Source organism: Felis catus, chromosome A1 (assembly GCF_018350175.1).
Source record: "Felis catus isolate Fca126 chromosome A1, F.catus_Fca126_mat1.0, whole genome shotgun sequence".
NCBI lineage: Eukaryota > Metazoa > Chordata > Mammalia > Carnivora > Felidae > Felis > Felis catus.
In genome coordinates, this window is record NC_058368.1 from 13,397,608 (window position 1) to 13,458,555 (window position 60,948).

Here is a 60,948-nt window from a genome sequence, read left to right on the forward strand (position 1 = left end):
ATGGTTCGTGGGTTTGAGCCCTGCATCAGGCTCTGTGCTGACAGCTCAGAGCCTGGAGCCTGTTTCAGATCTTGTGTCTCCCTCTTTCTCTGCCCCTCCCTCGCTTATGCTCTCTCTCTGTTTCTCTGTCTCTCAAAAATAAACATTAAAAAAAAAAATGGAAAAGCATTGCTGTGCCGGGCAGCAAAACTACAAAGGCCTACCCTGCCATTCAGTGATCCTTGGCAGCCAGAAGCTGGGCAAAGACCAATTTTTAATATCACTTTTTTTTAAAGTTTATTTATTTTGAGAGAGAGAGAGAGAGAGAGAGAGCACAAGCAGGGGAGGAGCAGAGAGAGAGAGAGAGAGAGAGAGAGAGGGAGAGAGACAATCCCAAGGCAGGCTCCATGCTGTCAGTGCAGAACCCAACACGGGGCTTGAACTCATGAACCATGAGATCAAGACCTGAGCTGAAACCAAGAATCAGACGCTTAACCGACTAAGCCACCCAGGTGCTCCTTAAATACCGCTTTTAATAGCACTGAATGGTACACTTAACGGTGGCTGAGATGATAAACCTTATGTGTATTTTACCCCAATAAAAACAATTGAAAAGAAAAACGAAGTCCCAGCCTCACTGAGGCCTGTAGCTGAAAAGGGAGGAGAGTTTAATAGTCTTTTGAGTAATTGTAGATATCCCGTCCCCTGAACCAAAACTCAACAAGTGATTTCCTACGGGTTAGTGGCAAAGTAGAATCTGAAGCCTTACCAATAAAGTTTTTGTATCCTATTGGGTTAGAAAAAGTCTCTGAGATGGCTCGTAAAGGACCTATAAATCTGTGTTGCCCCCTCTGGTAGCCACCAGCCGTGTCTGGCCTTTGAGCACTTGAAATGTGGCCAGCGAGACGGAAGAATAAAATTTTGTTGTTTCATTTCAATTTATTTAAATTTGACTTTAAAAAACGTAAACTTGATTCAGCTACTGGAAACATTTTAAGTATGTTTGGATCAACTTGGATATGACACCTACTCTTTCAACTATTACTGCTATGAAACCCAAGTACACACAAAGGTGTCCCTAACGAAAGTGAAATGTTTTAGTTGAGATGCCCTGCTAAGTATAAAATACACCCTGAATTCGAAAGCCTTAGTAGAAATAACATAAAATATCTCAATGATTTCCAATATCAATTGCATATTAAAATACTAATATTTTAGATACATTGGTTGGAATAAAATACATTACTCAAAAAATTTGTTTTAAGTTTTTCTAAAGGAACAGCGAAGGACACATTATTCAGTTGATTCTTTTTTTAATTAATTTATTTATTTTGAGAGAGAGAGAGAGAGAGACAGAGCATGTGAGAAGGGGAGGGAAAGAGAGAGAGAGAGGGAGAGAGACAGAATCCCAAGCAGGCTGTGCACGGGCAGCCCAGAGCCAGATGCAGGGCTTTAACCCACTAACCACGAGATCATGGCATGAGCCGGAATCCAGAGTCGGGAACGCCGGCATCTGATGCTTAACCAACTGAGCCACGCAGGCGCCCCTCCGGTGATTCTTAAAGTAAGGAATCTCCCTAGAGGTCCCTACGTTGTATTTTACTCAGAAAAGAAAGGAACAAGAATCATTCCCATTGGAAAAATGAATCAGCAGAGGGTACAGAACATATTAGGTGTAGATGTCTGCATCTCAAGAAATACATTAGCAATGATCACCCTCAACAGAAGGGTGAGAGGTAGAAATAATAGCATCGAAAGGAAGATGTCCATTTTCAAAGTACTCTTCAGATGTTAACTCATTTTGCATTGTTACAATACTGTATTACAGAAAGACAATCTGCAACTTACTGATGAGAGACATTCATCAGAGCAAAAAAAATAAAATAAAAAGCTCCACGATCCATAAATGTGTGTGACCATATATATGCATGTATAGATTATATATATTATAGTATATATGACAATATATACTTTTATCAGAGCCTTAGTGGAAGCTCAGAAGTTTCTACATTCTGGTTTCTTATCTGTTTGTTAAATCTATTTATGTCTGGTTTTGCTAATAATCTGGAAATTACTAGGTAAATTTGAACAATCTATAGAGTCAAACTGATGATTTACATCACAGCAAACATTCTAAGGCCTGAAAGGTCAGCCTCTCTGCACAGATTATTTTAAAAATCAGGGTTTCTAGACTTTTATTACAGTATAGACAGAAACCAATGTGCATATTTATAAGGGTGATTTCATCAAAGCTGCTGTTTCTAAGCCACATGCAGCCAATGCTAAAAGATCAGATGGCTCACACAAAAATCATAGATGAAATCCATAGATCATCCGCAAACCTCATTTCAGCCAATGATTTTAGTTTCTTCCCTCAGCAGATCTCTTATGAGAGCTGCTAAGAGGCTGATTGGAATTTTATATCCTCTCCACTCTCCGCTAATAAGCGATGAAACGGCCAAAGCACAGCACACAGGAGAAAAAGGAGAAGCAAGGGCACGGGAAACCCTCCGGCTTCATAATCGCGTTCGGAATAATCACACAGAGCGCTTTCCCCACCCTCTCCAGCAAAACCCCGCGCAAACTGTGAAACCCGGATGCTACACGCACACCTGTTCTGAAATTGCTCAACAGACTGTATTAGGAGGTTAAATCGAAGCCTGATTTGCTGGCACTGCTAGTCAGATTCCCCTGGGAGTATTAGTTAACTTTGAAACATATTTCCATGGCAACTAGTTTAAAAATATACTAGAATGTCCAGCCTCTTGCGTTATGAGGACCGGAAAAATCCGAATGGCCTCTCAGAGGCCTCAGAGATATTGCCTGCCGAGAGAGGGACTCCAAAGCCATGATGATAAGAGCGAGGGCACCCAAGGCGCAGGACAATCATGGAGTCCTGGGCAGGCGCGGGGGAGGGGGCGGCGGGGAGTGGGGTGGGAGGGTTGCACCCTACCCCTTTCAGGTCGCTGGCCTAGTTGGTTGGATTTGACATAGTCACCATTTCATGAGGCAAACCTCCTCCACCTTCTTCTTGAGCTTTTCCAAACCCAGCCCTGCAGCTGGAAATCTCACCTTCTGCCCTCTCTAGTTTTTTTTTTCTTTTCTTTTCTTTTTTCTTCTTTTCTTTTCTTTCTTTTCTTTTCTTTTTTAAGATCTCTGCCCTAGATGTTAAAGTCAATCAGAGTATGATTGCTTCAGAGGCAAGGGACAAAACCCTATTTGCTCTGGAACAAATTACTCAGGTATCCTTTATTTCTCAACCATCTGGCCTTTTCATAATTTCCATGGCAGTTTGGGTTGAGGCTTAACCTTGGGCTGAGGCTTAATGCAGGGACTCTGGCACTCCTGAATTCTTAACCTTTTATTAAGAGAAATTGTGAATTTTCTGTAGAGGTGGCTGTTAGGAAAAGACCCACAGTGATCCTCTCTCAGGGCCATGTTGTCGCATTAGTAGTTCGTAGCTAGTTCTTCACTTCCAAGAAACTCAGCACATTCCCGGGTATTCTCTATAATCTCCCCAAGATGTAGATCTAAGTATCACCAATTCTAGATTTCTCAGGCTGGTGGGGGGAAAGACAACTTGTAAACCTTGGACCAGAGCTAGGTCTGTACACGGATTGCATTGCTGCCCAGGCCCTACAATACGGTGATTTTGGCTACAGCAATAGGGACCGCCTACACAAACGCATCGTCTCTCCTGAGATGCTAGATTCTTACTGCTTCAGTTTGAGACATCATCTACTAAATGAGACGTGCATCTGCAAGCATCAAGCCCTTTTTTGAATTAGGGCAAGGTAGGTATAAAACAATGATGAAAACAATACTCAAAAGAGTTCAGAAATATGTCAGTAGATCAGGAGACTTACCGTGCAAGTCAAAGGTAGGCCCTGAGATACTGGGGCAAGAACGTTTTATTGAAGGGGATGTGGGGGGAGCGCCTGGGTGGCTCAGTCAGTTAAGCATCCAACTTGGGCTTAGGTCATGGTCTCACGGTTGGTGAGTTTGAGCCCAGCATCGAGTTCTGCGCTGACAGCCTGGAGCCTGCCTCTGATTCTGTGTCTCCCTCTCTCTTTGCCCCTCCCCCACTCACACTCTGTCTCGCTCTCAAAAATATATAAACATTTTAAAACAGATTTAAAAAGAAAACAATTTTAGGGGTGCCTGGGTGGCTCAGTTGGTTAAGCGTCTGACTTCAGCTCAGATCAGGATCTTGTGGTTCATGGCTTGTAGGGCCACGGCAGGCCCTGTGCTGACAGCTCAGAGCCTGGATGGAGCCTGCTTCAGATTTCTGTGTCTCCCTCTCTGCCCCTCCCCCACTTGCACTCTGTCTCTATCTCTCTGTCTCTCTCTCAAAAATAAATAAACAGTAAAACATTTTTTTAAGAAGAAATAAGTCAAAAAATTGAAAGAAAAGAAAGAGACATGGGGGATAAAATGATCTAGAATTTAAAAGAACAGGTCCAGGTTGGGTCCTCACACAGCAGGATCTATAAGGTTGGGAGGGAGACTCCACAATGGTCTTCTAAAAGAAGGAAATGTTACCTCAAACACTGCCGGGGACTGAGTTTGCATGGGTTTTCTGTATACTCTCTCTGATTTAGGCCACATCAATATGTGGCTGGTGTCCATTGCAGCTATCTTCATGATGAAAATTGATCACCATCATAGATCACTCATTCATTCAGCAATCCTTATTGATCATTAAATGGCTGGAATTAATAGATTAGCCAATTGAAGGTCTATTCATTTAATGTGCATGGGCATAGACAGTGAGTCTATGGGGAGCCTAAGACTTGGATTTCCCAGTATTGTGTAGTGCCCCATGCTTCTGGGTATTTTTATATGAGACCGTATATTCTTCTGTGTTTGTATATAATCAAACTGACGTGTAGGTATCCAGAAAACTTGCATTAATTTGAACACCAATCTGGAAACTGATGTAGTTCAGAGGCAGCTGTGGTGAAACTTCTTTTTGGATTAGCTATAAAGCCCTTATTAATTGTACACACAGAATTTCAAGGAGAATGTGTAACATGCTTATAAGAGGAAAATAGTCTTAAGCAATTCAAGATTCCAATTTCAAATGATTGATATACCAGTTAAAAAGCATTCCCTTTTTTTTCAAACAAGCTATTCCTATTAGTTTATCAAAACAAGTCTGCTTAGAACATTTACTAAACACGCTTGTTTATCTGGATTCTAGTATAATGTGTCCTTGGATAGTGGGGAACCCAGCTTAATGTTCACTGAAGTCCACAGCTTGGACTGGGAAGAGTGGACATGTGAGCTGGGCTGCTGGGGAGGACCTACCAGTTCATTTATCTGGGCTGACTCTTTGAGGGATCTTAGCCGGAAAGAACCCACAATGAAACAGTGGGTGATGGGAGGGACAGAAACATGTGTCTCTTAGAATCTACTTCCCTGGCAGCCTAATGGATATTATTTAAAGACTGAGGAGAACAGGGTGGTAGAAGAAATCTGAAAGAGCTTTTTGCAGTAGTGATTCTATAAAGCATCTGGCTTTTATGTCCTTAGATGACTCATTAGGTGATGAAATCGAGGGAACGGTAAGGAGAAAAGTCTCCCTTCTTCATGAAGTACCCATGAGTTCACATCACTGGTGAATTTGGGGAGAAAAACAAGGTGGCTGCCATTTGGGGGTAGTGAGGATGTGTTCATGAGGGCATGGGATTCATAAATGTGAGAGTCCCAGATATAATCACAGGTAGGGGACCATGTGGGGACTAGAAAAGGTTTTTGGGGATATAGGGGAGTAGAGCTTAAGGATTCAGTCCATATGGCTTCTTACAATTAAAGTGGCATGATTTATATCCATAATTGATACGCCACAGAAAATGTGAGCTATCCCTGAAAATAATGAAACTAAATTTCTTTTAAAAACTATTTGGAAGGCGTATAATATAGTAAACAAAGGCATAAGCTTTGGATCAAAACTGAATTTAGGTTCCGACTGTCAATTATTATCTGCACGACTTTGGACAAGTTACTTAATGTGGAGACTGTTACATGTTCATTAAAACCTATTTCCCCTCCCTACCGAGCACACAGCTTAATTATCTCTGGCAGCCAATAGTGTCCATATAACTGAAGTCTGGCAAATACACCGTGGACTGAACTAATATATGGCACTTCCAGGTTTGGTCCATTAAAACTCCTTGTACCCAGGAAGCTTGCATTAATTTGAACATCAATCTGGAAGTGATACAACCCAGAAGGAGCCAGACTGAAATCTAATTTGGGGTTTCCTATAAAGCCTTTATAAATTGTGTGAACAGTATTTCTAAGAGGAACTTACAAAGTATCCAGCAGAAGACTGTAGGTCTCTAAAGGGTGGCAGAACCCGGGGCCCTGACTGACAACACAAAAGGCCCTTCTCCAGCCAAGAATGTTTGTATTGGATTCTGCTGGAGCAAGAAATGTATTTTATTGTCTTAAACCACTAAGGTTGAGATTTATGTGCTATAGCAGTTAGCATCATTTACATGAACTGAATTCACCTGAACTTCAATTTCTTCTCATTAAAAAGGAAAACATAGTATCTAAGTTACAGGGTTGTTTAAGAATTAACTGTAGAGTCTGGCACACAATAAGTGCTAATTAAATAGCAATTATTTATTATTATTATTACCATCATTATTATATGAGGTCTTATTCACATTTTCCCTTTATTAGTTATCCTTTTGTCATAATTTGAAACGTAAGTATTTTTTCCCTTGGAGAAGAGAGAATAAATCATATTTATGAAAGCAAAAATGCAGTATCAATCTTAGACGGGAAGAAAGAGAAATTTATTGATCCAGTGTGGACATCAGTTATAATATATGTGACCTTGGGTGCCATTCTTAAGTTTCCTGAGCCTCAGTTTCCTCATTTGTAGGCAGGCATAAGAGCCCATGCCTCACAAGGCATGCGTGAGGATAAAATACAGCAACAAATGTAAACGTATTCTTTGGTCTTTGGAGTTCCATAAAAATCTATGGTTTGTTATTACAGATTACCATTTTAAACCCACAAAAACAAGTAGGTTTAATGCAAACATTACTATCCCAAATGGTATCTGATTTTCCACTCCACTAGTAAAGTTGTTGCTTTTTATTGTAATTTTGTATTATTATGTTTTTAAAGTGGGGGAATATAGATGTCTGACATTACTTCTCTATTTTCCTAGTGTTTTTAAGTTGATGAATTAACTGTAGTCATGTATTTGAAATGTGTCATTTTCTTTTTAGTTTAAAGAATAAAAAAATCCATTACTACCAGTAAATCATGTATGCCCAAATTGAACCTGATGGGTCAAGAAAAAATAAGAGCCTCACTTTCCTGCTGTCACTGAAATATCCCTTGCAAAGAAATGCATTGGGACCTGGGGTTTCATTAAGATCAAACCAAACCTTGGCAGATGTCAGTTAAGCAAGCTCTGGGGTGAATCTATGATCCACTTTAAAGTTTTCAATACATTCTCTTAATTTTACAACTTATAATCTCTGGAAGTTCCTCAGATGAATTTTATTTCTAGGAATTGAAGTTTATCAAAAAGTAAAGCCTTCCTGGAATAGCATTTGTTATGTTCCTCACATCACCATACCATAATAGGCATGGAGGTATCTACTTTTCTCTGGATAGGGAGTTAAAACTCTGAATGTTTAAAATACCTATGCCTAAATGAGAAAGAATGAAATCTGGCCATTTGCAGCAATGCAGACAGAACTGGAGGGTATTATGCTAAGTGAAATAAGTCAGTCAGAGAAAGACAGATACCATATGTTTTCACTTGTATGCAGATCGTGAGAAACTTAATAGAGAACGTGGGGGAGGGGAAGGGAAAAAACAGTTACAAACAAGGAGGGAGGCAAACCATAAGAGACTCTTAAATACAGAGAACAAACTGAGGGTTGATGGGGGGTGGGGGACAGGGGAAGAGGGTGATGGGCATTGAGGAGGACACTTGTTGGGATGAGCACTGGGTGTTGTATGGAAGCCAGTTTGACAATAAATTACATTAAAAAACTAAAACAAAAACTATGCCTAGGCCCTGAGGAAGAAAATTGCAGTCTTTAATATCTTAAAGGAGATCAATGAAACTATTGAAGAGATGATGATTTGGAGTAGTGTAAAGGAGGGTAGAAGGAAAATTTTCATGTAAAAATTCAACAAATGGTTAAGGTATGGGACCTTAACCACATGATCAAGAGGAACATCATCATTAATGCCATTTTGATATCATGTACCCCCAGATATGATGTGGTGGGAAGGGCACTCTACCTCAGTGGTATTTTTGCCAAGAAAAACAGTCTATTAGTGAGACAAATACTAGGCAAACACTGAGCAACATTGCACTAAATCTCTGACCAGCACTTACAAAACTGTTAAGGACATGAAAAGGAAGGAAGGACTAAGGAATTAACTTTATGGACCAGAGGAGAAGGAGAAAACACGGCAAGGAAATGCCACATGGTATCCTGGATCAGATCCTGGAACAGAAAAAAAGGTCATCAGTGGAAAAACTGGTGAAATCCAAATAAAGTCTAGAGTTTGAGAGTAATATCTAATGGTGGTTGCTTAGTTTGGACAAGTATACCAGAGTAATGTGAAATGATTACATTAAGGGAAACTAAACCCGAGTAAGAGGTATATGGGAGCTCTCTGCACTACCTTTGTAGTATTTCTACACATTTAAAATGATTCAAAACAAAAAGCTTATTTATTAAGATAATATGTGTCTATTATTTTAATAAACAAAAAGAAAAAATTAATACATTTCAGAAATATTTAATAAGTAGAATTTTATTTTTAATTAAAACATTAAAATAAAATTTCAATAAATAAATGTACATTTATTATTTCTTAATAAATAAATTTATCCTTCAGACAGAGAAGAGAATGTAGCATTCTGGAAAAGTGATGGTGATGGTGTAGTTTTCAGTCTCTCTGAATCACCACGTAAAAAAGACAAAGCAGCTAACGTAAAACAAACACTCGTGACGAAGGTTACAACAAATCTAGTTGATGTGGTATCCCCATGAATGCTAAAATGCCAGCAGGTGGAGATGAACTGCCAACAGCCACCAGCATGCAAATAGCATTATCTGTGTAAGAGGAAGCAGAGGGAAGCCTCAGATGGATTTGAGGACAGAACTCCAAAATAGCCAACCAATATTTACAGGAGCTCATGACCAATAAGTTTGATAAAAGCACCTGAAACTGGGAGAGATTGTGCCCAATATAATAGTGGGTGAGTACAAAGACCCCTCAATTGGGTATAAAGGGTCTGGAGCATCAGTGTCCCTATGAATGTCCCAGACAGACCCACCAGGGCTCCCTTCCGTGACTAGACAACTTAGTGAGGAAAATCTGCTAGGATTGAAGTTAAAATTGAGCAAGGGAGGGACATAAAGACGAAAGAAAAAGAGGATCTAGAAAGTAGAAAGAGAGAACAGAGTCAGGAAATCTCAGAAAGAAAGCTGCTCTATTTTTTAATTCTATGTGAGAACAACAACAACAGCAAACCAAAGGAGGGTATTTTATGAAGTTAAAAAAGTTATTTTGTTCCAGAAATTCCTTTAAAACTTCGAAAAATTAATTTCTCAAATGTGAGCAACAGAAAACAATCAGAATCAAATCCCAGGCCAAGCTATTGGGAGATAAATAAGAAGAAACAGAATAACATCCACACGGAAGAAAGTCATGCTGACCAAACAGGTAAAATCTATCCTCACTGTTTTGAAACAAATTAAAAGACTAAGCAGCCAACATAAGACATGAAAGAACAACATAAGCTAAAATTACAAAAATTCTGAAATGAAGTGACATAACTCAATAAAGAATTAGAAATAAAAGAAAAACATCATTTTATACTATTAGACTGATGGTCATATCAGATTATTACAAAAGAATACAAGAGGGAATAAGGACAACATATAATACTCTAAGAGAAGCAGAAGGTGAAAAGAAGAATATTTATTTATTTATTTATTTATCATTTTTTTAATGTTTATTCATTTTTGAGAGACAGAGATAGACAGAGAATGAGCAGGGGAGGAGCAGAGAGAGAGGGAGACACAGAATCCGAAACAGGCTCCAGGCTCTGAGCTGTCAACACAGAGCCCGACGCGGGGCTCGATCCCACGGACCGTGAGATCATGACCTGAGCCAAAGTCGGACGCTCAACCGACTGAGCCACCCAGGCGCCCCAAAATAAGAAAGTATTTAAAAACCAGAAAAGAGGGGTGCCTGGGTGGTTTAGCCAGTTAAGCAGCTGAGTCTTGGTTTTGGCTTAGGTCATGATATTGGTGTTCATGAGATTGAGCCCCACATCGGGCTCTGTGTTGAGCATGGAGCCTGCTTGTTGAGATTCTCTCTCTCTCCCTCTCCCCCTCTTGTGCATGTTGTCTCTCTCAAAATAAATAAAGAAACTTTTAAAAAATCAGAAAAGAAATGAAGAGATGAAAAAATTCAAGAGAAAGTGACAAATATTAACAATAAGAAACAAACAAAAAGGATAATAGAAATTCTTGAAGAAGAAAATGAAAACAAAGAAATACTAACAACTAGAACTCAAGAAAACTGGAATTAAAAATAGATGAAAATATGTATTGAACATGCCCACTATGCACCTGATATGATCAATGAGACATATTCTAGTACAATTCATTCTAGACTTTAAGGATGAAAAAACAAGGTACTTTGGATATCTAGTCAGACAGAATAAATGATTTAGAAGGGAAATTAGATTGTCATCAGACTTGTAACAGTGATACTTTATGCCAGAGAAAATGGAGTAACACGTTTAATACACTCAAAGAAAGAAATATGAATGTTTTATATCCAGCTGAAATGACTTTCAGGTCTAAATTGTACATTATAAACATATGGAATATTGTTTTCAAGAAATCTACCTGAAGAATCTTCTAGATAGCAAGTTTAACACAATAACATGATTTGAGACATGGACAAAATGACTGGAAATAAACAGTATATACTTACCTGAATAATTAAGGTTAAATAAGGGCTAAGAAGGAGAGAGCGTCTAATGGCTCTATGCTTTGAAAACTATACTATAATTATAAAAATATGAGAGGGAGGAATTAGGACAAAAATCCAAATAAGGGTAACTGTTTTTTGGGAATTTTATTGATGGGGTAGTATTGGTGTTTTTATCCTGGTTGTTGTGTAGGTAACATGAGATGAGGCATAGGAGTACTTCACAGGATACTCTATCATTCTCTAATCCTTGAGAACCGGAATTCTCTGTATTGAACAGTAAACACCCTACACCTTAAATTTTAATTGGAAATGTCAGAATGAACAAATGAGGTATTTTATCTTTAAATTTTTTTTTTCTATTTTCTAACTCTGTCCACTAAAAAAGCACAGAAAAATAACAAACCCAGTAGCAATGAGCATCGCTTGGTGCACAGATTGTGATCCTGAAATACCATTTCTCACTAAAAGAAACCAGGCATTTTTGGAGAATGGCTGATTTGGAGAGTGAGCCTAAAACATCTTTTCACAGATGACAGCAAGGAAGCTACCAAAAACCATTATCATTTGTCCAAAGGATCCAGGCACTAACTTGAATAGGCTTACACCGGACAAAGGGGACAATTTGTGCTTCAAAAAGATAATAATTGGAAGGGATAGAACCTGTCAAGTATGTTTAAATTTTTAAATCCATAATAATACAAAAAAAAAGGTCCCCTTTGAAGAATGGTAAGAAATAAGCTCATTTTCTGGAAAACTGATAAATAAAGGTATGGTATCAACCATGTACCCTCCCTTTCCTAGCCAAACTGTAATGATGGGAAAACAAATCATAGATGAAGTGTCTCTTCATAGATTATTCCAACTCTTAAAATGAAGTGAAAACTTTAAAAATCATTATTTTACAGCCTTCGACGAATTAACGGATTCATTAATAGGCATTGAACATCCTCAAAAGAGGGACGAACAGACATTTTGTGCCGCAGGATGAACGAACGTACCACCATCTATCATCTCGATAACAATTGTTGAAATTGGGCTATGTGTAGGCAGAATAACAGCCCCAAAGATTCACCTTATAATTCCCAGAACCTGTGAATGTGTAACCTTCATATGGTAAAAGGGACTTTGCAGTTGCCAATAAATTAAGGACATTGAGGTAGGGCAATAGGAATATGCTGAAAAGATAGAATGTTGCTGTCAGAGATACGATACCTGAAATTAGGATTATAAAGAATTGCAGTCATTGGTGCAGACGTTCTCTCTCAATCTGGCTTTCCTAAGAGGATTAAGCTTTAATACCTTAAGGTATCTAAAATATGTGATGCATTAACTTCTCTCCTATGAATCTAGAACAGTATTAGCTATGTACCATCCTTATGAAATTGAGAACATATTCTCTCAAATCATGCATAGCGTCTTGTGGATCATATGCTGTGCCTCTTTTGAGAAAGGCTGGGGGTGTGGCCACGGGAATAATTGTCCGAAGTAGAGGACAGGAGTATTTAAAAAGTTCAAGGAACAGAGGGACCAAGGAATGGATATAATCATCCATATGTTTATTGAATTCTCCAAGAATTAAGACAAGAATAGTATTGGAGCTGAAATTATTGAAAAAGGAGAGAGGTGACCCAGGAGTAGGTAGATAACAACAAGAATAAACGGTAGAGTGTGGTGTGATTTTATGATGGAAATACAAAATGGGTTTTCAGGGAGAAGAGAAGGGATATAAGCAGAATGCAGTGACAAGGAGAAAGAAGATCTAGCATTCCCCTCCTGCAGACCCAGGGGCTCGAGAACTGTGGAAGCCACTACTTGAAGGGGTACAGGAGAGCAGGGTCCTGGGGGTGGGATGGGGAGAAAGTTAGCCCTTTTAGCCAGAGGGTGGAAAAAACATTCAGAAAATAGAGGGAGTAAATAGAGCATTTTGCTGATAACGGACCTGGACTTCCAGACAGCAGAGTGGAAGGCGTCAAGAATTGAGCAAGGGTGAGAGAAGAAAGCAATGAAAATAGGTCCAGAGACTTACAGGGATTATAGTGTGGGCTATGAGGGGTGAGCTGGCAGTCAGGGGCTGTGGTGGCTGACATACACAGGAATAAAGGGTAAGATTATGTAAGTGGATTCAAGGCAATTAGTGAGGGGGAATATTGGGGAAGAGGGACAGGTGGCTTTTAAGAGCCCCCTTGATTTCAAGAAGGCCTAGGTGGTCTTAGATACAATGCAGGTAGCTAGCCTATGTAATTATAGTTTTAAATTTTGGAGAATCACACACCTTTTCAAGAATCTTCTGTAAATGATAGATCATCTCCTCAGAAAAATGTGGATAATTTCAAAATCATGAATAGAGTTTCAAGGTAGGGTGTTCAGACCTAAATACATCCATACGCCTGTCTCAGCCATTCTCATTTTACATCTGTGAATTCAAGTTAGGAAGAGATGATTTAGATTCTGCTTTTTTTCTGTGACATGATTAAATGACATATGCTAAATTTAAAGAGGGAATACTTTGTTATCTCTCCAGGGAAACTTATTTGCATTTGAACACAGATTTGCTAAAGACAGAAATTAATCCAAAAAGCACTGTGTTGGGACAGGAAGACAGCTAAACTGACAGATGAGGAGGGTCCCTTAAAATCCACCAGGGGGGCAGCAGTCCACATAGCTCCTGCCAAGGCACAGCATCATCATTTTATCTAGCTATTATTTTTTTAGAGAATTGAGTGAATTTGGGTTTTTTTAAGTTTATTTATTTTATTTTGAGACAGAGAGAAAATGAGCAGGGGAGGGGCAGAGAGAGAGTGGGGACAAAGAATCCAAAGCAAGCTCTGTGCAGACAGCAGAGAGCCCAATGTGGGGCTCAAAGTCACGAACCGTGAGATCATGACCTGAGCAGAAGTTGGATACTTAACCAGCTGAGCCACCCAGGTGCCCCCATAGCATCATCATAGTGTTTGGGGGGGATGCTTTATAAGAACTCTTCAAAGCAGCAGAAACAAGCATAGGTTCTGCCCTGGAGAAATGAAAATCTCAAGATCAGCCTGAATATGTACCTTCCAGTCTTGCCTCTGCCTTTGTCTCTCCATTATGATCTGGTCATTTAATCTCTCTGTTGGTTTAAAGACCTATAAAATAGGATAGTATCTACCTACAGGAAATTCAGGGAAAGTGATAACCTTGGAAATGTTGGTGTTAATTCCAATCAGGGTGGCTTATCCAAAAGCATCTGTTTTCTTTCCTAAATTCCTTGGTTGAGCACAAGAGCAGGGAGCACAAAGCCTCTAATGGGAAGAGAGTCACAGAAGATCGCTGGTGCCGGAAATCACATTCAACTGAGGAGAGGAGTTGAAGAAAGAGCTTCTCTCCTGTGGGACTCACTTTAGCTGGGCTTGACAATTCAGAAGGTATACTCTTCATGGACAGCTAAGAGCCAGGAAAGGCTTTTCTCATGTTTTAAAGGCCAGTGTTGATGTAGCAATTTGTGAAATGAAATGTTATGTATAAATAAGAAATGGAGTAGTTCTGAGAAGGAAGGAAGCTAGGGTAAGATATCTTAAAAAAACGCTAGCTTCTATTTCCTTGAAATTAAACTGGAATTCTGTATTTTAAGTGTTATTTGCACACTTTAGAATCAAAGCAAAAGATTCAAAATGCTTTTCCTAAAATGGAATGTGAAATTTAGTCAGATGCTCAATTAATATTTGGATTACTTGCATTAAAAATTATAACAACTACTCACACTAATTTTGCTCTTTTAACATCAAATTAGATCACATTTTAATTCTATAAACTCCAAACAGATGAATTCAAACTTCATTGGATAACTCACCTAATTTTTTAAATGACACGATTGATACTTGTTTTCTAATTTGGAATTTGCATTTCTTCTTAAGCGTCAAGGTTGGAGAGGCCTTTTATTTGTCAGAATGATAAACTTTGTATGCAAAAGGTTACAAAGGAAGAGGCAAATTGGTGGATTGACATTTTCATCTAATTTAACACAAACATAATTGCAGGTATAAAAATCTGAAATGGAAATAAATTAGAATTATGCTCCTGCCATTTTGTATTGTCTTTCCGTGGGGGGAAAACATTAAAAATTAATCCATTGACTTGAAAGAGCAGATGTAATTGGGCTTGGAAGCCAACAAATGAAGAGCAAAGATTTGAGAGTTATCTGTATGTGTTTTTACTAACCTGTCTAGATGCAGGCTTTCCAATTCTTGCATTCTAGTTGATTTGGCATAATAAACACAACAAACCAAAACCTTTTGTCTTCCTCTTTCTGGGTTTTGTTCTTTAATTGGATTTCTTTGTTTTTCAAAAGGCTCATACTTCACATAGATGGAGTTTGTTGCCCTTTGCCACCAACAATCTGTCATGTAGATTCCAGCTCAACCTAGGAAATTTGTCATAGAGGGCACCGGGGGATTGCTGCTGAATGGTTATCTCTTCCGTTGACATCTGAGCCTCTTTTTAGGAGGGAGGGATTTTTATTTCAAGGTCAGAGAACATAGATTTCCTCAAATCAAATTTTCAAAAAGCCAGGAAACTCACTATCTAGTAAAGAAAAAAATTCTTAATTTTTCTTATGAGGTAGGTGCATTATCTTCATTTAAGAGCTTGAAGCTCTTTAAAAAGCTAATAGTGAACTAGAAATGGCAGAGCTGAGATTCTAACCTTGGTGTATTAGACTTGAATAATCAGTTAAAAAATGTAATGAACTGCCCAATATCTATTATCTAGCCTTTGTATCAATCATGTATATATGCACACCATTATACAAATCATTTATATTCCATACACACCATATATGATATATATTTTATATTGTATAGTCATATGCATAACCAAGATGAACATTAAAAATTAACAACAGCACAAAAACAGTTGCAATTTTTCAACATTAGCCAACTGGATTCAAAATGGAAGCCATGTTATTTTACCATAAGGCTGTATTTTCTGGGCATTATTTTGACTCTAGCTTGTACATGGCGTGGGGCTGAACAGAGCAGAGAGATGGCAGAGTGGAGACAGAGGCAAGGTACCAATAGGAGTGGGAAGAGCAATGGAAGCAGCCCCACAGAGTAGATTTGGGAGTATTGAGCACTCTTCCCTGGGCACTCAGATGCCAGCTCCCATAAAGGAGTAGGAGTCATGGCTGGGGGACACAGTATGCTTAATATCCTGGTTTACATCTTGACACCCTGTTAAGCTGAATCAACTCTAGCCAACTTGGGACTTCACCTGAAGATTGGCTCACTTTCTTATTAAATTCCTATGGTCTCCATGAATGCCCTAGCTTCCCAGTAATAATTTGCATTCACCAGTCCCTGAAGATGGTGTGTAGATAGGAGGGAGCTCTGCGAGGCTCACTGCATGGCCTCCTTGCTTCCTGGCACCATGCAGGCTTGCTAGCCTGGTGCTGCAGTGACCTCTCAATGGATGACCTTGCCCATAAATGCAGAAGGAGAACAACTCTCCCTCTTACAATATCATCTAGTGGATAATCTGCAGTGCCTGGAGTCAGGCTGCCTGGACTCGAATCCCAGCTCTGACATAGAGTGACTGTGACTTTGAGCAAGTTACAAAAAAGGCTGTGTCTCACTTTCCTTATCTGTAAAACAATGGGGGAAATAACAGACCCTACTTCCTAAGTTGTCATGAGAATTAGATGAGATAATACGTGGAAAGCCCTTGCTTGGAAGACTGTCTAATGCATAATAAGCCCTCAAAATACATCCCCGATTAATATGTGCAAACTTTAGAGACCGTTCCCTCTAAAACTCACAATATCCTCTACTTTGTCTGGTAGCATGAAGAATCTCACATCCTCTTAAGTAAATTCCAGATGCTATTTTCCAAAAAATACAAGAATCTTGGCAAAATCGTCATATCACTGCCAAATAAAATACGTATTATCTCTCCACTTAAAATATTTAGTGTCTGCTGGAACGCCCATAATTAAGATGAGCAAATGGTTCTCTGTATTACTTACCCTGACGTGGTCGGGACAACATAACAACTGTGACTCTATAAGCCAAGTACACAAAGTTTTGGGACACATGTTAGCTTTAAAAAAAAATCATCTTTGCACGTATCATTTCTCATTGTATCACCCAAATGACAATCATAATACTTTTCAGCTCCTACAAAGTAGAAGAACAATATTCAAAGTTTGTAATTTAGTTGGGTAGGAAAGGCATGCATGAGTGACAAGGTAAATAGTAATACAACAGTTGAACAGATGTTAGATCTCAAGAAATACTTAGTGAGCGCCTATCTGAAAGGCATAACTTATAGGAACTATGGGGGACACACAATAGAAAAAATAAATAGTAGAATCTGTGCTCCAAGAACTGAGACTGGTGAAGAGTACAAACATGTGTATGAATACTTCTAATTTAAGAGAGACTCTGGTGAGTGCTAAAACATAAACAACTGCTAAATGCAAGGGAAGCAATGGGAGCAATAAGGTTCTTGAGGACAAGAGAAGGATGTGTCAAAGAGAGAGGGGTGTTTGAGAAAGACGAACGAATTCAAACACGGGCACGGAAACAGGGATACCCAGGGCAGGTCTGGACTTTCGATGAGGGAAAGGCGTGGGGGGAAATAATATTAAAGATAGGCGCGCCTGGGTGGCTCAGTCGGTTGGGCGTCCGATTTCGGCTCAGGTCATGATCTCACAGTCCATGAGTTCGAGCCCTATGTCGGGCTCTGTGCTGGCAACTTGGAGCCTGGAGCCTGCTTTGGATTCTGTGTCTCGCTCCCTCTCTTTCTCTCTCTCTCCCCCTCCCCCACTCACGCTCTGTCTCTGTCTCTCAAAAATGAATAAACGTTAAAAAAAAAATTAAAGATAGATTGAGCTGCCCCATCAATGGCAGTATGCAGCAGGTTGAGGAGGCTGACATGACTCAGAATGAAGTAGGAAATCATTGATTTTTTAATTTTACTTTATTTTTGAGAGAGAGAGAGAATGAGAGAGAGAGTTTGTGTGCTGCATGCAGGAGAGGAGCAGAGGGAAAGGGAGAGAGAATCTTAAGCAGACCCTATGCTCAGTGTCGAGCCCAACTCAGGGCTCGATCTCACAACCGTGAGATCATGACCTGAGCTAAAATCAAGAGTCAGACGCTTAACTAACTAAACCACCCAGTCGCCCCAGTGGGTATTTTTAGTAAGAACGGGGCATAATCACCATGTCTGTGGAAGTGTAGCTCAAGTACATGGTGTAGCAGAGAAGACAAATATGAGTCAGAACATTTGAGTTCTGGCCTTGGTTGGAATACTCTTCTTGTGACCGTGGCTCCAATCTCTCTAAACCTCAAAATGGGATAATAATCCCTGCCTTCCCCTCAGGGCTCTTGTGAACATGAACTCGGAATGAAATAGGGTACGGGGTTGTAAGGGTCACCTGGTGGTGGGAGAGACTACAGGCAGAGGGACCCCTGAGGACCATATTTACCAAATCCAGACGAGCAGTGAGGAGCTGGGCCGAGACAAGCAGAATAACATAGTTGCTTGTCTTTTCCTATTCTCAGATAATGCATTCGTTCATTGTGCTTTTGTATTTACCCAGTCTTAGAGTTTTCTATTTGGAAGGTGTTAACATTACCTCAAGAATAGCATGTTTGTATCACTATCCACCACTTTCTCATGTCTTCGTGAGCAACCGTGACCTGAAAACAGATACCACTCTAGTTTTATGCTTATGTTCCCCTTCTGCACGTCCATTAGAAATCAGATGAGTATTTTCACTTTACTAAAAATGAGAATAAGCATGATTAAATTTTATCATATTGTGCAACAGTGTTATTTGAATTTTTTACCCTGAATCTCTCTATAAAGAATATATATATACATATATACATATATAAATAGGTGTATATATAAAATGTATATACATATGTATGTATAGAAACTATATATGCACTGGTGTTTTTATATATTCTACTTTTTTATATTGCTTAAATTTTGGGCTCAGTTTCTTTGGACTCCCCTTCTATCGGCTGGGCAATGCCTACTTCCTATTAGGATGCACAGAGGTCTTCCGGCACCTCTATTTTCTCTCTCCTTTAACAGCTCCTGGGCCCTGCCACAGGCCTTTATTAATGGTCCTTCCCAGGGGAATTCATCTCTAGTGGCAAGCTCTGGATCTCACACACAATGCCGGTCTGTGCTTCTTGCATATGCTAACAAACAAGCTCTTTCTTCCCAGTGGAATCTGTCACAGAAACATACATCTCTTCAGCGTAAATAGGAAGCTGGCTTTGTAAGCTGAGGCTGTGGATTTCTAGGTGCCTGTTTATTTTAGAGCGATCCTATTGTTACTCCAAAAGGCCAGGGCTTGTCTTGTATCACCTGACTAATTGGAGAACAATCCACCCAGTGCAATTTTAGGCAGCCTGCCTCAGGGCTTCGGAACATCCTGTAAAGAGCATCTGCGGGTGGCTTCTTCCACCTCCTGGGGAGAAAAGAAACACTCCGGACTTCTTTCTCCTAGAAAATATGCAAAAATACGATTCATCAGGCTTCTGACAACTTAAATCAACAAAGGTGTTAAGCCTTTTAAAATCTAGGGTTCGAAAATATTAATAGATGCCATCCGCAGAGACACAGCCTTCATTTTCCAATCTCTGTGCATTGCTTTATTACAGTGTAAATTGGCAGCTGCTTATTACCACTTTATTTCTCAGATCACATGCAAGTTGGAAGCTAATTATTATGTGAGATCCTGGGGTGTGGGGAGAGGAAGTCTGGCATACAACCCCCATGCAATTTGCATCCCCACCCTTGACCCCACTCATTTCTTTATCTGGCCCCATTTAATCTCCCATGTCTGCACAGCAAACTCTATCACTCACAGGGAAACAGGCCTGTGCACATATGGAAGCAAATCAGAAATGGTGTTCTACCAGAAATTAAGAAAAGTGCTCCGAAGCCCCCAACCCTCAGACCCTTCTCTGGAAGCAATAAAAACTTGGGCCAGGAGAGGTGGAGAGGTTGTCTGAATTTTGGTCCAGGGTCTTAGGTTGGGAAAACTATGTCTGTCTGTACTACATCATCCCTCAGTTGTGTGGTGGAGCGAGGAAGAAGTGTGTCTGTACTTGAATGTACCAATCGATACTTTCTTCAACACATACTTTCTTCATCAACGTCAACTATAAAACCCATCTCTTTCTAGTCTCAAAAACTGACCATAAGGTTTTCTCATGAAACCTCTGGTGGTCTTCCAAAATTGTTCCTGTTCTCTAGACTCAAGCGCAGCATTATCTTTTCCTGTTCACCCAACACTCACTACCCACTTTGTCACCTCAGACATTTTTCATGACTTATTAAATATGGCCAGAAGTATCTTTGGTTCCTTGTTGATGATCCACAAGTCAAGTCGACATCTTTCCAATTTTAGAAAGGCCTCTACAGGAGATTACATTTTCCAATAAGACCATCTTGAACCAACCCTATCAGTACGTCCATCTTTACCTGATTAAAACTCTGCTTATATTCCAAGTCTTATTTCAAGCCCCATTTATTCCTGAAAGACTTCAGCAAAAAACAACTTCAATCCACAGAGATCATGTCATTTGCTAAAAATATATTACTTGGGCTTCCATTTGGAACCTAATTCAATACTGTCTGATAGGCTTTACTTGTCAGATACTGGTCTTTACACCAAGATGGTCACTTCCTCAGAGGAAGAATTGATTTATTTTTTCAACACTCCATAGAACCAAGAAAACTTCTGTTTATATATATAGGAAATGGCTCAGAAAAAGACAGACAAGTAATGATTCCCACAATATCCATTCTACCCTTCCTCTTCAGTGATAGAACCCTCAAGTATTAGCTGAGCACATGGCTCCTTGGGTAGAGACTGTATTTCCCAGCCTTACTTCTAGCTATAAAATGTGAGTAATTTCTATCCAATTGCACAGAAATGGTATAGTAGGCTGATAATAACTCCCCCAAATATGTCTTTGTTTTTCCTCCAGAAACTTTGGCTGTTACTCTAATTTGGAAGAGAAGGTCTTTACAGATGTATTAAGAATCTTGAGGGGAGGCTGGGTGGCTCAGTCGGTTAAGCGTCCAACACTGGCTCAGGTCGTGATCTCAAGGTTGGTGAGTCTGAGCCCCATGTCAGGCTCTGTGTTGACAGCTTGGATCTTGGAGCCTGCTTCAGATTCTGTGTCTCCCTCTCTCTCTGCCCCTCCCCTGCTTACATTCTGTCTCTGTCTCTCTGTTTCTCTCAAAAATAAATAAATATTAAAAAAATTTTTAAAAAACCAGAATCTTGAGTTGGGGGGATTCTTTTGGTTTATCTGACTGAGCTCTAAATCCAGTCACAAATGTTCTTATAAGAGAGAAGCAAGGAGAGATTTAATACACATAGAGGAAAAGGGAATTGATAAACTTTTGCTGGACAACATTTTGCTAGTGCTGAAGACCTTAGGTGTATGACTCATGGATTCACACAACCATCTCAGCAGAAGCCAGAAAGGGAGATGAGATTATCCAGGAAAATCTGTAAAAGGTCCTCTACTTAATAATGTGAATTTGGGTGACATACACAGGAAACCCACAAGGTTTTAAAGAATGTTATACCAACAGAAACACTGTTATCTTGGACTGAAAGGTGCAGAGACAGGATGAAGTGTAAACGTTGTTAGACTCCTATAAATTCCTCAGGAAAGAAACAGGCTGAGAAAAGTATTTGGTTACAAACATGTGCTACCCTCCAAGAAAAGGAGAGAATGACTCAGCAGAGGCACGGGTGCAGAGGCAGTGGCCTGAGCTGTGGGTGAAGAGGGAAGAGCTCCACAACCAAAAGATGGAGTCTCAAGTCACCAAGAATTATTCTCAGTCCTTGAAACCAAAATGGAATTTGTTCTTCTGGCTTTCCAAATTCCTCGGGACCAGTAACCACTAAGCAACAAAGACCATACAGCGTATGGTCTGCAGACCAATACCAGTCCGCAAAGTTGAAGAGCACACAAAAGCCGATGTAAATTTCCAAAATTATATGTACTATTATGCAGTTATACATAATTATAGCATTATTTTTTAGCGATAGTCCCCACACTTTCTCATACAAATGTATTCTTTTTTTTAATATCTTTATTTTTTGGTATTCAAATGGTCCATCATATTTGACTCTCCATATCCCTTATCTTCACACCCAGACATTTATGTGCAACAACATTTGTACTTCTCAAATGTTTTGTGTATGTGTCCCATTTTTTATATTACGAGGTCCATTCAATGCTTTTTGATATAGTCTAATCTGATGAAATAACCTCTAACTTGTCCCAATATCTCCAAACTTTCTAATCCTACCTAAAAAACACCAAGATCTATCATCCTGAAACACAATTTTTATTGTCACTTCTGTTTCCCACTGTCTAAAAGATAAAGAGCCCAAACTTGAATTTATTAAGTATTTATGCAAAGTATACACCAAAAATGTGAACAGTAGTTACTCTTGTGGTTATTTAGAGGTTTAGATTTTTCTTCTTTGTATGTTTACATATTTTTCAAATTTTCTATAATTAATACATATTATTTTGGAGGCAATTATCTAGGTCAGTTTGGGCTGCCATAACAAAATACTATAGCCTTGATCCAATAAGCCATGGCCAGGGTGGAAAGACCACATGGTGATCTGTATGTATGAGAACCTTCAGAAGAGGGTTGTGGGTGTACCAGGCATTCCCCCAGGAGAGGGTAAGGAAGTCACGCTGCCTGGTCTGGCCAGATGCTATCCGAACATAAATTCTATCTTATTCCACAAACATTTATTATGTGCATTTATTATGTTGCTGGAATTTTGCTAGCTGCTAGGAATACAGTGATAAATAGGTCAAGGTCCTTTCCCTAGGAAATCTCTCACTTTTGAGGTAGGAGATACACAAATTAAAATGATAACTCTATCATGCATCATGAAAAATAATTCTTCATGAAACATTAGTTAACAACTATTGATAAAGGTGCTCTGGAGACCCATAGGTCAGAATGATTAAGGGAGGTGTTAGTGAAATCATCACAGGCGAGACAAAAAAAAAAAAACAAAACAATTGGTCTTTAAGGAATGAATAGTCTTTACCAGGGAGAGTCTTTACCTTTCAGGAGAAGGGGACGTTATGGGCATTAACTCATACATGCAAAAGCATATGGTTACTCAGAAACAAAGAACATATCAGGGAAATACCTATATACTAGTTCAAGATCCTATAAGGAGATGGAGAGTGATGAAAAAAAACCCTGTAATATAGTTCAAATTCCAAGGAATCTAGACTTTTTTGTCTTGTTGCTGCAATCTTTTCCACTGGAAATAAGTTCTTTCTCTGAATCCCCTTGCAGATCATATGGTATTTGCTATATTGGGGGTATGAAGTCATTTGCTTATCTTATCTATTCTAAAGAATATAAGCACATACAAGGGAGAATCTATTGATTATTTTCTGTATCTTTATTGCATTTAGCACAGTGCTGTAGATATAATAGACAGTCAAAAATTAAGTATGTCAAGTAATAGTGTTTCTTCCTTCTGGATTATTGAGATACCGTCTTGATAATTCCCCCAGAAATACCTGTGACCCTAGATGTTGATTCTAAAGAAAATAAGAACATTTCAACTTATTAGTTCAAGATGTACTGCAGAAAAGGGCCAAAGAGGAATGGGAGCCTTGTCTCAAAAATGCTGATCCAGGGTTAGAGTCATCAAGCACGTTGTCTTACTGAATCCTGAAAGAAATCTGAAGTTTTGAGCGGTTATAAACATCCATCTCACTGACAGAAAGAATTATTTCTTTTTTCCTTAAAGGGTTTACTGAGAAGAAAAAGGTTAAATATAACCATAACTAAACCCAAATGTGGTTTGGCAATGCACATGTAGAAATAGCACTAAATCAACAATAGAATAATATCACCGCTGACATATGTAATGCTGACAAAGGCAGTCGCTGACATTGAATGTTAGAACTGATGTCAGCAGATGATGCTGGTGAGATGGCTCACCAGGTGAGATGGCTCTATGCTGGAAGTGTGTTCCTTTAGAGGAAGTATTTTCAAGTTTTCCTTCACCCAGGCCCTTCAAGGTAATCAAGGTCTTACCACTAAAGTGAAAAGAAGCATAGCCAAATTCAGAACAATGAGGTGCTTCCTGGATGACAACTCACCCCAAGCTATTCTTGAATAAGAGGCAGACACCTTGAAGTCTTTGTCTATATGATTCCATACTATGAGAGACTTCTTCATCCACTTTCAGCGTGCTTTTCCAGTTCTTGGCCAGTCATTCTAATGACAAAGGATGAAAACAGCATCTGAGTTTTTAATGAAGATTTTTCCTTTTGTAACTCAACTGCTGTGACCATTATTTTAATCCAATTATGGAATTTTGGCAATAAGAGATTGACTTTATTCTCTCTTTTCTTTACATATTTTCTTTCTTTCTTGTAACTTTTTCATTAACAGATGTTACAGCTGACCTTAAAAATAACAACATTTAGAGATTAAGCAAGAAATAAAAAAATAATATTCTTTGCCTTTATTCTCCTTTAATATCTAACTTGTGCTGGTAACAAATAAGTTCTGGGCACTGGTTTCACAAGCAAAGCTATGCGGGGTATGGCATCCCTTGATAATGGGCATACTATTTTCTCGAAATATCAGATCGGCCACCGTGAAGTAGCTTTTCCTTTTACTATCAGTGACCAACATCTCTGTTGCTTCTCCATGGCATCCAACATGGTTGTCTGCTCCTTTCTCAAAATACTTTCTTCTCTTGACTTTTCTTCTGTTCTTGGCTAAATCTACCTCTGGAGACTTTACTTCTTCCATCTAAGCCCTAAATGCTGAAGTTCTCAGAGACTGATCTTTGACACTCTTCTTTAAATAAAATAGACGATCTCATCTTACTCCTAAGATTTAAATTATCATCATATGACATATATTTCTAAATTTTTATGTCTAAGTGATCCTTTCTTTTAGACACATGAATGCAACTTGCATGTTTCTGTGTTTCCTCATAGCTGCCTCACAAATACTCTAATTTAACCTATTTAACCTAAATGTTTGAGTTTTGTCTCCAGATCTGCTTTAGTTCCATAGTTTCTCGTGTCCTTTAACGGCATCTTCTACCCAACTGTTCCTGACATCAGTCAATATGTGACACCCACCCCACTCAGCCCATATGTGATCAGCACCAAGTTCCCAATTTACAAAGACTTAGAAAACAATCAGAGGTTTTCTCACTTAAAATATCTCGAGATAAGCACTATTGGCACTGGATCAATGGCTTGACAAGTATTGTTACTTTTTTGTTGCAAGATGGTTATCCATACAGTGAGCATTAAGAGCCAGAATAAGAGGGCAATACAAAATTTATAGCATATAGTAAATATAAAATGTATAAAGTTGGGGTGCCTGGGTGGTTCAGTCGGTTGAGCGTCTGACTTCGACTCAGGTCATGATCTCGCAGTCTGTGAGTTCGAGCCCCGCGTCAGGCTCTGTGCTGACCGCTCAGAGCCTGGAGCCTGTTTCGGATTCTGTGTCTCCCTCTCTCTGACCCTCCCCCATTCATGCTCTGTCTCTCTCTGTCTCAAAAATAAATTAACGTTAAAAAAATTTTTTAAATAAAAAAATAAACATTAAAAAATAAATAAGTAAAATGTATAAAGTGTTTAAAATATATTTGTTAAAAGTAGGAATAAAAGGGAAAGACCTCCCCAGTTCCCAAGGACTTTCACAGCAGCCTTCTGCTAATGTTCTCCCAACCAGAACGTATTGCACCCCTCCTCTCTGCAGCTGCAAAGCGGCCACAGATAAGCAGTCAAGAAGAAGGTATGGTCAGCCAATCTCTACCGGCAGATGAGGAAGCGATGGAGCAGACATCAAGTTTGCATTGAAGAAAGGTCTGTTTGATTTCCCTGGTTTTAGGTCAGCCGTGCAGGATATTCTCCATACGTCTTCCAGATCCACTCTCTGCCCTTCTCACTCTACTCTTAGCCCTGGGAGTCTGACCATGGGGTTTGTAGGGATGGGGAGAGGGGGACCAGCAGGATTTCTTGGGGCAGCAAGAAACGGTCCGCCCCAGGTTTCCCTCCATGCAAGACCAGGGCTAAACCAGCGCTATTCTCTGCTCTAGTTTCTTCCAGGCAGCCCTCTTCTACAGCTGAGCTCTCTTTGAGTTTTGGTCACAGCTGTCTCCAGGTCCCCCTCAAGCCCGGGGTGACCATGACACGCCCACCAGTTTCTGGCTCTGGCGCCCTTAGCGTTGACTGCTGCTCTTTCCCTTACCAGCGCCCGCACCTTTGTGAATGGCCTTTCATGAAACCCTCTTCAGTCATCCCTTTTAGAGTGCCATCTGTTTCCTGTCCGATATAGTAATCAATACTGTAACATCACATTATTCATATTGTTAATGATAACACCACACCCCATACAGAATGAGATGAAAACTGGCTGAACGTGGGCGTGGGAAAGGGAGCGGTTGATCCGCTGGCTGTTTGCCAATGAGAGAAAAACCTTTGAAATTCCCTTTCGTCCCACCAGATTCTGCACAGCCACTGAATGGGTAAAAATTGCCTCCCAGTAATTTTTCTTCAATTTGGAATACTATCAATTTTTCTTGTTCATCCACCCAGCACCTTATCACATGGAAGAAGGAAAATGAGGACCTGATCACATAGGAGAAGGAGGAAAACAAAGGATTTAGCTTGATGTGGGAAGCCGCAAGCCAGAAACTGGCGGAAGCCTGCTCTTCCTTTCTGAAGAGTAAATAAACGTCTAGAATGTGTGTGCATAGAGTATTCCTTTGGAAGCACGCCTTTTTCAATATTTCTGAAGTCTTTATGACATTCCTTTCTACTCCTCCCTGTCCTGTCTCTACTGGTGGGTTTATCTCCAAAATTTGTTTTCTTCTTCATATCCTTTAACAGTCTCTTGGAGGGCGTTAGGAGGAAGGAAGGGTGGATCTTTGTATTCCAGCTGTGAATGTGCTAGAAATAGGGAAGACCAGGAATACTGATCCATTTGCATAATATTATTTTTTTCTACACAAATACTCTTGTCAGCTATTAATTACACCTACATTTTTCTGTTTTCTTTTTTTTGCCATGCTTTGTATATTATTGGGCTTTTTAAATAATTTTTTTAATGTTTATTCTTGAAAGAGAGAGACAGAGAGAGCATGAGGTGGGGGGGGGAGGGGGAAGGGCAGATAGATAGAGAGACAGACAGATAGACAGAATCTGAAGCAGGGTCCAAGCTCTGAACTGTCAACACAGAGCCCAATGTGGGTCTCGAACTTATGAACTGCGAGATCATGACCTGAGCTGAAGTTGGACACACGTAACAGACCAAGCCACCCAGGCGCCCCTATTGTTTTTTTTTATATATACAATTTTTTTAATGTTTATTTTTGAGAGAGAGAGAGAGAGAGAGAGACAGAAAGTGAGGGGGAGGGGCAGAGAGAGAGGGACATAGGATCCAAAGCAGGCTCCAGGCTCTGAGCTGTCAGCACAGAACCCAACGTGGGGCTAGAATTCACAGACTGCGAGATCATGACCTGAGCCAAAGTCAGACGCTTAACTGACTGAGCCACCCAGGCACCCCTCTTTGTATGTTATTATTAATGCTTGTATTTAATAGGAAAAAATAGTGAGTACATTTCTGGAACTTCAGTGTCTCATCTTCCGGCTACTATAAACCAGCCTCTCCTGTTTCTTATATGTACTTCCTTCCCCAGTTAAAGTTTTAGACTTTAATGTAAAAGTCTGTGTCTTTGGATTATCCCATATTTAGCAGTAGATGATATGTTTTGGGGGGGGGAGTAGAGTAGGAATAAAATAATTGCTTGGGAATAATATAAATGCTATAATGAGAATTTTTAAAACATAAATATTATAAAAATCTCTTGTAGTTTTCTCTGCCAATGAATAAATAAATCATATTTCTTTAAGGCATTTATTAGTATGCTGATGAAAATTTTAAGACACAGTCCTGACTATCACAATAATGAAATACATGAAACCCAGTAATGAAATTCTGTAACATTCTTGCAGTATCTGAGATTTAATTTAAATGACTCATAGACACAAAAGTAGAAAAATTAATGCACTGGTATGATAAAGCACAGCTTTTGAAAGTGGAAAGGACTTTAGTAGGGTAGTTTAACCATTATTTATGAATAAAGCAGGGTTATCTTTTAATAACTGTATCCCATGATCGGTGAGGAGTTGACTTTTCTGTCCTATAACTTTCCTCATGATTTATTTGTCCATGAGTATGACAGATAAAGAAGGCTAGAACTTTGTGGAACTAGAAGAAATGGTCAGGTACACCTAACTAACCCTCTTATGATGAGGAAAGCAGGACTAGGGAAGTCAGTGGCTTAACTTGGGTCACACACTTTGCTGGGACCAAAACCTAGGACAGTTTCATTTCAAGTCTAGTCCAAAACTTATTTATGTTAGAATGCTTTGTGTATTGGATCAAATACAGATTCCTAGGACTCACTGCCAGATCTAATAATAAGAGTTTCTAGGAGAGCCTCCAGAATCTGCAGTTTTTTAAAACTTCCCTAGGATGAATCTTGCCTACGTTGATGTTTCAGAATCAGTTTCTTCAGTCAGAGGTTCTTCTCCTCCAGTTGTATTTCACATGTAGCCCAGGAAGTGGGCTGGGGGTACAGACAAGTCACCCACGGGGGTAGGTGGTAGTATGAAGGAAGGGGACAAAAGCCATAGAATGAACCAGGACCATCAACCCACAGGATCCATATTACTTGAAGATTTGGAAGAAATCTTATTTTTATATCAAGGTAACCATTACATATAATGTGGTAGTGAAAAAGAACATCTACACCACCTTTAAACCAAGACTTCCAAGAAATTTGGGGTCAAATTGCATAGCTTCACCTTCCAGCCAGAGCAGAATGTTTTAGGGGCTTGTGGCCTAGGGGTGGCTTCGGTATCTTTTTTTTTTTTTAATGTTGAATTTCTCAATCAGAAATTTCTCAGTCATTGTCATAACATTACCTTTATAGAATCCCTCCTGCATTAAAATTGACTTAATGTTTTTCTTTAAAGTAACTTAATCTTTTTACATAACCTGATCCTAATGACATTCTAGTGTACATGCTCTGACACCAATTCTGACACCAGCCGAGTCTCCTATGATTCAATTCAATTCTGACACTACCCAGATTTAGTGCAGACCCTACAAAGAAAGGAGCCAAATTCCACAAAACTGCCCCCCTTCAGATCCCAGGCACAAGTCCTGGATATCCTTAAGCCATTGCACTTTGTAGCTAACCAGCTACAGATTCATGGCTTCTCATAAACCCCTCTGGTTTGATAATTCACTAGAACAACTCAGAGAACTCAGGAAAGTGCAGAACAACTCAGAGAACTCAGGAAAGTGCAATACATGATTACAGTTTCATTATAAAGGATGCAACTCAGAAACAGCCACATGGAAGGAGATATACAGGGCAAGATTTTGAGGGGGTGGGGCAAGAGCTCTGTCCCCATGAAACTGTGATAGTCTGTCTGCCCAGAACATCTACATGTTACCAACCAAGAAACGCCCAAGCCTCCTTCAGAGTTTTTATCAAGGTATTATTACTTAAGCATGATTGATTAAATCATTGGCTAAGAGATGAATTCAATCTCTAGACCATTTCCCCTTCCGAAAGGTTGGTAGAAAGGAGCTGAGAATTCCAACCTTTCAATCACATGACTGGTTTTTATGGTGACCAGCCTGCAGCCTCAAGCTACCAAGGGCCTCTCTCATTAGCATAAACTCAGGTTATAAGGGGGTCCTTATGAATGAGAAAAGACACTCCCATCATTCAGGAAATTCCAAGCGTTTTTGAAACTCTGTGCCAGGAACCAGGGACAAAGAACAAATATATATTTATTTTATTATATATACTTATATATAATATATATTAATATTATATCATATATAATCATTATGTCACAGTATGATAATTATATGTTTTTTCTAATGAATTTTTTAAGTATGAAAATATTACAAATATCACTGGCCTCTGTCTATGTCCTTTTTGGCTTAGCAATGGTAGATACATCCGCTATACATGGGCAAATCTTGTTTTGTCACATTGCCATACTAGGGTCTACAAATACTCAAAAGGAAAACCTGTAATTGAATGCATTTGTTTTAAGGTTTTGCTATCTAAATGTCTATGCCCACCAGTACCAGGCCCATTCTCTATTGATTGTTTCAGATCAGGCTTAAGAATTGTATTAGTCAGAATTCTCCAGAGAAACAGAGGCTGAGAAGTTTCATGATCTATATAAGCTGGACTATATATCTAATTCTAAATCTAAATCTAAATCTAAACCTGTATCTGTATCTATCTCTATCTTTATCTCTATCTCCAGCTCTATCTCTATCTCTATCTATCTCTATCTCTACATCTACATCTACATCTATATCTTCTGTCTCTATCTCTCTATATATCAATCCATATCTATATCTATACCTATCTATAGCTATCTACTATATATCTATAGCAGGACACCAAAGAAATCCAGTGGTTTCAAAGGCTAAGAGCCAAAAAGTAAATGTTGTAAATTTCAGTCTGAGTCTGAAGTCCTGAAAACCAGAGATCTGAGGACAGAAAATTGCTGTCCAGCTCAAATAAGCTGAGGGAGAATCCTCCCTTCCTCTCCTTTTTGTTTTATACAAGCTCAGTTAATTAGATGATGGCCGCTACATTGGGAGGGACAATCTACTTTACTCAGTCTACCCATTCAAATGCTAATCTCTTCCAGAAACTCCCTCACAGGCATACCAAAAAATCTAGCCACGTTGACACATAACATTAACTATCACAAGAATCAAGGATTACTTTTTGTAAGTTAGGATATCAATATTTCTATTGATATAATATATTTCTATAATAACTAACCACTATGATTTATATTTACAGTTCTGAAATTGTCCAGCGTATCCACTAGCCTATGAGATCTTTGAAAGTAAAGGCTATATTTTATTCTTACATCTCCAGAATCTGGGTGAATGTCTGGCATGTACTGAATGTATAATTACTATATTTTCTGAAAATATATATCACTCTGTTAATTTAGGAACACAATATAAACAATTACTTTACTCTGGTACTCAGATATGTAGCCAAATTTAAGAAGCTAAAACAAAATGATAATTGGTCTTCACATATAGAGCACTTAGCTCTTCAAAAGTTAATTGAATTAAACTGGAATAACTAAGTGTTGCACTTTAGATTTCAAGTAATAATAATTATTGTTATTACATACACATTTGACATCAAATTAACAGGTGTTTTGACATCTTAAATGATAATCACATTTTCAAATCTACCATTCAATAACCTGAACTGCTATATCAGAAAGATTTTTCTTGACTTTAGTTTCATTTGTTATACAACATTATTTTGCTTTGGATATGCAGATCTATGGACCACACAGTTTAAATATTTTACAACAAACTGGAAACCACCTTGTTGACCATGCAAAGCAATACCCATATTTCAACTTAACTATTTAATTTTTCCAAGTATCTATCTCTTATAAAATCATTTCTGAGGAAGCTATTTGACATAAACCAATTTGTTTTACAGTACTAAATGGTCTCAAAATATATTTAAATTGATTTATTGTTTGAGATGGAAACTTGAATGGGACAACAAACAACACAGCTTTGTTGTGTTAGCTATGTTTTTTAGCTTGAATGTGATATAAAAGCAAAAGCTAACATGTTAGCTATGTTTTTTAGCCTGAATGCGATATACAAGCAAAAAGCATATAGTTAATCTAAAATAATAAAAAACAGTAAAAGCAAAATCAATTCAAATTCTAGTTACTATTTATTGAGTGGTTACTATATGTCAGATAGTAGCCTCAGAACTGTATGTACATTATCTCATTTTGACTATTCAACTATATAAATTAGGTACCAATTTGCCCTCATTTGGCAGAAACTTGAAAAGTTTAACAGCCCATCCAAGGTCACTCAGCCTTTAAATGATATAATCAGAATTATTAAATGGAATTTACAGGTTGAATAACTTCAGATAGAAGCACAGGCCTGCAAAAAAAAAAAACATTTAAAATGGTAATTATGTGGGTAAATCAAAATGAATATTGACAATATAAAATAATAGCATATGGTGACATTTTATATACACAGGGTTAAGATGAACAACAATAATGTTAAATGTGGGAAGGAGATAGAGTTAGTGTTTTCAGAGCCTTGTATTATCCAGAAAAATGTAAAAGTACAATTTATATGAGGTTTTAAAAATGAGGCGTGCATGTTTTAATCTCATCGCAATTTAAAAAAGAATAAAAATAAATTGTGTAACCAGAAAACTAATAGAGTAGTGAAATGGAATAATAAAAATTACCTTACCAAGGAAAAAGCAGCATGTGAAACAAAACACAAATGATAAGTGGTATATTTAATGCCAATATAGCAGTAATTACATTAAATATAAGCTGACTAAACTATCCAATTAGATGACAATGATTATCAGATGAAATTAAAAACAAAACTAAGCAAAACCTTTACTTACAAGGGACACATCATAAATATAAGAGCACATAAAGGACAAAAGTAGAAGAATAAATAAGGTTGTATCATATAAAACTTAATGAAAAGAACGCTGCTGTAGCTATACTAATAGAAAAAAAAACTTAGACTTTTAGTCAAAAAGTAGAAAATAGAATAGAGTATGTAATTGTACAATAATAAAAGAGGAAATTGTAAAAAAAATAGAGGATATTATAATCCTTTAAAATGTATGTGTTACTATTCACATTATTCCAAAATGTACTATAAAACTGTTGGTGGAATATACAGAAAAAAGACAAATTCAAAATTATAGTAGGCAATTTTAATATATTTATTTCCATAATTAAAAAGAATAAAGAAAATATTACTAAGGGTAGAGAAGATTTGGACCATAATTATTAAATCTAACTTCAATATATTTTGCATCTTCCACCTACAGAATTCATAATCTTTTGGGGTGCACATGTAGTGTTTAACAAAATGAGCCAGAAGTTAGGCTCATGGGATTGGAATCATACAAAGAATGTTCTCTGAACCACTTGAATTAGCTTAGAAACCAATTTATAAAGATATTCTAAGTGGAAAACTAGCAAATGTTTCAAAATTACACAGTTCATTTCTGAATGACTCATTCAGATTCAAAGAAAATATATTTCAATCTAAGTAATACTGAAAATGCAGTGTATCAAAATTTGCAGATACATCTAAAGCCATACTTAGACAAAATGTTATAGCTTTAAGTGTATCTATTAGAAGAGAAGACGAGTTGAAAATTCAATATCTAAGTATCTACCATAAGAAGTAAAAAAAAGGATGGCAAATTAATGCAAAGAAAGTTGAGCAATTAAATAAAGCATTAATGAATTAGAAGCAAAATACAATAATAGTAGTAATAATAATGATAAACAATAAAACTGAAACTCAATTCTTGGAAAAGACTAATAAAATAGGTAAATTTCTAGCAAGACTGAACAGGGGTAAGAAAAGGAGGGCATAATTTATCAATAATATGAATGAATAATCATTAGACATCCTGTATTCATTGGCAGAATAATAAAGGTACTTGACACAATTTTATGTCAATAAATTTGAAAATCTAGATGAAATAGACAAATCAACTGAAAAACACAATTAAAAAATGGAATCAAGAAAAAAATAAACATTTGAATAGTCCCATATTTGTCAAATAAATTGAATCCACAATTTATAGCCTTTACCTCCACCCCAACAAAACACTTTTTTATTTTAAGCTCTAGGCTTAGATTGTTTTATTGATGAGTTTGGTCAAATATTTAAGGAAAAAACATAACCAAATAACACAAATTTCTCCAAAGAATAGGGGAAAAAGAAATATTTTTCAATCCAGTTTACAATGCCAGCGTAACCTTGACCCCAAACCTTCCAAAAGAAAGAAGTTCGAACTGACATCATTCATAAGCAAAATTGCAAAAAACCCTGAATGAGTTAATAGCAAATCAAATCCAATTACATATACAAAGGATAATACACCATAATCAAGTAAGATTTATTCTAATAATGCAAGGTTGGCTTAATATTAGAAAATCAGTCAATATAATTCATTACATGAATGGAATAAAGGAGAAAAACATAATCATCTTAATGTATGAAGATAAAGTCATTGATAAAATTCAGTCCCTTTTCAATACAAAATCTCCCATCAAAGTAGGAACAGAGGGAGAATTTCTTAATTTTATCAATGATATCTAAAAAACCTTACGTCCAACTTTGGTACAAAGATGAAGTATTGACTGCTTCTTCCCTGACGCTGGAAACAAAATAATTATATCAACATTGTACTTGAGTATCTAGCCAGTGCAGGAAAGCAAGAAAAAGAAACCAACATTATAAAGATTGGAAAGACAAGGAAAAGTCATCATTCTCTGAAAACATGATTGTGTATGTAAAAAAATATTCAAAAGACTCTATAAATAAACTATAAAAAATAATAAGCAAATTAACAAAGTCTCAGAATACAATATCAGTTACAGAGTTAACCATATTTCACAAAAGTCATGTGATTCGGCAGAAAACAACAAATAGATCACTAATATGGGGTCTATTTTTTCGTAGTAGGCAAAAATTTCTGACATAGGACATAAAAACAGTAACAATAAAGAAAAGATTTATAAGATGGAATTCATTAAAATTAAAAACTTTTATTCATCAAGAAAAAACATTAAGATAGTAGAAAGACAAATCACAGAACTGGGAAAGGTATTTATAATAAATATATCCAACAAAGAACTCATATCCAGAATATATCTCCAAAAAAGAATGAACCAATTTCTTAATGGGCAAGAGACATACCAGTCATTTCATAAAAGAGGATATCCAAATGGTCAATAAACATATGACAAGATGTTCAGTATATTAGTCATCAGGAAAATGCAAATTAAAAATTATGTGAGATACCAACATACATCACCAGAATGGCTGACATTAATAAGACTTATAATATATTTTGAGGAAAATGTAGAGCACCAGGCACTTTTATACATTGCTTTTGGTAGTGTACGTAGGTACCTTGGAAAACACTTTGGTAGTTGCTACTAAAGTTAAACATTAATGTCTCTTATGATCCAGCAATTCTACTCTTTGGTACTCACCCAAGAAAATTGAGTTTATGGTTACAAAAATACAATATATAACAATGTTCATAGAAGTGCAAAATATTCTCACTTCAAGCCACTTCTCCTTGCATATGACCAGATGCACTGCCCACCTTTCTGCCCATTGGGAAGAGTCGCCCTCCCTTCTGCCTTCAGGGCAACTCCAGTGTGACTGTAATGCAGTCACAATCTATTTTGGGCTTGCATTTATCTGCAAGCCAAGTTTGAGGTATTTTCTCCTTTCCTGTCATTCAGCTATAGATGCAAATCTGAGGGAGGTACATGTGTGCAACCATGGTAACACGGATGTCTGGTTTACTAGCTCATGCAGCTGTCCTCATCCCTCTGGTCCTTCTTGGGCTCACGTAAATACATCTTTTCCATATTATGATGGAATGCTGGTCAACCCACACAGCTTTATGACTTGATAGACCTTTGTAATTTGGTAAACTCTGCCCCAGCTCAAAATGGATATTCTGGATTCAAAATGAGTCCAAATGTGACTCTGTGCTCCATGGTCAAACATACCACCTCCATCAGGGCCTAGTTACACACAGCAGCTGTTTCTAGAAAGGCTTAGGATGCCTGCAGTGGGCTGCAGGTGGCATGGTCTTGCTGATTTTGTGACTGAGATTTGCGATGAAGTACTCTCCATATTTTTTCCCACTACTGACTCCTCAAATACCATAGTATGTGTTAGATCATAAGGCACTACTGGAACACAGTTTTGACCTGCTATACAGTCTTTTTCTGCTCTGAACCCAATCAAAGCTGACAGCCTAAGAAATCACCTGGTATATGGGCTTGATCAATATTTCTTGGTGTGGAATTGTTCCTACAAGAACCTGAACATTCCCATCAGATAACCACCTCCCCCCCCCCTTTTTTTTTTACAGTATAGGACTCAAGATGCAGCCATCTGACTTTTATTTTGGACCCCTACACACTTGACTAAAATGGTATGTCCCTGAATCTTTTTCAGATTTATTTTCCACCTTCTGCAGCTTATATGTCTTACTATGACTTCAAGCCATCTCTTGCTTGTTCTGCCTGATCAATGTGATGTTACCAATTTAATGAATTAGCGGGATTATATTCAGGATGCTGATATGGTCTAGATCTCTTCAGACTGCATTGTGATATACTTCGGGAGAGTTAATTAGAGTTAAACTCTAAATGAATGTTTAATCCATGAGAATAAGCACTGTTTCTGAAGGAGAAGGCATTCCAGTCTGTACATTCCCTAATGCACACATTCGCTAGAGAACACATTCACTAATTCAATGGCACCTTATCATGTACTATTATTATTAATCTAATTTAGCAGCAATACCATCTAGCATGGCAGCCATGATCAGTGCTACTGGTTGGTTGAACTTGTAGTTCTCTAAGATTCATCATGTTTCTGCAGTAGGGAGACTGGGTGAATTAAATGAAGATGATAGGGGCCACAACTCTTGATTCCTGTTGACTTTAATGGAAATGCTAATCACCATCATTCACCCTGGGATGCTATATTGATTTTTATTTGCTATCTTGACTGGGGTTTGGGATAATTTCAGAGGCTTCCATTTGTCTTTCGCCAATATGACAGCAACTAACCCACAAAACAAAGAGCTACACGATATCAGGGTATATACTGCCCAGGTATTTATACTTGGCAGTATATCAATCACAATTATTACTTGAGGATTTGAGGAATTATAGTCAGTGAGTTTGTGGACCTAGCAGTCCCACTGTAAGTCAGCTATTGGCTAGGATTCTACTTTTTACCTGGTCACTATAGGCTTCCACTCTAACAAGGGGCCATGATGACACGTCATGTCTCTGGGTATCAGTGTCAATTCATACCCTTTGTTCAGTAGTTCTTGAAATATCTGGTATCCCCCCCTTACCCAGTATATAATCACCCAAGTAAATTGGCATGGTTGCCTTTGGGAAAGAACTGCCAGAATGAGCGCAGTTTATATTTATGATATAGTATAGCTGTATCCTTCCTCCTGGGGACCTGGGGCATCCTTTCTGTCAATGGGTTCCAGACCTTCTTCCCCTCCAGTATTTCTTCTTATTATAGATGTGAAACAGATTTATCAGTGGCTTCCCATCCCCTTGGATTCTAGAAACACATTTTTTTAACATCTCCATAACTCCCTGCAGTTAATGCTTTGTAGGCAGCCCCTCCAGTCTTGCCAGTCATTACAGTCATTATGGCTCTCTGGCTTCTCTATTGCTTCAGGTCCAATCCTCCCCATGGATGGTACGAAGCTTGGCTCTTGACTGCCTGTCCTACTGCCTACAGAAGTATGCCTCCACTGAACTTTTTATGGATGCTGGTGTGCCTCTCATCCATGCATTCCTGATGGCCTTGGTGAATGGTATGTCCTCTGGGTCTTTTCATAGAAAGAATCCTTTGGTCTTTCAGCCTCACATATCCCCTCAGTGTATATTCTAGTGTGCCAAGATTGCTGGGCTTTTTATCCCTTTATGTGTGATCTGCCATGGCACTCAGGCATTTCATCTTCATCAACAAAGGCCGACATTCTCTCCAGGCTTCGTAGACTCACCCTAGCATTAAATGTTTCTTACCTTCTTGGGTCTCTGCCATAGTATTAAATCCTGTGTCTCAAAAGAGTGCCGCCAAGTCAATAAATTCTTCCTTAACTAGTCTTACTCTTCAGTCCCCTGGGTCAAGCACCCCCAAAATCCAGGCCCAAGGGTATTCCCCTGGTTCATGCTAGTACATGTTAGCTAATTCTTGCTGCTCTTTTGGAGTATACTATCCTTCTCCTCTTTCCATGTACAGCACATTCCAGCAGGTTACACTACTTTAGATTTAACTCTGCTTTTTGGCCTGACATCCAGGAGAGGTGGTAGAACAATTCCTAAGGGGGGGCGGTGTCACCTGTTGCCTTTTTGAGAAATCTCTTCAGTGTCTCCCCACATTGGGAAGGTGCCAGTTCTTAGAATAGATGAGGACCATCTCTGTAAACACTGCAGGTCCAGGCGAGTTTACAGAGAGAGAGTCGTCAGGAACATCCATACAGATGTCCCAAATCTATATTTCAGAGTCTCAATTTGTTAGCCAGTGACCCGGACTTGATGTGACAAACTCTAATTAAGTCCCATGCTTTATGCTCAGCTACATCTGCTCTTCTACCGTAGGACATGAGGACCTCTTTGTAAGCTATCAGGTTCTCAAATATCTTTCAACTTTCCATAAACCACCTCTGCTCCTTATCGTTCTATAAGCCATCAGTACAACTTAGTAATAACCAACCAACTCCACTGTCCTTGTGCATTGTTCTTTCATGTCTTTCAAATGTTGGAATCACTGCAGCAGTAAGGATGTTCTCTTCCACCAGGATGTTTCCCCAGGTTTCTACCAGTGAAAGTCTTATTAGTTGGCTCACCACCTTGTGCCAGGAGCTATCTGTGCTCCACATACCAGTCACAATGGAGCCTCCACTGAGCTTCTTCCTTGCAAGCCAGATGGTGAGTGATCTGGTCCTTGATATTTCTATCTCCTTTCCTGGTACCAAGTGTCTCCATTAGGGTCTTCCGGGAAAGAGACACCATGATAGAATCAGAAGTAAAAGACATTTATTAGAGAGATACCTGTGAAGGTAAAGGGGGGAGAAATCAGAAGTAGGTGGGAGAGCCTCAACCGTAAGGCCAGGCTGACTCCCATGGAGAGAGAGACACACAGCTGAGAATTTGGTTGGAAGAGCCTTAGACTATAGTGAAGCTCTGAAAAGATCTTGGCCAAACCTGTAGGGTCAGGGGGAGGCCCAGAGCAGAGACTAGCTGTGAGAGGAGTACTGGATTGTGCAGGAATGGTCTGGTCTAGGGTTTGGGCCTTGGTGTGGTCATTAGCTGGGAGCAGCCCAGGGAGTGAATTGCCTTGGTATAGACACTGATAGATCACTAAAGTATGGCAACTGGAAACTGTGGATAATGCCACTCTTCCTACTGTGTTCTCCTAAAGGGGATTTAAGTGACTAGGGCATTTTAATGCTTAGAATATTCTATATTCTAACCCAAGACGTGGTGACATAGGTGTGTATACTTTGTGATAATTAATCTAGTCATGTACATAGGATTTGAGTACTTTTTTATATGCATTTTGTGCAAGTATGTATGTTATGCAAATAAATTTACTATAAAAATGTCAAGTAAAGAATCGAAGCTACTATTCTGAATAATTCTAACGTGATATTCTAAAAACAACCCTAGCCCTAGAAACAACCATCTAGTGAATTACAAGTAGTTTTGTTTTTATGTGTGTTAGGGAATTGCCTCATTTCTTCCACCACACTCTGTACAATCTCAAAATAATGAGTTATCTCTGCATATTTTATAGTAACTGAAGACAAGGACTCTCTTTTTGAACCACAATATTATTAAAAGATCTAAACTTCTGAAATATCTATTTTCTTCATGCAAGACTTTAGTCTACATTGGAGCACCATGTTTAATGCATTCTTCTGAAGTTTCTGCCCAGGCCTGAGGTCCAAATGCTGCTGGGATGGAAAGATAATAGCTGATATTCAAAGTCCTATTGTGCAAAATCTATGGCCGTGCAACCACTTATCAACAGAATTTGGATCAGTAGCCTAGAATATTGGCCAAGGTATGTTCCCAGTCCTCTGACATAGTCTCATTATCTGTGTGCTCTGACAGGCACAGCTCAATCTTTATCTAAAAAAAAAAAAAATCATAGTGAAAAATGGAAACATAAATAACATAGCGTGAATTCAGTACCAGTAGGAAAGCAGTTACTATATTTAGAAGTAAGAGTCTTCAGTTTTACCATTTTGGCATTAGGACCTCTGCTTTAGGTCTCAGAAGAGACTTTATTGTTCAAGCCATGGTCCCCTTTCCAAAAGCAAAATCAAGACATACTCTCAAAAGTGAGAACATTTTTCCCTTTTCAAAAAAGAGGGATGTAAGAAGTGCTTTTGGAATTTTCCAACTGTGACTCCAAGTGAATGATATAGAAAAACAAAATGTAGAAAACCGAGATGGAAACAGGATAATTTTCTTTTTTAGTACTATCGGATATCCCATCAGTCTCTTTTTCAAATTTCACAAATGCCTCTTAATTAATGAGCATCTCGTTAATACAAAGTCGAAAGTAAAAAAGAATTAAATTTGTTCTATCTTGAAAAATGACCCTGAAATCCCATAAAATGAAATTGTAAGTAAAGAATCGCTCTTCTAAAGTGTGTTTTGATGGAACTATTTTTCAAAATGCAATTAGAAAGTTATAGCTAACTTAATAGTGATGACATAAATTCAACACAAGATTTTTAGAAGGCTATTTTTGTCTTCCTAACAAAGCCACCTTATTTAAGATTAATAGGACAAAAACGTGCTCTATTTCTGTCCTGCCTCTGTCAGAGAGAAGTTTTAAAGCTGGCTGAGGTGGGTTTCTGAGACAGATGTCAGACACATGTTTTGAGGCATTTGTTAAATAAAGCTGCATGTCATGATCTGTCCCCCATGGGAAGTGATGTAAGGAAAAATTTTCAGTTGACAAGAGAAGAAAAATTTGGAAGAAAATTTGTAATATCCTAAAAGGAATTTCATACATCATTGAAAACAAAGGGGAGTGAAGCTAAATTAGATTGGGCTTGAGCTCTTTTTTTGAATCATGTCAGTCCAAAGCGTTCCAGCCAGTAGTCAGAACACCCCACAGATGAGGGCAGATTTACCACTTGACTTCACTGAATAACAATCTCAAAGCTTAAAGGAATCTTTGTAAAAGGGAAATAGTGAGGCTTAATGCATTCTGATTTTTTTCTAAAGGCAGTATGTTGCTTAAACATGAATTCTCAGAATGTAAAATGTAAAGATAAAGGACTATCTTGAATATACAATGCATTTGGAAACAGGGGGGAAATATCTGAACTAGTGTCTGAAAAAGCCATGGAATCTTTCTTCAACCAGAATGCTGAATGAAAGCAACGCCTGGGGCTTTGGCCTGGAGCTATGTCTATATAACAAGGCTGATTCCATTATTCTGTGGCTGTTTTCTTTTTTGTTTAAAACAATCCAATAGCTGCAAAATCAATCAGAGACCTTCATGGTTTATGTGATCCGGTTTTCAAGATAGACGAAGAAACAATTACCAAACTGCATTTGCTGATGAACCATTTCTAGAACCAAAATGTCTATGATTATGGTAAATGGAGAAATATTTATTGTTATTGTTTAAACTCCTTTCCTATCAAATTTGAATAGAGCACATGTGGCCCAAGTTAATAAACAAATGACACCCACTTCTGTTTTAAGGTACTATTCTGGAGAAACTGTCATCTTAGATGGACAGCTATAAAGCTGACTGTTTCCTGGAACTGGTACTTTATTTTCCATGAACACTTGGAGCATAATCTATACATATGAGGAATGAAATACTTAAGTTGTACTTCCTCCTTTAAATGGAGAATATCAATTTCATATAATGTGGGAGTGTGGAGGAGAAGGTTGTTTGTGGGATGGAGAATCAACCATAGATGAAAGGGTTTCTGAAAAGCAGAGTAGGTATTCCCAGCTAACTCATAATCTGGCTGTTCATCTTTTCCCAGTCAAAAGTATGGAAGTCTAGGAGACTCTTCCTCCAGCACTCATGAGAAATACTCACAGATATTTTAACTGAAAGCATCAGCCCAGCTGTTACGGTGAAGAAGACCCACACTCCCCAGTCTTTCCATCACGTCCTCAATCTCGGAGATTATCTATTAATGCTGGAGCAATGTAAATGAAAGGTAGTTGATGAGATTTGCATGATACTTTGCGAGACAGAAAGTTCTTATATGGAGGAATTAATTTTAAACAATCACAGAAAGAATCCTTTGCATTAGTATATGAGCCCCCAGCCTTGAAGTTGGTCAACACATCATGGATCATCATGGCATGTGGATTAATGTGGAAGCAAAGAAGGATCAAGCAGAACCTAGGGCTGTCAAGGAACAGAGGGATCAGATGGGAGACACTAATCAAGACACTGAGAGCAGAGGGTTTATCAATCCCCAGTTGAGAAGATGCTATTGCATTTATACTCACATGGTATTTACAATTGCTGTGAAGAGGTATAAACTTGGGTATCCATGTGCCACCCTGGTTTGCTGTTCAAATTATAGTCTCAGCAACAGCTGTACTAAAATTTAGCCAGCTCGAAGTTTCCACCAACATAATTGTCAGCCCCTGGCCCTCGTGTCCCCAGTCGATTTTAGGAATTCCCAAGCACGCTCACTGTCTTACTTTCTGACCTTATCATTTAAGCTGCTGCTCACAGGTTTTGTTAGTCTCCTCTGCTCCACTGCTGCTTCTATATCCTATAAAAATGAACTTCAGCAGACATGGCCGGCACTTCCACCTTCAAAGACCTTTCAGGCTGTGGTTGCAGCTTTGCATTCTACACAGAAATGAAAAGAACATCCCTCCCCTGAACTCTGCAATGTTGTGTTACCCGGGCCTAATTGCAGTATTGCGTGTGCCAGGAATTATTCTAGGCCTCTTGTCAAATGGTCCTTGTAGCCTTTCAGGCGTCAGGTCCCATTTTGTGGGCCAGCTGAGGAACAGAAACAGCCTTGCCCTCATATTCCCACTCAGCATCTCTTCCTGCTTTCTCGCCCTTTCCCCTGTTCCCAATCCCTCTTGGAGCCAAAATGAAAATCAAACAAACAAAAACAGAAAAGGCCATTATGCATGGCAAGGGCAATTCAGTTCATGAGAAGGAATGAAGGGCCACGGGCCTGACATATCCAAGCCCTACGGGGTTGTTAATGCTGTGATGTGCTCTAAGAAAGTGCTCTTAAAAAGATGATTCCTGCTGGGAATTAGTCTCAGAAAGGCAAAGTACCCACCCGTGATGAGGCACACACCAGTTGTTTGTTTATAGACACCTCTATGGCTTTTTTCCACAGGAATATGGGCCTTCAAAGAAGTAGAGGCCAGCATTGCTGGGAGATGAGTGGGCTTAGATGAGCAGGCTTTCCATGGACCATGATGGGTTCACCTGCAATTCCCTGATTCAGAGATGCCTGGAAGATGCCCAACTGGAGTTCTCCAGGAAGCTGACTTCTTTTAACTTGTTAATTTTTTTTGAAGTTTATGTATTTATTTTGAGAGAGAGAGAGAGTGAGCAGGTGAGCGTGTGTGTGCGCGTGCGTGTGGGCAGGGGTGGGGGTGGGGTGGAGGGGCAGAGAGAGAGGGGGGAAGGGAAAATCCCAAGCAGGCTCTGCACTGTCAGTGCAGAGCCCAATGCAGGGCTAGATCTCACAAGCCGTGAGATCATGACCTGAGTCGAAGCCAAGAGTCAGATGTTTAACCCACAGCCACCCAGGCACCCCTTAATTTGTCATTTAAAAATTTTTTTTAAAATCTTTATTTATTTTTGAGAGAGAGAGAGAAAGAGAGAGAGAGAGAGACAGCATGAGTAGGGGAGGGGCAGAGAGAGAGGGAGACACAGAATCGGAAGCAGGCTCCAGGCTCTGAGCTGTCAGCACAGAGCCCAATGTGGGGCTCGAACCCACGAGCTGTGAGATCATGACATGAGCCGAAGTTGGACGCTCAACCGACTGAGCCACCCAGGCCCCCCTAATTTGTCACTTTTAATAAGACACAAATTTGATAAAGTGTTGAGATTATAATGTGAACCAAGCAGGCCAGGGAAAGCAAGAGCTCTAGAGCAGACAGCGCTGGGCGTGAACCCTGGCACCACCATTCAGTAAATGTGACCTTGGGTATTTTGCTTAGGTATCCTATCCAAGCCTCAGTTTCCTCATCCATAAAATAGAAAATAATAGTTGTCAGTGAAGACCAAGTGAAAAAATGCTCATAAGGGGTTTTCTAGTACAGAAAGTGGTTAACAACGGTTGGCCACTGTTACTAATATGGTAGACTTAAACACAGGCAAGCCTGGAGCTGACCAACACCAAGTGTTAGTGTCACCTTTAGAGAATTTGGTCCCTAAATGTTGCCTTTATTTTTTATTTTTTATTTTTTTTCAACGTTTATTTATTTTTGGGACAGAGAGAGACAGAGCATGAACGGGGGAGGGGCAGAGAGAGAGGGAGACACAGAATCAGAAACAGGCTCCAGGCTCTGAGCCATCAGCCCAGAGCCTGACGCGGGGCTCGAACTCATGGACCGCGAGATCGTGACCTGGCTGAAGTCGGACGCTTAACCGACTGCGCCACCCAGGCGCCCCTTTAAATGTTGCCTTTAAATGAAAGTAGGGGAAGACACTAAATACTGTCACCTACAAATACAAAGAGGGAAAGATAGATGCCACAGGGAGAACAATGAGTTTCCCGTGGGCTGAGGATTCTGATAGGAAAAGCCTGTAGGAGCCAGACCTAGACTGTAGCTAGAGCAGCTGATATGGAAGACGCTAGAGAGTGATAAAGGCTCTCGTCCAGTCTTTTATAAAGTTTGGCTCAATGTGAAAGCAATAAGAAGGCATCTAGAAGGCATAAGCAGGTCTTATTTTAAGTCAACAAATACAATAAAGTCATACGAAACACAAGGGGAAGTACTGAGAGGTGGGTGGCTCTGTGATGGTGTGCCTGGTGGGGAAAAACAATTCAATGATGGTACAAGGGCCCCTTTTTCTTCTGAGGGTGGGAGATAAGGGAGGGACAGAGGGAGAGGGAGAGACTCTTACGCAGGGGCTCAACATGGAACTCGATCCCACAACCCTGGGATCATGACCTAAGCGGAAATCAGGAGTCAGGCCTTCAATAGTCTTGCAAATGGGAGGGTCATACCCAGAGGCTTTCTGTTCTGTCTTTTTCATATTCGTCCTGCTGTCTAGACTGAGGCCCCCAGTCCCAGGGTCCTGGGTTCCTGGCTTCTGGAGGGATGTCTCTTGTTCTGTGTACCTTTGTGGCAGCATTCTAGCTGCTATTTCTTCTCCTTTCCTGATCCATGTCTGTTGTAGGTGACCTGGTCCCCAGCCCCTCTCCTGTGGGTGCTATGAAGCCTTGTGAGTTCTGAGGGTAATTCTGACTTGGCTCCCGCCTGGGCCACATCCTCCTTGGTCCTTGTTGCAGAGCCGTCTGGCCCTGGGGAAGGTGGTGTCACTCTCTTCCATGGCCCCCAGCCAGATACTCAGGTAGACCTAGGTTCTGTCTATGCTGCTTAGAACCAAAGTGGCCCAGGGAAGCCAAAACTCAGGCCTGCATCTGCCTAACTCTGCCTGATAACCAAGATGATTTTGATGTGGCTGTGAACAAGGCTGGTAGATGACAGCTATAAGACCGCATTCCTGTGCAGTCTCAGGAGCTCGCATCTGCCCTCAGCCTGAACGTCGAGGCACTGATTTGATACCTGATATGCACACCCAATCCAGGCTGAAGCCATGAGAGAACAATGTCTATCACACAGTGTAATAGACAGTGTAAGGGTCTCCCCTTTCTCACTTCCTTTTCCTCTGGTCACTTTTATCCCTGGGCTCCTATCCCCCATTTCCTGTGTAATGTCTTTAGTCTACTATAGAACCGTAAACTTGTTGACTCACTGTCTGGTCAGAACTTAGCTAAAAGGATTATTTTCTTTTTTCTTTCTCTTCTTTATTAAAAAAATTAATGTTTATTTTATTTTGAGAGACAGAGAAACACAGAGCACAGGCAGGGGAGGGGCAAAGAGAAAGGGAGACACAGGAGAAGCCCTGATTTTGCCTCCACTATGAGATCTTGCATGCCTCACTATTCCTACCACATACCCAGGTGACTTCTTGAAATGAAGCTAGGTGATAAGCAGATGACGGACAAATGTGAGAGAGAAATAATTGATTTTGTTTTTTGTTTTTCCCTAAAGGACTGAGTTCAAAGTGCTTTCTACGTTTGCAAATCAGATTATGTTTTAACCCAAGTATTAAATTCAGTTGTCAGTTGTTTTGGTTAGTTTGTTCCCAGGTGATCAGTGGGAGGAAAATCAGATTGGTTATAGAAAAAAGAAAAGAGCTATATGTTCTCTGTACATCCCAGCTGAAGTGTGAGTGAAATTTTCAGTCCTACTCTGTAGCTAGATCATATGAGAATTGGGAAAAGATGGACAAACACACAGAAGGACTGGGCATTTTTTGCCTCACCAAGATGAACCCCTGCGCCGAGTGATTCATGACAATACTGAGGAATGACAATGTTGAATCTGTTTCAATATGCATTTTTTGAAAGAATGCATGAAAATGGAATGAATCTCACTAATTAGCTCACTCTAAGAGGCAAAGCCAATAGCACTAAAAAATTGCTCATGTTGAAGTCCTAGTCAGTGACTAAGCAGTAAATATATCTACTTCCTGAATCATGGGCTCAAATCAGGAAGTGACATTCATTAGTGCTTCTCAGTATTTAGTCATATCTAGACTCCTGCATCATCGATCTGTAGGTGCATAAGTACTCTAAAATTGGCAGCTAAAAATAACAAACACTTATCTTACAGTTTCTGAGGGTCGGGAATCTCAGAGTAACTTAGTCGGGTAGTTGGATGGTCTGACTCAGAACCTCCGTGACAATGGCAATTTAAGCTTTTGGGCATGATCTGCAATCATCTAAAGGCTGGGGCTGAAAGATGCCTCCAAGATGGCTGACTCCATGGCTCTTGGCAGAAAGCCTTAGTTTCTCATCATGTAAGCCTCTCCCTAGGACAGCCAGAGGGTCTTCCTGAGATGGCAGTGGGCTTCCCCAGAGTGAGTGATCTGAGGGGTTGGGTGCAGGGAGAGGCAGAAGCCACAGTGTATTTTATGGCTTGACCTCAGAAATGACATACCACCAATTCTGCCGTATTCTATTAGTCACACAGAGACTAACAGTAACACCATTAGGGAGGTGCTTACACAGAGTGTGATCTTGTGTGTAACAAGAGCTGGGATCATTGTGACCATCATGGAGGCTGCCTACCATGACTCCTTTTAAAGAAAAAATAAATTCAACAGACCTCTGGCATTGTGTTACTTGAACTTGCAAAGAGACGAAAGCAAGTCGAGACCTCTTTGACATAAATAAGTTGTACAAACATGGGCTATAACTTTTCAAAGTTTTGTTTGTTAGTTCAGAATAATCAGGCCTCAAAACCCCAAAACTTTGTCAATCCTGGGATACAAATTTTAATAAGGTGTCCCTTGATAACTCTACGACTGCCTTGTTTGTTCACTTGAAGATAAGTTTCACATTGCAGTGTTATTGAAACCTGCATTAAGTAGATATCTAATCCACTTACTGCTAGAATCAACAGAAAATTCTGCATTGCTTTTTTACTGCTATGCTTTTTGCTGATGAATGGCTGCAAGTTTGCCTGTGCAAAAATGCAATCTGCATAATACATCTGCTCCTGACATGAATACGGTACTGGCTGCTACAGCACAAATTCTTTAGATTTTGGCATGCCTATATTCTGTAGCCCCCAACATGATTCATCTCTCCTATCGCCTTCCCGATTCGAACCACTGTATAATCTTCCTTTTCAGGATGCTATGATATCGTTTGCCTTCCCTCAGCGTAAGAGAGATCATAAATGAAAGTGCAAAGCAGTCACTGAAATCCTGTGGCACTGACCAATTTCAAGGCGATATCTCAAGATGGTACACAGCATGCTTATGTTAATTATTTATCATCACAGAAATAAAAAAAATGTGCTCACAACTTGTGACATACCAATATAGCTGTTTTCTCGACATATAACTGCATCCTAAGGTCCCCGTTTATACTGAGATGCCCAATCAAATGAAAAAGTATCCATGTTTATTTGCAGACACATCAGGCATGTTACCCCAAGACCCACAGAAAGTGGGTCTCCACCGCCAGAACATGACTCCATTAGTCTTGCAAATGAGAGGGTCGTACCTGGAGTCTTTCTGTTCTGACTCTCTTTCTCATATTCGTCCTGCGGTCTAGACTGAGGCCCCCAGTTCCAGCCAGATGGCAAGTCAGCATCTCAAAGGCATAACCCAAGGGGCAGAACAGCAGTAGGAATTAGGAATCTGTTGCCGCCATAAAGTTGGCTTCACATTGGAAAATAGTATCCATATGTTTGAGGAGATTTTTGAACCACTTGGCACGACGTTCCCTGCCACCATCCAGAAAATGCCCTCCAGGCCTGAGAGCTTCTTAACAAAGGATTCCCTGGCTTTGACACCCAGTATGGCTTTCAAGGATGATATGGAGCCTCTGACCCTAGATATCTGGACTGTCAGCCACAGTCTGTTATCAGACTGTGTCTATCAGAACTCCTTGCCCATCTGAGCAGATAAAAGAATCCTCACAAAATGGATTCCTCTCCGCTCAGAAGGCCCCCTGGCTCTCACGTCGCGTAAACCCTGGAGAGGGAGGCCTGGCTTTCACTTCTCCGGCTCTGTCTGCCGGGTTTATTGCAACTGACACTAATGCCATGCTGGAGAGACACAGCACGTGGGGTCTTCCTGCTCATCCCGTCTCCTGTCTGCTGTTAGGCGATGAATGGCCACTTAGTCATTGAAAGGGACAAACAAATAAAATTTCTCTCACACAGAACTGAATGTGCACCCACTTTAGGCATCTGTCAGAGTGCAGCAGTAGATGGAGAAAGCCGTCCCTGCTCTGCTCTCTGGCTAATCAGGATGTGGCCTGGGGGTCCTCTTCCTGAGGACTAGAGAGAAAGCACCAGAAAGCACAGGGGAAGCCGTGTATGCAATGTGCTGGTGTTGACTTTGCTCCAGCGCCTTTGCTTTTTAAAAACATACTTTCAAAACCCTGAAGACTTCTAGAATACAAATGGTTGGAGACAAAGAGAAACTGCTTTGTTAAGAAATCCGTTGGGATAATTCTCTGATATACTCAGGCTTCAGTTTGGGTGCCGAAGTTCCCAGAAATCCATTTTACTGAGGGTCCTGTTCATTCTTTACTATTGAACTGCTGCAGGGAATCCGAACTAAAGCATAACAAGGAGAATGAGGAAAGCCTCGCAGCAGCTGAGCCACACTGGGGGCGCCCACAGCAAACGCCGATCTGCCAGCAATAATCTTGGGTCTCCTGGGCAAAAATCCCATGCGGCTCGGTGACGGTCAGACTCCCCTCTCATTGCTAATGCAAATGCATCCTATAGATATCACTGAAAAGGATCATTAAAAGTGAGCTCTACGGCTCTCACTTCAGCTGCTTGCCTCCCAGGCTGGGAGGAGCCGGCAGTGTCTAGAATCTCCATTAGACCTGCAGCCAGGAAGTAGTTTAAAGCATTACATCATAAGGTTGTCAAGGGAACTGGCCAGGCTGCCTCTCTGGCATCCTGTGGCCCATGCTGACATGTTCTCTAGACCAGGGGAGGAGTAGAGAGGTGGCCTGCAGCCTGAAGCATGACAGCCAGCAGCCCAGGCTCAGAGAGGTGACATTTATGCTGGGATATCTTCTAGGCTGGATCCTGAGATAGGTCTCAGCAGTACAGCAATTCTGTCATCCACTGTGTGGTAGGAAAGACCCTCCCTGGTATTAGCACCTGCCAGGAGCTCCGGAAGCCTTCTTCCTGACCGTCCTCAGCCTGACATCTGAAGGAGGCCACGAAGCTTGCTGAGGGCACCATTCGCTCCCAGAGAGCCCAGGCCCCGGCTTCCTGTTGCCTTTAGAATGGGACCCTGTATTCGTTCTATTAGTTCCCTGGGCTGCCGAACGAAGTGCCACCACCCGAGTGTTCTTAAACGACAGAAATGTCTTCTCTTCTCCTTCCGGAGACTGGAAGTGTGAGATTAAGGTATCGGCAGCGCCATGCCTCCTGTGAAGCCTCTAGGGCAGGATCTGGCCCGGCCCCTTCGGCCCCTTATGGCCCCAGGTAGGTGTTCCTTGGTGGGCAGCAGCCTCCCTCCTCGCTGAGCTGCCTTCCTTCTGTGCAGCAGTGTCTTTATGTGAGGTGCTCCTCTCTGTGCCTGTCTCCATTTTCCTCTCCTACAAAGATACCAGTCCTATTGAATTGATCTCAAATTGATTACACAAAGAGCCTATTTCCAAATAAGGTCAGATTCGCAGGTACTGGGGTGAGGACTTCAATGTTGAAGGACGCAACTCAATTCATAACAGGCCCACTCTTCCAGTGCACAATCACTTCCCCAGGCCTGTGGTAGGGCAGGCCCACGCCTGGCTGTGTAACAAGCTCACGGAACACCAGGTGGAAGGTCAAGCCAAAGTCGAGCTGTTAAAATGGAGCCATTGAGGAAATGGAGACAACACTGTGGCCTTGGATAGCAAGGTCACTTCATGATTCTGAACTTGCCAATAGCTTCATAGTTGCTCCTGTCTCCCTTCCTGTGGCTCTAAGGGAAGGTGTACGGGACAAGGAGCTCTCAACAAAATCAACTGGGAAGGGTTTCCCTTCCCGTAATCACAGACAGGATGTTATCCTGGCTTTCTGTTCAGTAATACTCTCCAAGACCTCGAGACTGAGCAGTTTCCTCAGTCCTATGAACGGTCCATCCTTGGCAGTCCAGAGAAAACATTTCTAGTGAGATGTGTTTGTCTTTTCTCTCTTAATAGAGGCCATTCTTTTAAGATCACAGTGTTTTTGCATTATCTTAATGTCAGAAGCCTGCCAGAACTCTTTAGAAAGGTAGCATTCTGGGGCGCCTGGGTGGCTCAGTCGGTTAAGTGTTTAATTTTGGCTCAGATCATGATCTCATGGTTGGTGACTTCCAGCCCTGCATGGGGCTCTGCACTGACAGCTTGGAGCCAGGAGCCTGCTTTGGATTCTCTCAATCTCTCTCTCTCTCTCTCTCTCTCTCTCTCTCTCTCTCTCTCTCCCCCTTTCTCTCTCTGCCCCACCCCTGCTTGCTCTCTCTCTCTCTCCCTCAAAAATTAGTAAATAATAAAAAACATTTTTAAAAAGTAAAACAAGGAAGGTAGTATTTAATTCCACTCCTAGAAGCATAAAAGACCAGGAGACGATGCCACTCCACTCACGTGCTTTCTCCAAAGGTGTATAGAGAGGGAGGCTCCCAAATTTTTCAGCAGAAGCGAATACTGTGTTTGAAACAGCACCCTTAACAATTGGATTAAGGCCATTTACTGAAATAGCAATTTCCTTTCTGCAAATAAGGATGGTTAATTTCAGGTGAGGAAAGGTTAATGGCACATGTAACAGTGTTAGAACATCCTTCTTGCAGCCAAGGGAAGGACATAGAAACACGGAGAGGTTTGGTGCTGGTCCCAAAGTTCTTTCCCACATTCTGGGATTATTTCTCCTACATCCTGAAGCCAGCTTGGTCCCAGAAAAATTGTAGCTATCATTTAGTCACTTGCTGGGTGCTTTACATATATTATCTCACAGACCCTACAGGAGGTGCTATAGCATAAGGACAAAGATCTCAGGCCCCAGAGTCAAATAGTTAGACTCAAGTTCACACTCCCACCTTTCACCTCTCCATATGACTGCAGGCAAGTCAGTGAGCTTCTTTGTGCTATGACATGGGAGGTCCAAATTACAATGTCATAGAGTGGCTGTAAAGATTGAGAGAGATAGCCTATAGGAACACTCAATAAATGTTAGTTCCTATTATTAGGTACTGTAATTATTCCCACTTTACATATTACATCCCACTTTTAAAAGGAACCTGAGTTTCAGAAGAGCTAAATTACATGTTCAGGTCACACGACTAATTATGGAGAACAGGTTCTAGTCTAAGCTTTGGCCAACAGAAGCCCCACCTCCCCGATAGTGCTGACTATTATGCACAATTGCCTGCCTAACAATTTGGAGCAACATTGCTTTGGGAGCTCCCTGACCTCCATTTTCAGATCAGACTTCTGCCTTTCTGTCTCCTTCTGGGAATACAGCATCCTCCTAGGTTCCCCTTCTAACAAGAGCCCAGGGCTCTCCTTTAAAACCCATCTTCCCTAGAGAGCGTCACATACTTTAGACCAAATCTTTCCCCTCAGCAGGCCCCTGGCTGTCTCATGCAAGAGTGGCCACACCCATCTGCTCAAATATCTAGGGAGGATGGTGGCTTAATTATTTTTCATTTACTTAACAATAGCACAAAAGGCAGGCTTTCAAGTCACTGTGGCCCAGGCACTGTGATACAACCCACACTTATGGCCCCAGTCCTCATGGAGAGTCTGATCTGGAAAGGAAGGAAGACCCATAGGTAATTAGCTCTTATACTTCAGGGAAAGTGGTTATGAAGGGGGCTGCTGTTGATGAACGTCCAGGGGTGGGGGTGCCAAGGTGGAACTGCGTTAGCTAGGTCTGGACTATTGAGTCTGATTTCACCAACAGGACTTGAAACAAAAGCCTCCTGGCAAAGAAGAAAGAGCCAACACTGATGGAATTGGTGTAAGCCTAAATAACCCTAGGCGGAGGGGTCGGTGCTGCTGGAGTTGGCTGAGCCCGAGAGTGATGGGATGTGGCTGGAGATGGAGGCCGAGCCCAGGTGGGGAGGTCTTTGAATGCCCACTGCCCTGCCGCTTTGGCTTTTGTCCTGCATGCTACCGACTCTAAGCCTTCACCCTCCATCAGAAGCACCTGAGGGCTAGACAAAAAAATGCAGATTTCTACCTGCCCTGCAAAAGGTTTTGATTCAGCACATCGGGGATGGGGCCTGCACGTTCACTTTTCTAACGTTCTCAGCTAACACTGAGCTGCTCATCTAGCACCACGCTTTGAATGTTGTTGCGGCAGAGAGTGGGTTAATGGAGAACTATCCGGAAAATATTTGCATTTTAAACTGAGGCACCTTGGTTTTTCCTAGAGAAAGCCCTGAGGGAGCCAGTGGGCATGCTTCACCGCTCCTTCCTGTCTACTGTCTCCTCCCCTCTGCCTAGGGCTGGGCCACCACAGGCGTTGGGCTAAGCTCCAGCTTGGGTGCCAGCACAGCACCCTACTTTGCCCAGCAGCAAGGCTTTGAGAAGGGCAGCATCATTTCTGGTGTTTGTTTTCCCTGAGAAAGGATGCTCTGGCCCCTGCCCTAATGCCACTCGTTGGCTGAGGGTCACTGGCTCCCCCTGCTGTCCCGCTCCCACCCTAAAGTGGTTGCTAATGGTTTCCACAGGTTTTTTTGTTGTTGCTGCAGGTGAATCAGGATGCCTCAGTTCAGCACTTCCTTGGATAGCTGCTGAGATCAAAATCACCTTTGCTGCCTCTTTCCAGTGGGAAATAACCCACGTTCCACCTAGGGTATACAAACTCCCTTGCAAAAGCAAAGAAAATGTCATCTTGAAAAAGATATGCCATTGAGGAGTTGGAAATCAAACTTTAACGGCCTCTGCATACCTCTGTGGGCTCATCTCTTTCCTTCCCAATCTCACTCTGTCCAGGCTAACCGCCATGACATTCATGCAACATACCAGGCAAGTCTGGGGCTTTGCACTGGCTATTCCATCTGCCTAGAATGTTCTTCCTACAATATCAACATGGCTCACTCTCTTGTCTTTCAGTGAAACCTGCTTAAAACACCAAGCCCTTTCCCCAACACACACACACACATACACACACACGGACACACACATGGGCACACAGATACACACACACAAACTCACATTGTCCCCCTAGTTCTACTTCATTTTTTCCATGGCACATATCACTACCTCCCACACTGTATATTTTACTTATCTGTTTGTTCATAGTCTGAATCTTACCCCCTAGAATATAAGCTTCATGAACACAGGAATTCTAGTCCAGTTTGTTTACTATGGGGTATCTCACACCCAGAACAATACTTGGAACACATAGTTCTAGAAAGACAGTATTTCTTGAATGACACAAACGACACAAACTGGTTCTCTTACACCCTGGTTTTAAGACCTGGACTTGTTCAGTATCTATCTTGCCCAGAATGGCAATCAAGCTACTGTATGCCTCTTATTAATAAAAAAAATGAGAATAATACCTGCCTTACCCAGATTTCAGTTTGAGAAAGATAAGCTAATATCTAAACTATGAAAGGCTGTGAAACATGAACTGTAAAACAAATGCAAGTTATTTTAATTATTTTCCCATTTCCCCCAAAGAGTATAACAAATATACTCAAAGAAGTCATTACTATGACTAGCACTTTTTTACAGGCCTACTTGAATAGGCTTTCTTTGTTTTACTACGTTCATAAATAACTCTTCATATGTGCTAGAGAAATAGAAAGAAATGTGAAAGCTTCTAATGGTGAAAAAATAAATAGAAATAAATCAAGTGTAAGATTATTCAATTGAGTGTGTTTGGTTAATGTATAAACAGTAATGAGTGACATTAAGTTACAAGGCAATAGAGGGATTGTTCACTCAATATCATCGGAGTAAAATAATGGGAAAAAGTAAATGTTCATCAATTTTATTAATATATGTAGCTCCAATGTCCCCAGGCCACCCAAACTACAAGTTTAATTGCGATCACACTGACATGAATCCATAGAGTCTGCTGGCCTACATGATTACAGGCTCCCCTATATAACTATAGGCCATCTGCAAAGACTTCCCCAAGTAATCGGAGAATGTCTGGAGTACTTTGAAAGTGCTCATGATGATTTCCCTCAGGGTTTTCTGCTGTACCCTACTTGTTGATGTCCACCACCTTCAGCCCTTAAAGAAGGTGCTGTGGGAGCATTGCTTTAGAATGTGGAGAACCAGTCCTCAGTGCTCCAGTTTCCATAACCCCAAATAGCCTGTGTCCTACCAGCACTGGAGTCATAATGTGTCAGCTTCCACAGTGGGGAGCTGGCCCTTCTTAAGTCTTGCACCTAGACCCTGGGGATGTGCTAGGAAATGACAGATGAAAAGCCAACAGCCTTTTCCCTTGCTTCGTGTCATTCGGCATAAGACTCGTCTTATAAAATGGCCATCAACGGAAAGCATGCCTTCACATGAACACAGAAAAATCCTTACTGCTTAACAAGCCATAAATAGACCTGATCTCAGATTTCTTGAAAGCTTTATTGTACTTTTAGTGGTGACTCCGGTGAATTAACTTCTGTGAAGAAGCAGACAGGCTGTTGAAAAACAGGAAACAGGTAAAATACATTCTCCAGCTTCAGAAAACCCAGCCATAATTACCCTTGGATTGTGATTAGTGGTGCTGCACATGTGGCTGTTTTCCAAAGGCTTCCTGGCCTCCCCATAGCCCACTTTGCACTCTGGGCAAGTGTGGCCCAGCTGTGCTCATTTTCTGCTTGCTTTTCCCTGGCAAAGAAACATTTGTGCAATTCTCCATTCAAGCAGTAAAGAATGACTCTCAATCTTTCCACCTTTGATAGGAAATAAAAGATCAGAATGCCCTGTCTCTTCCAGAGAAACACAACGGAGGGAACATCTCAGGTAATAGCCGTTGGGACTATTGTTCCCAAGAGGAATGCTGTGCCCCCATTTCTCAGCAGACAGGCCACAATGCCTCCACTCCATGCCCGAGCACAGAGAGTCCATGGGCTTTATGTATATGCTTGTGGGGTAGTCTGCCTACTAATAAATGAATATTCTCTTCTCAAGAAATGCATTGGAGGGATCCTCAAATTCAAATAGTGTAGAACCTCTCTTGAAAAGGTAGTAAGTTTTGGGATGCTCAGTCAGGGTGGCTCAGTCAGTTAAGTATCCGACTCTTGATTTCAGCTCAGGTCATGATCTCAGTCATGAGATGGAGTCCGGCATTGGATCTGCACTGCTGGGCTTAAGGTTCTCTCTCTGTCTCTCTCTGTCTCTCTGTCTCTCTGTCTCTCTGTCTCTCTCTCTCTGCCCCTCCTCTGCTCACATGCCCTCTCTCTCAAAATAAATAAAATAAACATTAAAAAACACATTTTTAAATGTTTATTTATTTTTGAGAGGGAGAGAGACAGAATGTGAGTGGGTTAGGGGCAGAGAGAGAGAGAGACACAGAATCTGAAGCAGGCTCCAGGCTCCGAGCTATCAGCACAGAGCCTGATGCAGGGCTCGAACTCACAATTCATGAGATCATGACCTGAGCGGAAGTCGGATGCTCAACAGATTGAGCCACCCAGGTGCCCCAAAATAAAATAAAATTTAATTTAATTTAATTTAATTTAATGTAATTTAATGTAATTTAATGTAATTTAATGTAATTTTTTAAAAAGGTGAAAGGCTCTATTTCACTTTTCTTGGTTTTCATGCACAGACATAAACTCACATGCCTTACTTAAATTTACCTATAAGCAACGATCTGTGCAATACCTATGAAATGAATACTCGGTGGTAAAAAGACCAAGTGTTATCAGCCCAGACTGGAAGTCAATGTGAAATTCGGCCACACGCTACAGTCATATGAGTTGGTATGGTCAGATCAGTCATTTTGAGTTAATGGGAGTTTTCTCTTTCTACCATACATTTAAGCATGAGACACAATGCCACCGGTATTATTGAACTCCAGGCTTAAATTCAAAATCTCGTTGTTTCTTGTGAATAATTCAACAACTTTATATCTTATAAATAAAAAAGAAAAGCTTGGTAAAACAAGAAAAGGAAATGACAGAAAATTGAATCCAAGTCACCTTCTTTGATTTCTATTTTGTCTGCTTTTTAAAGGCAAACTGACTGGGGTTGAAGGAGATGTTGGATCTGGGATGAAAGGTAACAAAATGGAGAAGACAGAGTGGGGAGATGACACGTGTGAATCACCCTTGTCACTCACAGCTTTGTCTTTCCCTAGCTATTATTGCTAGAACCTGTTTGCTCAAAGGTCCAGCACCTTGTCTGGAGCCCAAGAATGACTTGAGGAAAACCACAAGCCATATTCCTGCTCAACGACAGTCTGAAGTCAGAGGTTTGAAGAACAAGGCACACAGAATGGAATCTAACTCCTGCAGGACATCAAAAAAGGGAATTTCCAAGTCCTGTCTTGTACAACCCAGCTCTTCAAATTAGCATACAATCATTTCAGCCTTTCTGAACACATTTTTTTAAACTTCAGAACAAACAATCAAACTGGTTCATGGATAATTTAGAATATTTTTGTAAGGGTAACGTTGGTGTGTTTCCTTTGACTCGTGGAAATTAATGTTAAATTCATTAATTCCTTTTATATCTTGAAATTGTCCTTTTAATATAAAATTATTTAATTGCTAAGTAACAAAAAAGTATTCTTTAAATCCTTCCGTTTATCTTAATTCTCTCAAAGGTTCACAATGTGAGGCGCCTGGGTGGCGCAGTCGGTTAAGCGTCCGACTTCAGCCAGGTCATGATCTTGCGGTCCGTGAGTTGGAGCCCCCCGTCGGGCTCTGGGCTGATGGCTGGGAGCCTGGAGCCTGTTTCCGATTCTGTGTCTCCCTCTCTCTCTGCCCCTCCCCCGTTCATGCTCTGTCTCTCTCTGTCCCAAAAATAAATAAACGTTGAAAAAAAAAAAAAAAGGTTCACAATGTGAGAACATTCACCAAAGGTAATCACAGAGCCAATACAAGTTGAAAGGCATTCTAGAAATCCGGATGAAACATTTTAAAATTTGGCAAAAACGAGCATAACATATCAGTTTCTGAAAAATAATACAAGTTGCTAAGTATTCTTGTGTCAGAGTTATCCAAGGAAACAAACAACATGATATACAGCTGACCCTTGAACAATACAGGTTCGAACTGCATAGATCACTTATATGTGGATTTTGTACAGTACTGTAAATGTATTTTCTTTTCCTTCTGATTTTCTTTTCTCTAGCTTCCTTTATTGTAAGAAAACAGTATATAATACAGATAACATATAAAATACGTGTAAATCATCTGCTTAGGTTATCAGTAAAGCTGGTCAGTAGCAGTCTCTTATTACTTAAGTTTTGAGGGACTCGAAAGTTATACACAGATTTTTGACGGTACAGGGGGTTGGCACTCCTCACCCCCAAGTTGTTCAAGGGTCAACTGTATATATAGAGAGAGATTTTAAGGAACTGGCTTACGGGACTTTGGAGACTGGCAAGTCTAAAACTGGTTAGGTCAGGCCAGCTAGCTACAGATTTCATTTTAGAGTTGATGTTGCAGCTTTGAGTTTGAAATCTTTAGGGCAGACCATCAAGCTGAAAACTCAGGTAGAGTTTCTATGTTGCAGTTTTAATACAAAAATTTTTCTTCCTAAAACCTCAGACTTGCTCGTAAGGCCTTCAACTGTTTGGGTGAGGCCCACCCACTATATGGAGGGTAATCTGCTTTACTAAAAGCTTTCTGATTGTAAATGCTAATCACACTTAAAAAACATCTTTAGGGGCGCCTGGGTGGCGCAGTCGGTTAAGCGTCCGACTTCAGCCAGGTCACGATCTCGTGGTCCGTGAGTTCGAGCCCTGCGTCAGGCTCTGGGCTGATGGCTCAGAGCCTGGAGCCTGTTTCCGATTCTGTGTCTCCCTCTCTCTCTGCCCCTCCCCCATTCATGCTCTGTCTCTCTCTGTCCCAAAAATAAATAAACGTTGAAAAAAAAATTAAAAAAAACCATCTTTATAGCAACATCTGTATTGGTGTTTGACCAAGCACTGGACACCATAGCCTAGATGAGTTGACGCACGAAATCAAACTATCACAGTGTTAAAAGCAGCTTGTGTGCTCAGAATAAAGAGTTGGAATTCCCTTAAACAATTACTTACTTTCCCACAAGAAGCACTATCCATTATTAATTATCCAATAGAATCCTCATAGAAATAGATAACTGTCTTCAAGATAAGAACATGTATGTATGTGTGTGCATGTGTGTGTGTGTGTGTGTGTGTGTGTGTGTGTGTATAAGAGGGAGTTAGCAAAATGATTACTAATGACTTTAATGGTTTTTTTTTTTTTTTTTGAGAATGAAGGACAGAGTGCGAGTGGGGGAGGGGCAGAGACAGAGAGGCAGACACAGAATCTGGAGCAGGCTCTAGGCTCTGAGCTGTCAGGTCAGAGCCCCACGCAGGGCTCAAACTCAAAGAGCACGAGATCATGACCTGAGCCGAAGCCTGACTGAGCCACCCAGGAGCCCCAGATTAATAGTGACTTGAAGTTACAATTTCCATTTGATTATAAATTTTAAAACGCAGTACCTTTTATTCATTTGTTCTCTTAGTCTAGGGAATTTGATATATAAATAAATTTATACTACTGTTAAAACTTTTAAAAACTACTCTTAAAAACTGCAAAAAAAAAATGCTGGTTTTAAATTAAATGGTCTTCTGATACTGGTGGCTTATCTTGTAATGAACTAACCTCCATACAGATAATTATTATAAATTCTGTTAAAAAAAAACCCAAAAAACATTTCATGACACAGAGAGTCTCTAAAGCAGATGTAGACTGCAGGTGGGAGGAAGGGGACATGACAAAAGGAACTGCACTGAGCGAGAGCCACATTTATACAACTTCTCTCCCAAGGACACTCCCTTCCCTGTGAGGCACAGATGGTTAGAACTCTAGTAGAAAGTAGTGTTCTCATGAAGTGCTTCAATTATAAATTTCCTCTTGAAATTAAGGGGGAAATCCTGGAAAGGCGACAGCTAGAAGGCTAGGAGACAGATCACCCAAAACCCATTTACAAATTACTGGTGAACAGTTTGCTGACCTCCGAACTGGATGTGCCCAAAGGAGACTGTAGAGGGTCCAGCAGAAAGCAGCAGCTGGAAGGGTAAAAGAACTTGATACATGTTCCAGCTGCTACCCAGCACAGAAAAGAAAGAATTTGGAGTGGGAGTCCTTCCAGGAACCTTGTAGACTAGAAGGAAAAACCTGAAGTATTAAAAGATTGCAATCTAATGTAGCCAATATGACTTTGCTGTGGGTTTTGATTTTGTCTCAGAAGACCAGATCAGTAACAAAGTGGGTAAATGTGGTCTAGACCACAGATGTGTGGGATTGATGGTTCACCACTTGGTGAACCATGATGAAGAATAATTGTCAGTGGATTTGCAGCCATAATCGACCTGTGTCAAGGGTAATAAGATATTTTCATCAAGATGCTATCAAGTAAAATAGGGATTGTTTTATAGAGTGACCAAATGGGACAAAGAGAAATAGTGAAGCTCGAGTCATAAAGATCCAGATTCAAATGGCCTTGATATGCTGGAGAAGTGGTTAGAATTTAGTAGAATGTGATTCAGTGGACAAATGCTTAGGAAAGTGGATGAGAAAGTGTGAGAACATATAACAAAGCAAGTGATAGACTAAGAGAGTGATTCTTAAAACTTTGGTCTCAGAACCCTTTCATTACCCCCAAAAAACTATTGTGAATTTCAAAGAGTTTTATTTGTATGAATGATATATATTAGAAATTAAAATTGAGGAATTTTGCAGTATATTTAATTCATTTCAAAGTAACGGTAATATCATTGTGTATAAACACAAATAACATTTTTGTGAAAACTAAAGTAGCAACTGGCAAGCATGGCATTATTTTACATTTTTGCAAGTCTTCTTAATATCTAGCCTACCAGATGACAGCTGGGGTCTCCTGTATGATTTTATAGTCAATTTGTTGAAATATAACATATCATGTAGCTTCTGGAAAATTCCACCCTACACTCATGAAAGATCGTAAGTGAAAACTGGAAATGCCCATCTTATTTTGATGTAGTTTTGAATTTGTAGACCATCTGAAATGGTCTCAAGGGCTCCTTGGAATACCTTCATAGAGAATTCACATGGAACATGAGCACTTTCACACTCTAGGTCACTTCCGAGACTTCCTCTGACTTTTTTTTAGGCCTCCTTATCACCAGTCTTTCAGTCTTCTTTCTTACATATTTCAGGCCATCCCACAGAATCACTAATAACTTTCCATGAATCTATATATCTCCACATCTCTGGCCATCTCCCTTTCTAAGCAAAGTGGACAAATAGACGTTATCACTTGAAATTCCAACCACTGGGAGAATT

At 40.1% G+C, this 60,948-nt stretch overlaps 3 long non-coding RNA genes across 4 annotated transcripts; all 3 read left to right on the forward strand.

Moving 5' to 3' along the window:
- Positions 1-36,076: 36,076 nt before the first annotated feature.
- On the forward strand, positions 36,077-39,554 carry LOC123383758. Its single transcript, XR_006593915.1, has 3 exons — positions 36,077-36,145; positions 37,423-37,561; positions 38,549-39,554. It is a non-coding gene; the product is annotated as an uncharacterized LOC123383758 (long non-coding RNA).
- An 11-nt stretch (positions 39,555-39,565) lies between these two features.
- On the forward strand, positions 39,566-43,330 carry LOC123383755. Its single transcript, XR_006593913.1, has 3 exons — positions 39,566-39,816; positions 41,774-41,953; positions 43,115-43,330. It is a non-coding gene; the product is annotated as an uncharacterized LOC123383755 (long non-coding RNA).
- A 1,047-nt stretch (positions 43,331-44,377) lies between these two features.
- Positions 44,378-57,065, forward strand: LOC109497407. 2 transcript variants are annotated; one of them, XR_006593918.1, is made up of 6 exons: positions 44,378-49,988; positions 52,425-52,578; positions 55,081-55,143; positions 55,387-55,447; positions 56,663-56,707; positions 56,787-57,065. It is a non-coding gene; the product is annotated as an uncharacterized LOC109497407 (long non-coding RNA). The 2 variants fall into 2 exon arrangements; XR_002153593.3 differs by lacking the exon at positions 55,081-55,143 and having other exon boundaries at positions 44,413-49,988.
- Positions 57,066-60,948: the final 3,883 nt, after the last annotated feature.